General features: G+C 38.0%; 7 protein-coding genes across 9 annotated transcripts; 3 read left to right on the top strand and 4 right to left on the bottom strand.

The window, feature by feature from the left end:
* The first annotated feature begins 1,540 nt into the window (after positions 1–1,540).
* Positions 1,541–4,670, top strand: LOC110787883 (F-box/FBD/LRR-repeat protein At5g22660). Its single transcript, XM_021992519.2, has 2 exons — positions 1,541–3,114; positions 4,354–4,670. The coding sequence occupies exon 1, from the start codon at positions 1,703–1,705 to the stop codon at positions 3,098–3,100; it is 1,398 nt and encodes a 465-aa protein (XP_021848211.1). The 5' UTR covers positions 1,541–1,702; the 3' UTR covers positions 3,101–3,114; positions 4,354–4,670.
* A 5,084-nt stretch (positions 4,671–9,754) lies between these two features.
* On the top strand, positions 9,755–16,645 carry LOC110787884 (uncharacterized). 2 transcript variants are annotated; one of them, XM_056842851.1, is made up of 8 exons: positions 9,760–10,498; positions 11,181–11,488; positions 11,690–11,987; positions 12,207–12,418; positions 13,108–13,236; positions 14,557–14,760; positions 14,894–15,094; positions 16,182–16,645. In XM_056842851.1, exons 1-8 carry the CDS (start codon positions 10,246–10,248, stop codon positions 16,308–16,310), a joined length of 1,734 nt encoding a protein of 577 aa, XP_056698829.1. In that variant the 5' UTR covers positions 9,760–10,245; the 3' UTR covers positions 16,311–16,645. The 2 variants fall into 2 exon arrangements, with proteins under 2 accessions (XP_021848212.2, XP_056698829.1); XM_021992520.2 differs by having other exon boundaries at positions 9,755–10,498; positions 11,690–12,418.
* Positions 16,646–17,752: 1,107 nt separating this feature from the next.
* Positions 17,753–18,621, bottom strand: LOC110787868 (two-component response regulator 24-like). The gene is made up of 2 exons (XM_021992505.1): positions 18,418–18,621; positions 17,753–17,920 (listed from the first exon to the last, which is right to left on the bottom strand). Exons 1-2 carry the CDS (start codon positions 18,619–18,621, stop codon positions 17,753–17,755), a joined length of 372 nt encoding a protein of 123 aa, XP_021848197.1.
* A 4,280-nt stretch (positions 18,622–22,901) lies between these two features.
* On the top strand, positions 22,902–36,707 carry LOC110787857 (protein ANTI-SILENCING 1). 2 transcript variants are annotated; one of them, XM_056842850.1, is made up of 14 exons: positions 22,902–23,234; positions 23,292–23,364; positions 24,290–24,680; positions 25,324–25,489; positions 29,621–29,707; positions 29,821–29,907; positions 29,993–30,045; positions 31,357–31,449; positions 33,273–33,348; positions 33,427–33,517; positions 34,508–34,607; positions 34,691–34,816; positions 35,857–36,188; positions 36,314–36,707. In XM_056842850.1, exons 3-13 carry the CDS (start codon positions 24,339–24,341, stop codon positions 36,178–36,180), a joined length of 1,545 nt encoding a protein of 514 aa, XP_056698828.1. In that variant the 5' UTR covers positions 22,902–23,234; positions 23,292–23,364; positions 24,290–24,338; the 3' UTR covers positions 36,181–36,188; positions 36,314–36,707. The 2 variants fall into 2 exon arrangements, with proteins under 2 accessions (XP_056698828.1, XP_056698827.1); XM_056842849.1 differs by lacking the exon at positions 23,292–23,364 and having other exon boundaries at positions 22,903–23,286.
* Positions 36,708–37,062: 355 nt separating this feature from the next.
* LOC110787869 (RNA polymerase II C-terminal domain phosphatase-like 4) lies at positions 37,063–38,051 on the bottom strand. The gene has a single exon (XM_021992507.2). It carries the CDS (start codon positions 38,049–38,051, stop codon positions 37,398–37,400), a length of 654 nt encoding a protein of 217 aa, XP_021848199.2. The 3' UTR covers positions 37,063–37,397.
* Positions 38,052–39,197: 1,146 nt separating this feature from the next.
* LOC110787885 (probable histone H2A variant 3) lies at positions 39,198–43,087 on the bottom strand. Its single transcript, XM_021992521.2, has 2 exons — positions 42,817–43,087; positions 39,198–39,681 (listed from the first exon to the last, which is right to left on the bottom strand). The coding sequence occupies exons 1-2, from the start codon at positions 42,922–42,924 to the stop codon at positions 39,385–39,387; spliced, it is 405 nt and encodes a 134-aa protein (XP_021848213.1). The 5' UTR covers positions 42,925–43,087; the 3' UTR covers positions 39,198–39,384.
* A 1,029-nt stretch (positions 43,088–44,116) lies between these two features.
* On the bottom strand, positions 44,117–48,094 carry LOC110787886 (probable histone H2A variant 3). Its single transcript, XM_021992522.2, has 2 exons — positions 47,752–48,094; positions 44,117–44,801 (listed from the first exon to the last, which is right to left on the bottom strand). The coding sequence occupies exons 1-2, from the start codon at positions 47,857–47,859 to the stop codon at positions 44,505–44,507; spliced, it is 405 nt and encodes a 134-aa protein (XP_021848214.1). The 5' UTR covers positions 47,860–48,094; the 3' UTR covers positions 44,117–44,504.
* Between the last annotated feature and the right edge of the window lie 22,508 nt (positions 48,095–70,602).

The raw sequence follows: 70,602 nt of genomic DNA, 5'->3' as shown, positions 1-70,602 counted from the left end.
GAGTTAATTAATATTTTCGTAATATTTTCATGAAAATCAGCTTAGGAACTTTAAAATATATTTTGATTAAAATGTCGATTAATAATATTTTCATTTAAATTATGAAATTATATTTTTATTAAAATACGTTATTTATAAATTCATTATTTATAAACTTAATGTTTATAAAAATATCGGTTTTAGATTGTTTGTCGATTTAATATTAATTCAATAATTTGATACTTTGAAAGAAATCGAACTCGGAGCTCAGGACGAACGAACCAAGGAAAAGGCCTAGCAATCATGGAATTGAGGTAACGGCTATTGCTAGTACCCGCAATTTCCTTCTAAATGTGTTTATGAAATTATGACAATATGATTGAATTTATGAACTGAATGCTTTGACATGTTTTATTGAATTGCGGGAAATGATTATGTTTTGATTGAATTATTCTTTATAATTTGATTTGATTGAGTTTTCTCGTAAAATGATATTTATGAGATGCCATGAAAGAATGATATTTTATTGATCCCAGGATCAAAATGATGTTTTATGATCTAAAAAGAGTTATGTTGTTTCAACTGAAATACAAGTCAAGGCTTGGTAAAAATACATAAAACATGATAAATGAAAGTGAAAGACCTGGTTTGTCTGGCAGTATATAAACTACCATCTTCCTATCTACCGGTCATGCATGCACCACGGACACCTGTCCACCCATGGATTACGAGCCCAGGCTCCCATGGTTTATGAGCCCAGGCTCAGGGCCCAGGCCCCATGATACGATGAGCCCATGCTCTTATGGGCCCAGGCCCAGTGGAGAATTCCTTCACGGTTCGTACTTGCCGACAACTAGCATGTTTTCATTAAAAGATTATGAATGAATTGAATATGATGTTTTATTAAATGTTTTACTTATTCTATTCTCCCTGTGTTATTAAATAAAATGAGTTGAAATGAATTTACGTTGCTAGGGTAGTCGTTACTGAGTCTTCGGCTCACCGTTTTGTTTTCCATTTTAGGTACTGCGGGGATCGATGGAAACGAGTAGAGGCGAGGAATTTCACTTTAATAAAATTCACCTAGTTTATGCTTAAAGTTATAATAGTTTAATTAAAGACTTTAGTAAATTATGTACTTGTATTTTGGGAATATAAAGGATTATTATATTAAATTGGAGGATTTTATGGCTTATGTATGATGTTGCCTTGTAATTTCCAAGAGGGAATTACGGCAGGTAATGTCCCGACCAAATTAGGTTAATTCCGCTGTTAATTATGCTTTAATAAGTGATCTAGAGGTCGGGGTGTTACACTATTGTAGGCGGTAATATGTCCCTACGTGGCAGTACTCTCTCTCGTCATATTCAGTCATCATCATCAATTCATCACCAAAAGTCATTTGGTAGTAAATATGGGATTATTAAAAAAATATGTCGTAGGTGGGATTAATAAAAAAAAACCGGCCAAATGTTGAATTAATATTACCAAATTATCCAAAAACTAAAAACATCAACACGACACAATAATCCATACAACTAAATGGGCCATGGCCCACACACACCACACCCAGTAACCCAGTCACACGGCTCACATCACTGACGTGATTTCTCTCTCCTCCCATTCACTCCCCCTCACTTCACTGCCGCTACCCCCGTCACCACCACCACCGCGACCGCCGCCAACCACAAATCGAAACTTTCTAGGGTTTTAACTTTTAAGCATGGAAATGCCGATGAAGTATTGCGATAGTCAAGAAGACAGGATAAGCAATCTGCCGGATAACGTTCTGGTCTCAATAATCTCTCTCCTCCCGGTCGATTCCGCCGCCCGTACCTCGATCTTATCCAACCGGTGGAAACCGCTTTGGACCCAGATTACTCAGCTTTCTTTCCCACCACCGCCTCCATCGCACGACGTTTTAAGGTACGACGATTTTAGGTATTACGTCAAAACCCTAAATCACATTTTCTTACAACTGGTCTCTCCCAAGATTCACATCTTCAAGCTTGATTTCTCACATAAACTGTCGAAATTCTTGAATAAAGCTACAGATGGAACCTTATTCCAGTTTTTGAGTCCATGGATTAGTGACATTTGTTTCAAGAATCCTGAGGTTATTCAAGTAACTTTCCAGCTTTCCCCTCTCAAACAAACCGAGTTAATTCCTGTTCCTAGTTGTTTACTTGAAACTCAATCACTTGAGATTGTTGAATTGCATCCGGAATTCAACTTCAATCGAAATTTACAGATTGATGTTGGATTATCATTAATATATCTCCCTAAGTTGAAGAAAATGACCTTGTCCCTCAACGATTCTCACTGTGCTATGATAACTTCCCCTCTGTTTAAGTCTTGCCCTTTGCTGGAAAATCTGAGTGTCTGCATAAATTTAAATGAGGCTCATGACGCTATTGATATATCGGCCCCGGGTTTAAAGAGTTTAGTCATAGAAATTATAGAAAAAAGCATAGAGGTGACCGGAAGTTGCAAATTTTTGATTGATTCCCCTATGTTAGAGTATTTCGAAATTCGAGGTGCATTGCGCTTTTTTCACTTTGGTAGTGCAATGTATAATTTAACCCAAGTGAGAATTTCAATCGATGAAGATTATTTCTGTTGTGAGGAATATAATTATATTTCTCATATATTGGGGTTATTTGAAGGGATTTCTTGGGCTAAATCTCTCGTTTTGGAAGACACTGGTTCTCACTTATTCTACTATGTCCATCAGCCGCTAATATTTCATAATTTGTCTCACCTTAGTTTTTCCTCGGATAATGGTGACGGGTTAGGTTGCAAACAATTCCCTAGTGGTTTGTTAAGCAATGTTAGGAGAGTAGAATTCCACGAGGTAGTCGGGGACCGGTCTGAGGTTGGTTTGATTGAATATATTTTGGGCAATTCTCCAAGTTTGGAAGAGTTTGAGATTGTTATGCACCCCGAGTTCGAGGATAATGAGGAAACAGACCAGTTACGGTATGAGTTTGATTTATGCATTGAGGTATTTGGTTTTCCAAATATTTCAAAATGTATTGTTAAATTTTCTGGGCGCTTGATTACAACTACAAGCAACAATTTCAAAGATGGGGTTCTTTCTTGCCAAATAAAAGCCGATTGACATCCATCATTCAGGTATCTTTCTTATTCTATTGATCCTTCTAGTGTTGTGAATATGTTTGAAAGTAAATAAGTGTGACAAAGAACATAAGGTCACTGGTTGCACGGAACATATACCATATTCATGTGTCCTTATCATGAAATGCACTTCCTAAATGTCAATTGGAAGCACTCGTTAGAATTAGGACTATATGTGTATGTTGTGTGTAATGGACTAATGGGTGTTGAAAGTTTTGGTACAAATGAAATATCATGTGATCCTATTTTGTTCTTTTGTTTTTGGCTTCTGCTACTTTTCTTTTCTCCTTAATCTTTTGTGTTACATATCTTGTATAGGCCTCCTTAATTGTGAAAATGTCGTGTGACGAATGCCTTTTCATTGTATGCTAATATGTGAAGATGATGATTTTGAAATAAGGTTAAACCAGTAGTCCAATCTTTTGTATTTATGCCTTATGAAATACAGTTACACAGAGATGATAATTCTGTTTTTGTCTTCTGTTTTTCCATAAACCCTATTTTGTATACTTAGAGCTTATGTCAAACAAACTGAGCTTTCATGGGCTGAATTAAACATAAGTATTCTATGAGTACTAATAAGATGAATCTATTAAGGAAATCTCAGCTTGTTCTGAATATGTTTGAAAGTAAATAAGTGTGACAAAGAACGTAGGGTCATTGGTTGCACGGAACAATTGCCAGTAATACTGGTTGTATTCATGTGTCCTTACCACGAAATGCACGTCCCTTGTTAAATGTCAATTGGAAGCGCCAGGTTACATGCTATTGACTCGTTAGAATTAGGACTGTGTGTAACCTTGTATGGGCCTCCTGAATTGTGAAAATGTCGTGTGATGAATGCCTTTCATTGTATGTTGATATGTGAAGATGATGATTTCATAATGTTGAACTAGTAGTGAAATCTTTTGTATTTATGCCTTATGAAATACAGAGATGATAATTTTGTTGTTGTCTTCTTTTTTTCCAGAAACAAATTGAGCTTTCATGGGTTGAATTAAACATAAGTATTCTATGAGTAATAATAAGATGAAGCTATTAGGGAAATCTGAGCTTGTCCTGTTGTGAGTACTGGTTTAAGGATTGGTTCATGTATTTGATTAATGTTGTTATTTTATTTGGATACAAAACATATGTTGTTTGACTCTTAATATTCCACATACATTCAGTACTTCTTTGATTGACATAGGAATTATATTCCCGTTGAAAGTTGAATCTCATGGGAAGTTATTTCAGGTGATTGGTTTTCCATTTATCAATCAAAAAGCTTAAACTGGGGTTGGAAGCATGTGAAAGGACAGAAACAACATTCTTGCTAGTAAGATTGGAGTACAACGGTTGGTTTAGAAGATGTATGTCGAGGCTCAAACTACACTTTCAAGAACTGGTTATTCTATGCTTATAGTAAATCATACTCTGTAACAAAGAGTGTTGGGTCTTTATACGCTTCAAATCTTTGTTAGTTTCAGGATATTTCATAATGTTGTCTTTCACGGATAATTTGCAGGAACCATCCTTTATTATTATGGCTAATTGTTGAGTGTTTCCTATAATTGGCCTTTTAACTGTTGAAACTTGTGAAGTATGTGTGATTAGATTCTCGTTCGTGATGTTCTCTAGCTCTTGATACTATTTCATGTTCTTCAATCGACCTCTGTAATTGAGCTGACTAACTTGATAGAGGTGTTTGTTTAATATGGCTAAAGTATTAACGGTTTCCTAATCTCTGTTTTATAAAAGAAACTCTAACGCACTTCAAGTTCTCATATTACACCCCAACACATGTATAATTTGTAAAAAGTAGAAGAAAAAAAAATCTTCTGACTGTATTTAAAGACGATAATTTTAAACAAAAAAGTCCGTCACGCATCGTGTGTATAAATACTTCGTATAAGCTAGCTACGATACGCGTTGTGTTCTATACTTAACATTGAGGCGATTGAGCAGTGATTTGGGATGAGAGAGTTACGTTAGTCCATATTTATGAATTTATCTATACAAGTTACTCCATTTATCCCACAACTCTCACGAGGCCACAATTTTTGCTCTATTGCAAGTCAACGGTAATTTAAGTTAACCACAAATTTTCATCCTACTAATACCTCCATTTCAAAATGATTTTTATACTTTATGTTTTAGTCTATTTTATAATATTCTTTACATTGTATTTTATTCTATTTTTAACCATAAAAATTTATTATCTCACTTCTGTTCTCCCACGACAGTTACAAATTTTCATTCACTTTTTTTTGTTAATATAAAATCTTCCTACTCGTTCTTATTAATGTTTTTGTTTACCAGTATGCATTATAAAATTTTAGTAATTTGTAGGTTTGAATTGGGTGAGCCCTGTACAGAGTGTCCGAAAAGTTGTCTCAGGTATGAAATGGGCCACTTCAATTCTTTGTTCATTTTTTTAGAAAATCTGACCGTTAGCAAAATAACGACAGGTCTTGGAACAAGGTGGCATTGTGAAGCTCATCCTTCAAGAATGACTGGATAACTATGACGTGGTTCTTGTTGTATACTTGTATGGTTATATGGGTCTATAGCTAATTCTTTTTGGTTGGCAAGAATAACCGTTTTGTTGGGCCAAAATCTTATATCAGTCAATTTGATCTTGATATGAACCATGATTGAGGCTGAACTTGGTATGGAGGACCCGTGTTCGATCCCCCGCAACAACAATTGGGAGGGGAATTAAACCTATCCACTCAGAACTTCTCGAATTCGGATTAGCCCTAAGAGTAAACCGGGTGGTACACAAAAAAAAAAAAAAAAAAAAAAATTAATCTTGATATGTCCTAAGTGGCAAAGTATTCTAAGTAGGATGTAAATAATCCCTACCTTTTAGGTTAGAAGGTGGAAATAATTCTAGTAGGAAAAAAATTGACAATAATAGTCTTAAGTCTCAACTATGGGTAGCCCGTTTTAAAATGTTTTAACTTTTGACAAATTCAACTGGTTAATTTAATAATTTTTGGCTTTTTTTTTACTTTGGTGTCTAATGAAGTATTCTGGATATATTTGGTATCTAGATTTTGGACGATGATATAGGTCGCAAGTTGCGACAACAAAATGTTGTCGCAATCTTACGTGTCGCCATTTCATTGGTACAAATAAGCACCATGTAGGCTACACGTCATCAATTTATTTTTACTATCAATTCAATATTTTTACTATGAAAATATATAAATAAGGCAATCGATACAAATAAGGAAACAAATATTTATTATATTCATAGTAAATATATATTTCCTTTTATCTTATAAATTACAAATTAAAAAAATAAAAATTATAATCTAATTACTTGTGCAATTAAAAAAATACATCAATTTAGTTTAAAAAATACACTAATTTATAATCTAATAATATATTTTAGGTAAATAAATTTTCACAATTATATATTACTTTAAAATAATGTTTTAATTTTAATGATTAGGTAATATTTCATGTGAGCAGTGAATATGTGAATGTCGCTTAATTAATTTGAAGTCAGATGTTGCTATCAAACCAATGCGGAGTACGGAGTAAGTTTCTCCGTAAAGATGTGATATTATTCCAATAAGTCTTCCAACAAAACCACAATCACGCATCATCTTCTCATTAGATTAGTTTTCTTTTCCTTCAAAACAAAAAAAAAAAATCTCATTTTCCTAATAAACCAATAATTTTTTCGGAGAGGAAGAACAACACTTCAAGTACTGTATAAAGACGAAATCATTTTCCTAATTTTTTTATTTTCTAATGTACTGTATTTTTTATTTTCTAAGTATAAATTAGTAAATGTATTTTTTATTTTAATTTCCTATATCATATAAATAATTAAAAGAGTTTTTTTTTTCTAATTTCCTATACAAATTAGAATTATTTTTCTGAAATAAAAAATTAAATTATTCAATTTGTAAATTAGAATATTAAGATTTTCCTACCTTTTTTATGACATGTATAAAAGTTATATAATCTAAATATTTTAGTTTCCAAATACATTTATGACACATAGGCGTGCCATGTCACCACTGTGACACGGCTTAAAGGTCGCATGTTGCGACCTTTATCATTTCCGATTTTAATGAGGAAAAATACGTAAAAAAAAGCAGAATTATATATATTGTTATTAAGAGAGAAAATATTGTGAAAAGTAAATGTGTGGAAATATATGAAAACCTATCATTAAATTATAAGGAGTTACTCCGTGTAATTGAGGCATTTATTTTTCCATATTTCCCCATAATTTTCCTTTCAAAATCAACAAAAAAATAAAACAAAGAAACTATTCTTTTATTAATTTCAACAGTTTTTCTTAATAAATTAACCAAACAATGAAAATTTAAGTAAAATATTTTACTGTCAATAGTTTTCTTCACTAAACAAAAAATCAAGTGAAGAGTGAAGACCAGTAATTTCTTAAATTTGTCTTTTCCACATATTTCCTTTAGCCTCCACGAGATTATGCTACCACAAGGTCTACAAGCACACGATGTCTATTTTAACCATTATGGCTTTGCGACGACTATAAGGCAAGTATTGAAGTATTAAACAACTCAGTTTTACCTTGAGACTTAAGTTATACACCCTTCACATATTTTATCTTCGATGTTGGTTTGAGGTGATGCATAATTCTTACCCCGTATGAAGGATCAACTATTACCCCATATCTTGTTTTTGGGTATGTTTAGAGGCAAAAAAATTCCCGTGTTCATTTGATCATTTTAAATTCTCCAAGTGAACAAATCTAGTTAAATGGGCAAAAATAATTTGTATTTTATGTGCGAATAAGCCACGAGAACAATAAAAGTTACAAATTTGACGGAAAGATTCAATTCGAACCTGAGACATAAGTCATCGCTAACAAAAATAACATTTTACATACACACTATAATACATCCTCTCATAGATATGCCCCAAAACAAGATGAAGGAGTTCGTTAAAAGCTCAATTTTATTATAAAATAATTTTGGCCTATAAATAGTTTATAAAACCCTTTAAACAATGCATAATATTCTGTTTTGGTAAACAGAAAAATACAAAGTAGAATCAAGTGACAACACTGAAAAAAGATTCTACTACACCATAGGAGTATCAATAAAAGGGGTGACAGGTATATTACGAGGCTGGCTTATATAATCATCATCTCTACTAACCCAATTATATGATTGTATCATCACCTTTATCCATTTTACATTTTGTATAATGACAAACTTTATGTTAAAATAAATATTAATGCATCAAAATATTCCCGACTTTAATTAGTTTGGTGAGATATTCTTATTCTTATCAAAGTGTAGCTGATTTTTTAATGGTTACTTTAATTATTAAGTGACCACGCTTGGGGAAATTGTTTTTCTAAACTTCATTGTACACTTATCACTTTTTCATCACTCATTGACATCTCAAGGAAGTCAGATGGACTTTACTTCCTCCCTCCCTTATTAATCCTGTCCTGTTCAACTCAGGTTTCGTTTTATTGGACTTATTTTAAGTGAATTTATATTATCTCAACTTATTTAAATTTAATTGAACTTAACTGAACTTATTTTATCTTAACTTAACTTATTTTGTCTGAAATAAACTTATTTGTGTGTGAAAATGTCTGAAATAAACTTATTTTTGCTGAACTTATATTATCTGAACTTAACTGAACTTATATAAGTCAAAATAAGTCGAATAGAACAGAGCCTTATTTTGACTTATTTCAGATAAAATAAGTTCAGTTAAGTTCAGATAATTCAGCAAAAATAGATTTTTTCAGACATTTTCACACACAAATAAGTTTATTTCATATAAATAAGTCCAGCTAAGTTCAGATAATATAAGTTCAGTCAAAATAAGTTCAATAGAACGAAGCCTTACTTACCTCATGTCCAAATGGTTAACCCTGCATTGGCCACGACCACTACCCTAATATGCTACTTTCTTCGTTTTTTTAGTTGACGCAATTTTTTTTGGGAACTTTTTTTAGTTGATACACTAAGTTATCTGATACACTTCTTATTTAAGTAATTTTGTTCGACAAATTTCCTGTTTTGCCTTCTCTTAACTCCTCTCAATAAATGACATGATTCCTTTCTTTTTGCACTCTCTTTCGTTTCCTTAATTTGTGTGTCAAAATCAAGTGTGTCAATTAAAAAGGAATGGAGGAATTATATTTATAATGTGATAAAAAAAATACATTGTATATACACATGTATCGGCGAAAGAAGACCTAATTTCACGTCGAGTCAACCAAATCATTTAAAAGATTACAACATTAGCCTTATCTCAACCTAGCTAATATTGTATCTTGTTCAAACCTGATTAACAAGTTATACTATATTTTAACTCCTACTACGAAATGTACAAGAATCGATCCCATGACCACACTTTCAAACGTAGATCTCAATGCAATATTAGTATATTACTCTTACCTAAAAAAATCTTGTAGAAAATCGTGTAATCGTTTTCAACAAAAATAGACTAAAACCAAATTGGCAAAATTGGTAACCCGTAACAAACATGCTCCAATAAAGCAAACATCAACGCGACACAATAACCCAACAACTAAATGGGCCACATGGCCCACACATGCCTGCCATTCTTTTTACCTTTTTCCTTTTCCCCTTTTTTTTTCAAAAAAATTGCCGAAATAAAATATTCTACCCATTTTCGCCGTTTATTAACAACGACAACAATCGCCGGTTTCTCTCTCTTTCTCTCTCCTCGTTCTTCTTCTTCCCCACTGCTTCAATTCAATTATCGAAGAGAGAGAAACCAACCTTTGAAACCCTAGCTATGGCGGAACTATCTTCATCTTACTCCGTATAGATTTTCTGATCATCCACGCTTCGGAAAAGTCTATTTAAACGAAGAAATTTTGTATAGTTTTGAATCATTTTTATCGACGGTTGTTGAAAACCGGCTATGGCGGATGCTGCATTTTCGACGGTTTTCTTCTCCGCTAGGGTTTCGACTTCCTTACGATCGCAGATCTCTCGCGATCCTACATAAAAGCTCATTGACAATTTATTTTGTTCTTCATTTCTTATTTTCATTAAGGTATTGTTGAATAAGGAAGTTTTCGGCGGTGGTGGTTGTGGAAGAGGCGGAGGTGGATTTTGTGGTGGTGGAGGAGGAGAGAGAAAGACGATAATGGCGGGGTGGGAGAGGTTGAGGAGGTGTTTGAGAACGGTGTTCTTCATGTTGGCAATGCTGGCGTCATTGTTGGTACAATGTTTGCCATTATTGGTAGCCATTGGAGATGTTTTGGTGCCCTGTGTTTTGGTTTCGAGCTTCACCTGTGTCAGGTGTTACGGCTTTAAACAACACCTCAGAAGATACGCTTTCAAGAGCTCTTTGGTTGATATTCCCCTTGTTTCTGTCTTCAGATCTCTCCTTATTACCTGTACGTTATCCTTTTCTCTCTTCGATTAATTTATCGTTTTATTTTTATTGAACTGTTGAACTTCAATTGTTTTTGGCAATATTGAGCTTAAACTGAGGTTAATGTGAAAGTTCTATTAAATAAATGGATAGACATGGCAATTTGTTTGCGTATTTGCGGTTAAATGCTTAATTGGCAGCTGAGATGATAATATACTATGGTATTAATGATTTGGTTGGGAAATGGCAATGCTGTAGTAAGAAAATTGAGTTCAAAACATTTGGGATATTTCTTAATTCCATTCCATAGTAGCTATAGCTTTTCCGGGTACCGGATAATGTAATTAGTGAAAATATCATGCAGGATTGCTCCACCGTTATTTATGTTTCTTTCTATAGGTGTAAAGGGTTTGGTATGGTTTATTTGAAGGGTGGTGCCATTGTGGTTGGGACCGTGGCACGCTAATCAGCCAATGTGCTAGAATGGTTGGATTCTGCTATTTGCTCATATTCATGAATGGTTTTTTTTTTGTGGCGAATTTGGAGAATGCAATCTCATTTTGTATACAAAGGTGTGAACTCAAGGTTTAGGTAAATATACATAGATGATGACAGTAAGAAATTTGTTACTAGATGAATGGAGTTTGTATTTATTTGTGAATTGACTACTCTTCCATTGCTTACAGACTTATGCGTGATTGCAGGTGTATATTCTCTCTCTGATGCTCCTGCTCTTTCTCATGGACCATATCTTGGAAGTGTAACAATATGCTCTATTTCTTCAATTCTTCTTCTGTCAGTTAAGGCCTGTGTTTTCTCTGTGAATTCTCAAATGGAAGCTGAAGCTTCTCTGTCTATTTCAAGGCGTATTCTTCATTTGAAGAAGGCGTGGGGTATGCCTGTTTTGTTTTTGTCATCTGTAGTTTTTGCTCTTGGCCATATGGTGATTGCCTATCGAATTAGCTGCAAGGCGAGGAGAAAACTCCTATTTCACCGCGTTGACCCAGAGACGGTAGTTTTCCCTGTGGTTTTTGTTTTTTGCTTTTGAATTTTTGTGAATTTGTGGGCTATTGACTTAATGATTTTATTTTTTGTTTTCTAATCACAATAACAGCATATTTTGTCATTTTTTAGCTGTCCTTGCTGTTTTCTGAAGCCACTCATATGTTGTTAAAGTGAATGCCATGCTGAAGTGTGATTATCCTCTTGGCAGGTTCTGTCTTGCAAGAGTTTGCTATCTGCCTATCAAAAGCTTCCACGGTCTCCAATTCCCTCCTCAGCAAAGGTCACTCCTAAAAGTGACAGTGAGACAAGGAGGAAACCTTATGGTCTGACCCGTTATGAAGGTGTCTTGCCTGTCAGATTACTTGCCGACATTGATAGTTTATTCACAACTTGTGAAGGCTTCACAATCCATTACAAGATTAGCATGCCTAGCTCTCCTACGCGTTCTCTATCATCCACAACCTTTGTTGAACCCAGTAGAAGCTGCAGTCCTCAGCTGGGAATTGGTAGGGTAAATGTTGACCGGCCATTAAATGCTCTGTCAAAAACCCAACATAATCTGTCTAGAAGCTATAGCAATCAATTCTATTCATCTTCTTTGTTTGACCCATTGCTTGAAAATTTGGCACGTTCTGCGGTTTCATCTGACGAATTTCCTCCTATGAGCCTTGATCCTGTGGATGATAAGGATGTAAGTGATTTAAGCCCTTTGAAATTGGATTCAGGTGTAGAGGCAAATGGAGAGTGTGGTATTGTCCTTGTGCATGGATTTGGAGGTGGAGTTTTCTCATGGAGGCATGTCATGGGTACACTGGCACGTCAAGTAGGTCGAACTGTTGCAGCATTTGATCGGCCTGGGTGGGGTTTAACTCCTAGGCTACTAAGGAAGGATTGGGAAGAAAAACAATTGCCAAACCCTTACAGACTTGATACTCAGGTATCAGCTTTCTTGGCGTTGTCTTCTCTCTTTTGGATATAAAGATTATGACTTGTGAATGCTCCGTAGAATTGGTTGTATACTTCATATAACATATTGATTTATGACTTCCTGTGTTGCATGCTAATGTTGATAACTTGAACTCAGCTTTTCCTTTGACTGCCACTTGAAATATCTGACTAACCTAATTGAATTCCCATGATTGATGCTACTTATTTCCCTTTACCATTGCTTCTGATTGTTTGATCTTGTAAGAACGTTACCACTTTCAAGTTGCTTTATTTAGTTCGATATTAATAAAGTAAAGGAATAAAAGGGAAGGGAAGGGAAAAAGATAGGAAGAGAAGGGGGAAAATTGAGATTTTATTTTCCAATGTTTGGTTTAATAAGGGAAGAGAAATGAAATTTGTTTGTCAGCTATTAATTTCTCTTTCGTCTCAAATTCTTCTAATTTTGGGAAATTTTGTAAAGAGGTTTTCCTTTCACTTCACTTCACTTCCTTTCTTATCAAAACCCATATCGTTTGTTAAACTAAACATGGAAACATAATAAAAACCATTTCCTTTCTTTTCTTTTCCGGACAAATCCCCTCAACCAAAAAGGGACTTAGTATTTTTCTTTTTTACTGATGAGACAATATGCTTTGTCTCTTGTTTTTTTAGCTGACGTGTTTTTGATTCCTGTTTCAGGTTGACCTGCTTCTGTCCTTCTGTTCAGAAATGGGGTTTTCTTCAGTGATTTTTGTTGGGCATGATGATGGTGGTTTGCTTGCACTAAGGGCAGCAGAAAGAGTGAAAACATCTGGGAGTTCTACAAATGTGAGTAATCCACGCTAGGTTTGTGTTCATGAAGATAGTTTTGGCTTGCTATTATAAATTTATAATACTTAGCTGTATGGTTTTTGTATATGAATAATTGTTGTTCAGTGGTTACTTGCGATAAATTAGTTTTTTGTTCTTTTCATTACTAAATTTCCCTTTTCCGATATATACAGTTGGATGGTAACTAATATCTTTTTAGATTATTGTGACGGCCTAATCATGTGTTGTCTAACAATAGTGGTGAATAGAATACATAGCTAGTTTTGTGTCGAAGATGTGAAATGTACAATATCAGCAAAAATGTGTAATAGGATTTTGTAGACTGAGTTGGAGTATTTTATTAGTGACAGATGCAGGGGTCTAGGCCTTTGATGTATAAGTTGGCAGAAAGAAAGGAAGTGGGCATACTTGAACCCTTGAAGGTCTATTACGATATTTAATCACTTGCGGAAACTTTTATGGTCTGTGAACTATCTTACTATTGCGGAATGTTCAAGATAGTTATGGTCTTGATTGAATTTTTTCTCGAGCCCAAATATTATCAGTTCATTGTTTTGCTTAACAAAATGCAATATACTCTTCTAGGGAAAGAAAACTGTTAGAAGACTTAGAAGTAGCAATTAGGCATTTATTTTGAGAAAGTAGGAGGGGTAATATTATGCAGCTGAACTGACGTAAATCAAGGTGCATTGTAGAGAGCTTATGTTATGATTGTAGAATCTGAATTAGGAATCTGAACTCACACTGGAATGCTAAATTTGTTTGCGTTTCAGAAGTTTGAAATGCTGTCACTCAGGCTAAGAAACACGAGAATTGTTGTTATGCATGGTGAACCGTAGTCAACAGTTTCTAAAGTTTCTGCATGCTTGTTGGAGATCACTTGTCATGGGACTCATGGCAAATGAAGCCAGAATATTACCTTTTGTGTTTGATCTTATGGAAATCATATCTAAATGATATTATTCGAGTTCCATTACGTGATTATGTGGTTTAAATAAGTCTTCTGAAAAACTGTCAGAATTTACCCCCACCCCCCCTTTCTGAAAACAAGGGCTTTCCTTTTCCTCCCCTTAAATTCTCAAGGTTAGGAATTAGCTAATGTTAATAGTACTGTTTTCATATTTTCGATAGCATAATGGAAGGTAATCATATATCTTATTGGCATTGGTGTACAGTTTGGAAATATCTGCATAAATCAGACATTGTACCTGTAGATGTTGATCTTGAGCCAATGTTATTTGCGCTACGCAGCTAGTTATTTTTTCTGATTCATCCTGAAGAATGCCGCTAAACTCGAGCGATTGTTTTTGTATTCAGATTTCAGTCAAAGCAATAGTGTTGCTGAGTGCAGATCTTTCTAGAGACGTAGTTCCTTCGTTTGCTAGGATCCTTCTGCGTACTTCGTTGGGAAAGAAACATTTGGTACAGCCGCTGCTGCGGACTGAAATTACACAAGTGGTAAATAGGCGTGCATGGTACGATGCCACCAAGCTGACAACAGAAGTCTTAAACCTATACAAGGTATGGTTTAGCGTGTAGTTTTTTTTACTGATTTTAGACACAAGATTTCATCTTAAGAGTAGCATTCAGTAAAAGATCTCCAACTTTTACATCAAGTCAATTTTAACTTGATGTTACAAATGCATCGAATCAGGCCCCTCTCTGTGTAGAAGGATGGGATGAGGCTCTTCATGAAATCGGTAAGCTTTCCGGTGAAACAGTTTTATCACCTGAAAAAGCAGCGTCGCTGGTAAAAGCAGTTCAAGATTTGCCTATATTGGTTGTCACTGGAGCTGAGGATGCACTTGTTGCTTTAAGACCTGCTCAAACTATGGCTTCCAAGTTCGTAGATTCTGTAAGTATCGTGTTTATACTTTTATCTTTTCTGTTGTCTAATTTATCACCATATTGGTCTTTTACATCCGCCGTCCTCCCTTATTTTATTAATTGTTTGGGTTCTTGTCAAGCGTATGACATCTTGCTGTCCCAACTCCCAAGTCCTGGCCTTTGGGGGGTTAGGGCATGTTCATGGATTATGGGACTGAAACCACTTGATAGTTGATACAGTTAACTACCTTGTCATTGCTGAAGTTGTGTGATTGTGATTTTGTGAAGTGTTACATAATTCCCTCAAACACCGTGAACAGTGAACTATAACATGGAACGGTATATTTTTGGCCTAATTTAGCATACTACTCCGTACTACATTAGGTAGTGATAGAAAACCTATACCCAAAACAGTGAACTATAACATGGAATGGTATATTTTTGGCCTAATTTAGCATACTATTGTATTACATTAGCCAATCAGGTAACTATTGTCCAATGGATATTCCGTGAAGGCTTTTAGGCGTTAGATTGCAAAATTATTTGACTGGGCGCTCCAGCTAGTTGGTTCACCATGTTCAACCAGGCAGACCAAGTCTGACGTGGATCTTGATCTTGCTGCTACTCCATAAACTACCTTAGGGCCCTTCCGGTATCGTTTTTTGTTTTTAGTTTTCTGTTTTTTGTAAAACTAAAAACCAAAATATGAAAACCACAAAAAGTAGTTTCCAACTTTTGGTTGCCAGTTTTCAAAATCAGCATGATTACTATTAGGTATGACTAAATGTTAGTTCAAGATTCAATCTAATCGTATGACTTTCAAAATCAAAAAACTGAAAACTGGTAGTGATACCGAACAGACCCTTAGTTATTGTGGCGTGAAACTACTTCTTGAAAAGTTAGACAAAGCACCTAGCAGGTTGCATGATAAATGATAATACTGCATGAATTTTAGAAGCATTTATGCCAAACAAAAAGTTGTGTCATGGCCTTGTTTTCACATGTCAAAAACATGTTACTAAAAGTTTTCGACGTTTTGGAAGGTATGAACTTCATTTGTATTTTGCCTTTTCAAGTGAAGTTTTTTTTTTAACGTGAGTCGTGCAATTATGCAGAGGCTAGTTGCTATATCAGGATGCGGCCATCTTCCGCACGAGGAATGCCCTAAAGCTTTGCTTGCTGCTGTATCCCCCTTCATTTCCAGAGTTCTATCCGATTTTGAAGTGCAGATCCACACAGAGTGAAAATGATCACTTTAGCTAGGTTTTGGAATTTGGAGGGTCTTCCCCTTTTTTTGGGCCTCCTCGATTGCGTGCCTTTCCTCGTGGAAACTGCATAGAAGACGGTATAGTGTTCTTCTTTACTCAGGTTGTAGTTTTGACAGGTTGGAACTTCATTCCAAACTCAGGTTGTAGTATTGGTATGAGTTCCGTGTAAATTTTTTAAAAAAATTTAATTTATTTACTTCTTAAAATGAGAAAGTTACTGTCAACGTGTAGATAATCTTGTTGTTGGCTACCAAAGGGTAAACAATGACAATTTGTATACATCATTTTATTATCTATGCGTTGTTGCGTGACTCGCGTTGTGTACTTTTCATACCTTTCGAAAATTGAAGTGTTGAAGTTTTTTGTTGTTTTTCCGGCTTAAAAGTCATACTCAGTACTAGCCATGAAAAAATATGGACCGAAGGGTGGGCCATAAAGTGCCTGGGTTTGGGTAGTGGCCTGCCCGGAATGACACGAGCACAAATTTAGGGATAGATTCATATAACTAAGCCGGCGACTAGCCATACCTAAAGTGCACCCGGACACAGCCTAAAGATAGTTGTGGGTCAGGCCAGGCAGAAGCCTGTCCTGCCAAGAAAAAATCATGGCCCAGCATGGCATGGGTGGTTACAAAGTCGTTGGCCGGATGTGGGCCACAATTTTTTGCCAAAAGCACGATAAAGGTAAGGTACGACCCGGTCATCACGATAAATCATGTTATATTTAATAAAATTAGGCTTAGGCACGATGACTAAGCCCGATCCGCCACACTTGGCCGAGTTCGGGGGGTAAGTGTAATGTCCAACCTGATGGTCTAGCCCGTTACAAGTAGGCTTGACGTAGAGTTGGTCAACATGGGCCCGGCTCGAAAAATATCGGGTTTTGGGCAGAATATTTTGGCTCGATTTTTGGGCTCGGCCAATCTTGGCCCGAACTTTTTAAAAAAATTGTGGGCTTTGGGCAATGTAAAACAACAATTTTAGTTATCAATTTGGCCCAGCCTGAAATTCCCGCTATTTTTGGCACGAAATAGCGGGTTTTGGGCATACATAGTTGACCCAAAGGTTGGCCCGACCCGGCATAATGGATAGATTTTTATTGCCACGCCGAACCCGGCCCGGCATAATGGACAGATTTTTATTGCCACCAAACCCGGCCCGGCTCACCATTTGATCGGGTCTAGTTTGACGGGCTTGAACAGTTCAAGTCACGACCCTGGCATGAGCATGCTGCAGTGCCAAGCCTAGTTGTTTTTGTCTCAATCGAATGGAAGTGTATGAACTTACAATACATTGCTTTTATTCTAAAATTATCATTCCATATTACATTTTTATATTAGCTGGAACCACTCTATATATATATGACATGAATTATATCATGCAATATAAACTCATGGTCACATCAAATTGGTCCACAGCTCAATTAAGGTGACCTACAATGGCTGCAAGTTTAGCCATGTTCATAGGCTTAGGATAGAAATAATCCAACCCTGCACTAACAAACTCTTGAATCTTTGTTTGCGAAGAAGATGCAGACATGCCAATGATCAAACTCCTCACTCCCAAAGCTCGAATTTCCTTTGTAGCCTGAAGGATTGAACGATGGTAATTAAAAGTTAAGTAAAAATGTTTAAAAGTTATCCAGCATAATGTAAAAGTTATCTATTTTTAGTCATAAAATTTTTCGCTTTAAAAACATTATTCTTTCAAAATCACTAATAAAGTATAATTGAAGGTAACTGATTTTTTATATGTATATAAGGAAAGAAAACTCAGGCGGACTACCTGACGCCATCCTTTCGAATTAGTGAATTATAATGACTCCGAGCTAATAAAATATTGTTTGTAGAACAGAATGCACAATGAAACTACGCTCTAACCTTATACTACCCCAGCCCCAATTCCATGTAAGCTTGGTGAATTGAGCTTGTAACCCTTTAATATAAAATATATAAAAGTTACCAAAAGTTTGGTAGCAGTTAACTCGGTGTACAATAAATTTACTCATAAATTATACAAAATATACAGAGTATTTACAAAAGCGTGGGAATATTGTTATACATGCATATAATAATGTTGTATACCTGAAAGCCGTCCATTATAGGCATTTCCATGTCCATTATGACTAGATCAAAACGATTGCCTGCATGAAAATACTCAACAGCTTCTTGACCATTTTCAGCTATTTCAACTTGAAATCCATTTCTAGTTAAATACTTCATGTTCATGGCTCGAACTATAGAGTCATCATCAACAATAAGAGCATTGAACTTCTTAACATTTGCCATAAATTTCTTGTTAATAGACTATTTAATTGTGTTGTGACATAATTTTTTCTTTGAAAAACTCTTTATATAGAAGTATTGATGGGAAAAATAAAATCAAAAGGTTTTGAATATTAATGGTTAGAATCTAAAAGAAAAATCTGAGATACGGAATAGTTGACAGATATCCAGATTGATTCAGGGGAAGTTGAATTGCTAGACGACAAATTGTTAAACTTATCTGTTGGATTTTTTCCTGTGTCGTCAGAGAAAATTGTATCTTAAGTGATTTTATTACCGTTATAAATTTAACAATTTTTTTTTTTCTCAAAGTATGTTGAGCAATTACTATGTTTCTATGCTAAGTATTTAAGTATAACCTCTTACAAGTCAAGTTTCTTTCAACTAAACAAATTATACCCCAATAGTAGAGATGAAATGGTATGAGAACTTTCATTCCAAGAAATGTAGTTAGTACTACTACGACATTAAGATTACGTCGTGATAGGTGAAATCGTTGTTGACAAATATCCAGGTTGATTCAGGGAAACTGAATTGCTAAACGACAATTTTGTTAAACTTATCTGTTGGATTTTTTGTTGTGTCGTGAGAAAACTGAATCTTAAGAGATTTTATGACCGTTATAAATTTAACAAAAAAATTTAGATATCAAAGTCAATAAGAGTAATTGATGATGCTTAGTATCTAGTTGATGCAGGGCAATTACTATGTTTCTATGCTAAGTATTAAAGCGTAACCTCTTACAAGTCAAATTCCTTTCAACTAAACAAATTATACCTCAATAGTAGAGATAAAATGGTATGAAAATTTTCACTCCAAAGTGCAGTTAATAGTTTAAAACTACTACGACTTTAAGGCTACCTCGTACAAGGTGAAATCGCTACCAATAAGACCAAGTGTAAATACTCGATCAACTTATACTCGATAACACTTTTAGAGTGGCCTTGGAAATTTGGAATTACGAGCATATGTGACGGTATGCAATCATATAAATGTGCAAGGAAAGTCATCTCTTGTATAGTTATATGTGCTTCTATTTACATTCTAGCATAATATCATACTTAAGTAGTAACAAGTGATTAACATCTTAAGTAGTGACATTATGATTAGTAAGAGTGTATTAACTCTAGCGATAAAAACATTCCTAGTTATTTTCGCATGTTGTTGGTTTGATCTAATTGTAACGCGTACATCGATTTTAGGGACTACGGTGTGGGCCTTTTAGGATAAACGGGCCGGGCCATTACTCCTATTGGATTAAATTACCCAACGCGGCTAATCAATTTATCTAAAGCTATTAGCCTATTAGGGGATTACTGAATTGACATTTTACTCCTCCTTTTTAGAATACTTGCAATAGTTTGAATTTCGTACTATTCATACATTAGTTTTGACTACATATTCATGTTAATATATAAAAATCAAATATTATTGTGTAATACGGAATATGTTGTTATATTAGTTTTAATTTATATTTGTCAAGTATCAAAAAAGTTAGATTTTTTATTAATGTATTATTGCAAAAATTTACGGTTAACAAGTACTCCGTACATCGACAAATGTGTCAGTCAAACTATTGCAAGTATTGTGAAATGAAGGGAGTAAAATTTTAGAAAATGCTAGGGTGGAGTCATGTTTGGTTTTTGTGTCAAATATTCAAATGATTTTAAATAATATTTTTTGCCCTAGCGTTTGTCCAAATTTAATGGTTACTCTTTTCGTAACTATTCAGACTACAGTTCTCCCTCAAAAGAAAATTCAATGTTTTCTTTTATATTGAAATACGGAGTACTCAATATACCCTCATCGTTAACTTTTAAGTTTCCTTTTTCATTTGGATGATATTGTACTACTCCGTAGTAATTTTCATAACTTTTGTGATCCTTTTTTGCGTTTTAATCGAATTCCTTAAACCCCTCAGAAAAAAAGAAAATCAAATTTCCTTAAAAGTCGTGTACTTCCTCGATCATGTTGTAATAATTTTTAAACTCAAAAGTATTTATGGGAAATTGGGAACTATTCACCATACGATGGTGCTTGTAAGGTAGAACCAATAATTCTTTTATGTTGATCAATAGGCTCATTAAGAATCATCGGTTAAGTAAACGAGCAAAGAAAATATCTTGAATGTTTTTTTTTTGTTTGTTTCTACTACGAGGAGTTCCCATCGCCTTCGGCGAGTGGACTAATCTCTCGCGGGAGTTTGCATGGGTACCTCGATGGACAGCATCCCTCCCAGTTGAGATTTTTTCCATTCCCAAGACTCGAACCCAAGACCTTGGTTAAGGAGCAAGATGCCCTTAAAATAGGTTGAATGTAACTCATAATGTATAGTGTCAAGTGTCAAGTGTCAACCGATTATACCTAGGCACCTAGCAAATTGGCGTAAATTGGCGTAATTGTGTACCAAGTAACAATCTCTCTGCAAACTGTTAGAACTTTGTAATCCGATACAAAAAGAGAAAGATTTTTGGCACAATATGACGAGGCAGTAAAAAGTTTGGAACAAAATTTGATACGTCTGATCAACTACTGTAGAATACGGAGTACGTACAAGCTTTCCTGTTTCGCGTAATGAAAACTGAAAAGGAAGATGTCCTGCAGAAGTTAATGTCACCTACTCCGTACTAGGCTACTACTAGCAATTGCTAGGATTTCTTTTGAAGTACTTCCTCCGTTCTTATTTACATGACATAATTGGATTTATGACACTATTTACAATAAGCTCATTTGACTTCATTTGTAATTTATATTTAAGAAAAAATATAGTCGTGTGGGGTCTTATTAGATTCGCCTCAATAAATATTTTTTAAATATCAACTTTTTATAATTTTTTTCTTATCCATAATTAGAGATATTAACGTTTGAAATCATGCATTGGCAAACGTGCCTAAATTATTCTATCATTTAAAAAAGAACAGAGGAAGTATTTAACTCACAATAAAATCTGATTTTGTTTTGTTTTTCTTATTTTAGTTTGGATTCATATTTTATTTTACAAAGGAAAGGTGTACGTTTGTCTGTGATTCCTCTATCGGACTATCCCTGGGATAGACCAACAGATAAATAGAAGAAGTACATGCAAAAAAGGTTCAGTTAATAATTTTAATATTATACTAACTCCGTATTTTGTTAGGAGTCTTACAATTTTTGTCCGTATTTTTTAGGTGTCAAAATTTCATTTTTGATAACTTTTACCCACACTCTCCAATTGTTTATTATTTTGACATTCCTATGAGCCCATTTAAATCATAAATAATTCAATTTTTGGTAACTTTTACGCCCCACTTGTTTTTTTATATTTCTTACTATCGTACTTGCATCATGTATATTTATATAAAATTCAACTATATACTTTGTTAATACTTGTGAAACACGTGACTCCTAAGAAAATACGAAGGGAGTAGTCAAAATTAAGTTTAGTGTAGTTTTAGCGGAGTATCGTTATGACTTTGGTTCGTTGATAAAGCATTTTGCGAGATTGCATCAGTTATCAATTTTTTAAATTGACTTAGATGTATCAGATAAAGATCATCCTCACGACTACAACAAATTATTAGACCGTTTCTCTAAGAAGGCTTTATATTCTAGCGATATGTGCTAGAGATGTCCACAATGCATGATCGTCTCAACGATCGTACTTTTGATGCAAAAATATGTCTTTCTGGTTCAATAAGTTATGTATTTGTTTCCCGTCAAAAAAAAAAGAAGTTATTTGTCATTCGATTTCCATTGTAGATGTGGTCTGGATTTTTATTAATGAATTAATCTAACATTTTTTTTAAAAAAACTCCGTACAAGCTTGTAAACAAAACACCTTGAAACATAAAGTAGATAGAACATTAAGTAACATATAGTAACAAACTAAGATATACGAGCACTAGAGAGTGATGGATAACTTAGTTGATTAGAGCTTACATTCCGGTTCCAGGTGATCATGAGATCGATTCTCATCCCCGCCCTTGTGGCTCATTTGCACAAAAAAAATATACGAGTACTAAAGAAAGATTAACAAAAAATAATCTATTATTGTTCTTTTTTTAAGCGAAGATGGAGTATTTTATCGAGCCTGAAACCCCGCACGAATCAACCCGACCCAAAAACCATAAAATTTTGAGAGTCAAAGGAATAGAACCCAGCCACCCAGGTGTTCATGTACTATAGTCCGGATCATCGCCCAAGACTAAAAACTCTTTTTATAAGTAACTATGGAAAACCCAAATATTTGTAGAAATTTCATTAAAATTTACTTGTAAAATTTTACTTAATGGGTAAGATGCATGTGAGGAGAGAGAGTAATAGTCAATATTGAATATTCATGACTGAGTTAGTTCGTGGCCAGTGACCATGGTAGTGGTAGCGTCCGTTGTTAACATTTGCGCGCACAATTCCTGCTGAAACACCCACACAACTTCCACAATCATTTCCATCTTCTCCACGAATAATAAATTTCCCTTAATTTCCATTTTCTTCATTATAATTTCACACAAAAGAAAAACAAAAAACTCCATTTTTCCCATTTTTAGCTCACTCTTCAGCACTCTGTCAACTTTTTCTTTTGCCATTTTTGGCAATCAAAATTTAAACCCAATTTCCGCGTTATAGAACGCCTCTTTTCTTCTCTGCTTTCTCTCTCCTCATCTGGGTTACCACATTCTTGTTCTTGAGGTAATGCTACTACTTTCATTCATTTTTTATGAACTTGTATGGTGTTTGTTTTTGTTTTCAGTATCAATTTTTTAGTGGGTATGTTTTAATGCTTCAATTTTTCTCATTTTCGGGGTTTTTTTGAGTTTGATCAATGTTTATTTAGGGAAATTTGTAGTGGGTCACTTTAGTATTACTCTATGTTGTTTGAATCAGGGTTTTACCTCTGTTTTTTAATTTTAATTTTTTTATTTATTTACTATAGATGTTCCAGATGACAATTTTAGTTCGAATTTCATAGTTTTTTTCACTTCGTTTTGTATAATATATGAAGAATTTTGCTGGGTTTTTTGTGTGTTCACGAGCTCTGGCGAGGAATTTTGTGAAATTTGGCTTTTCATCTTCTCCAAGTTATCTCTGATATGCTGTGATTTAAAGTCCAAAAGAGTCGGACTGTTGAATTTGCAGTCTTTTCTCATAATTGGGTTTAATGGTCGGAAAGACTTGTGTAGGGTTGATCAATTTTACCCTATCTAGTATTTTTTGAGTAGGGCTGTAGAATTTGCAGTTTTTTCTTCTCACAAGGGTTTAATGGTGGGAAGGAAGAAGGTTTAATAGAAGTTAGAAGAAATGAGACTAGTGTAGGGTTGATCTATTTTACCCTAACTAGTATTTTTGTTTAAGTAAGCGCGTTTAGTACTCTCTTTGTCCTGAATTAATTGTCATGTTGATTGTGTAATTTAAACTAGCTAACGGATGGACGGATGTAGTAGTTGGTGTGACAAGTTTTCGCTTATAATAGTACTCGTTGCAACTTAGGGAAGTAGAAGCAGTGAAATAGATTTATGAGTGAAGCTTATGTCATATTTTGCAGAGTGATCTATTTCGTTTATGATAGATAGACTTAGCTTCAATGGCAATGTGATATTGTTTCCAATGCTGTAATTTGCTCAAGTTTTTTTTCTTCTAGTGTGGATGTTGCTTTATTTTTTGGAGTATGTAATAGGCATTCTTTCCTTATCAGGTTTCACTTAGGTCAGTGGTTTCTATAAGTTGCTAAGCATTGCGAAGCTATGTCACAACATGTGGAGGAAAGCCACGAAGACTTCAAATGGGGAAACAGTGTTCCTGTAATAGATGGTTCAGGCCTTAAGGCTTACAAGTCCTTTACCTATAAAGGTGTCGAATACTCGCTTTATGACAGTATATACACGTATCGTGATGGTGCAAAAGATACAGATATTGGTAAACTTGTAAAGCTATGGGAGTCAAAAAAGGGAACAAAGAGGGGGAAAGTCGTATGGTTCTTCCGTCCATCAGATATATGTAATTTCTTGAGAGATTACAGGGTATCCTGGAATGAGCTATTTCTGGCTTCTGGTGGGGGCGTAGGAGTTTCCAACGTTATTCCTCTGGTAATTCTCCTATCTTTTTGTTCACTTTGTCACGTTTTCCCCTTGCCTTGCAACTTGCAAGTTGACGAGTTTATTGTAATGTTGGGAGTAATCGTGATTGATTCACATGTCCAATGTATGATCTTTCTATGTCCATTGAATAGATACCGATTGAACAAAATTAGGTAATTATGCTCTGAGGCCTTACCACACTCCAATCTGCTTGATACATCTATTCAACATTTCTTATGTTACTGTTGTTCATAAGTGAAATTTTCTTTCGCTTCGAAAGTTTATGTTGATGTTTTAACAGTACATATGCAAGTAGATCAATAGGGAAAGAGAATAGAAACTCATTCTATACTTAGAACCCTATGGTTGGATGAAGGCCATGAAGCTATCAGTTGCTGTAAGAAAATGATGTCTGTATTACTCAGCCTCGTATAGATCTAGCTATCTAAAATATGGACTCGGTGGATCAAAATTTGGTGAAACTTTGTCGAGAGTGATGTTTTTCTTCTCTTTTGGCCTAGGAAAATTCAGTGAAGATTACCTTTATGCATATATGGAATACAAAGTGTTATATTTGGAGTTTATGTTGTTACATGGTAGAAATGTTCAAGAGTTGATGAGAAGTTCCTTATTTCTCCCCTTTTCGTTCCAGGAAGCTATTATTGGAAAATGCAATGTTGTATGCACCGCAAAGGATAGAAGGAACCATTGGCTAGAATCAGATTTGGCAAAGGCTAACTACCGTATTTCCCATATCTTTGATGTTGGAGAACTAAGAATATCAGAAAAGTTTCCTGATATGATTGACAAGATAAAAGGTTAGTTTGAGCTGTATTGTATACAAGATAAAAAGTTGGTGTGAATTCCACTATCACACGATTTTGTACCACTCGTGTACCACTCTTGTTTATTGGTTGATATTTGTAGTTAGTCAACCAATTTAATTTCATATCTAAAAATTATATTAATTACAACCAGCAGGATTAATTGGCAAAGTGGTACATAAGATTCAGACTTTGTTTTGCGTGTGTGGTTTATTACATTTACTGTAGAAAACTTTCAGTAATATGTTTAGTTTGCTTACATGGCTTCATAAAATTGTAGAGGCCTTCTTAAGCTTTCTTTTTATCATGGTAATTTGACGTCAAAGTGAAACTTTCTTGATGAGAAAAACTTAATATTTTAGGTAGAATTAGGAAAACTTGACACGACATGCTAACCCGTTTATTATCATCTTGACTCCGATTCGACCTGATATGTTAACCAGCCTAAGTTTATGTATATTGAAAGTGATGCTAGAATAACATCAGGGGGTAGTCATACTTGTCATGGTTGGGAACTTGGGATGGATTTGCATGTGAAGTTGTTTACCTATTATTATTAAGGTAAGGGGTTTTCCCTCTAATATGTAAATAGCAATGCATTGGCGTTTGAAATGTCCGATGACAAGGAATAAGAAAAGTAAATTGTTTAGTGTTAAGGATATAATCCACATGTGAGTATGAGATTAGTTATCCCACATTGGAGAAATAGAGAGAGATTGACTAACATATAAGATTGGTGGGCTACTCCACCTATCACCAATTGGTTTTAGGATGGAACCCCGTCATACTTATATTGATCTGCACCAAATGTGATACTACATCCAGTACGGAATTAGATCCTAAAACATGATATTCTTCTGCAAAGAAAATGAAAAATCAGAATGGGTATGTAATTCCAAAGGGGTATGCTTGAAATTTTTTTAAGACCACTTTACCGATGTCAACACATGTATTCTATGAGGTAGTGTGTAGTTGTGACATAGTCCTACTTAGTAGAATGAAACTATTTTGTTTAATTTGGTCTAAAGAACAGAAAGTTTGTATGGATAAAGGAAAATTTGAGGGTGAAAAATGGGACTAAAAATGACAAAGTGCTTCTTAAATTGGGTGGACAAACACTTCAAGATTTTTTTAGAACTTGATTTCACAAGAATGCTTCTAAATAGTAGACAGAAGATTTTAGATACTTTTCAAGGCCAAGCGGACTCTAAGATCTGAATTGAAACTACATTATTCTTCTCTTTATAGAACCACTTAATTAGTTACTACAAAAAAAAAGACCCACTTAATTAGTTAATTTACCTTTTTTATTTTTTATACTCATCTATTTATTTACTAAAAATATCATTGCTATTGTGATTAAAATACCAATGAATACTGGCAGCATTAAATGACAATGCAATAGTTAAATATTCAGTAGGAATGGATATTATGGATTACACCATTTCTTGTCGAAACTCCACTTAAAAAAAAAAAAGAAAAAAGAAAAAAACATTTGGAAACCAAGAAAGTAGCAAATCAAAGAGAGTAAAGAAGTTACCTAGTGCGAAATTTTGTATTGGAAAAGACTTAAAATGTAATTAATTAGGCCCCTAGTTTAAAAAGGCGCGAGGCGTAAAGGCGCAAAAGTCCCCGGATCCTAGGCGCTAAGGCAAAGGCACACGCCTTTGTAGGCAAGGCGTGCTATTTTTTGTGGTATTTATTTTCTGCAAGACAAAAACAGAATAGTATTATTTGTTGTCACAAAGAGGTAAGATAATAATTATAGTAAAATTAAAAGCCTTTTTGAGGAAAGAAGAGCAAGAGGACTGGAGAAGCCTAGAAGGTTCACATGACTTTAGTCACAGACTCTTTATTTGGGATTCTCAAAAGAAGTGGTTCACACCTTAAATAAAACAGTTACTCCATCCGTTATTGAATGTTAGTCCCTTTTGGAATCTAAGACAATCCAATTTAAGTACACTTGTCACATGAATCTTAATAAAAATATAACCCATTTGGGTAGGAGAGAGAAATAATTAAGGGGTATAATGGGGATGAAGGTTATTTGGGAGTAAAACAAGTGAGTATTTTAGATATTTATAAGGGTATAATGGGGATAAATATTAGACAATAAGGAAAGATTCCAGAAGAGACTAACAAATAAAAGCAACTCAATACGGAAAGAGGACTAACATTCAAGAACGGAGGGAGTGCTTTAAAATTTTAAAAGGAGGGGTTTACAATCACATGACTTGTTTCTGTATGACTTAAAGACAAAAGAAAAGAAGTGACATGGGAGATTAATCAAGTGATCAAGTCTAGCTGATTAGATGATCAAGTTAGTTAAGTAACAGTTTTGGGCGGGAAAGTTAGTTGCCAACTGTTAAAATAAATATCCCTTTAAAATAGGAGAGTTGTTAGAAAAGTTTGTTCGCTGTCCAAGTTGTTAGGAGTCAGCTATATTATGCAAACTAGTACATTGTATTTGGATCATTAATAAAATACAACAACTTCTCTCTATTTCTGAATTCTCTCTAATCTTTCTCTCTCATTCTCTTCTCTCTTATTTTCTGGAATTCGTCTGTTACATAGCTATTGAAGGTGAGCTTGAAGCCCCCTTATGAAAAAGGGAGAAAAGTGGTAAATAATTTGGGGTTTTCTCTCTCCTCTTGTCATTATAGTAAATTCTGACTGTTGAGGAGTCATTAAAGTCAAGTGGTTTTGACTTAAAAAAAAAAAATTGCAACATGTCAGCAACTGGAGACTTATATCATAAGGCAATGTACCTTGAGCCTGAGAAAAGGTGCATGGGCGCACGCCTTTTGTAGGTGCCTGCTCCTAGGCGTGCCCGGGTAGTCGGGCACGCTTTTTAAAACTAAGAGTAGGCCTTATAAGGAAGTTAGCTGAATTGTATTATTAGATAGCACGACTAGATTTCATTTGCAGATTTGACTGATTCTAAAAAAGTTTTTTTTGGTAGAATTGCAGCTAGCTACTCAAGTTCATATCTGATAAGTAGCACATACGGACCAGAATGTATTTTGTTTCTAGTTGTTAGTGTTCCGTTCCATTTGTGCCATTTGTCTACTTAGGGTTTTTCCTGGTCCAGAGGATTCCAAATGTAAAGTTAAACATACTGTTTTGACCAGCTTTTGTAAATTTTTCATAGCTCCGTAAGAGTGCTTTTGGGCAGGACGAGCACAAACCCTCTGCTGGCCTAATGTTATCTACCCGACTTATCTTAAAAGAATGTTGTTTTCAAGGACCATTGGGAGTTTCTTCAACTAGCCATACAAGATATTTTGGAAAAGATTTACGGAGTTCTTATCTACATATTCTATCTATCGATTTCTTTGAAGGTAGTTTAAACTTTAAACTAGAGTCTTAGTAGCCTAGTAGTGTAATGGTTAATCATACCTTAAGGAGGCCAGAAAGCACTAAAAATAGGACTGTAGGATATGTAGGAAGAGTCTCATTTGTTCCTAACATCTTTCACTTGCAATCCAATTACAAGGCTACCAACAACTAAGTTTTCCCTTGCACTCACAAAAACTTCTAATCTGACTCTAGACATGTGATCTGTATTCCCCTAGTTAAAGGACATGTAATTTTTGCCTACTATTGTTGAGAAATGAATTGACCCGTGTGTGTGACTGAACCCAAAGTAACCAACTCATGATGATGGCTCTGAGTGAACTGGTCCCTTCCGTTGGATTATTGCCACACTAATTTACAGCATATGCTCTTAGTGTACACCGTACACCTAATATTTTTCTTTATCATAGGCGTAACTTCTGTGTATTGAATTTAAGTATTTACTATATTTGTTTCTTATAGTACTATATAAAGTAAAATGAGAAAAAGAAGTTATACTGATCTAGACCTCTTATAATTGGAGGGATCTACTGTTGTTTTGAGCAAAGAATCAGCTAAATCCAACCTGTGACATAGTAACTTTTGGGTTAGCAAATCTTTGATCAGAGTATCCGACACCAATCTCTAATCTAATTCATTTGGTTAATCTGTCTTCTTGATACTAAGAACTTTTAGCACTATTTGTGATAAATTTTCATGTTTGATTATATACTTTCTGAATTTAGGTCTAAAATAATAATTTTCTTTTGAATCTTTACTTATCTGCAGTTGAAAACTTGTTCAATTGGAATCAAGGTAAGGTCAAAGCAAGTGTAGAATGCAGGGATGGCCTCGGTACTGGTGCACGATTGAAAGGTTGTTTGAAAAGACTAATATATTTTATTCTTTGCCCTTATAAATGTATTCTTTGGTAAATAGTTGTTTGTTTTAACTTTCATTTACCTCATGATTGCTGTGCTATGCATCAGTTGAAGAAAAACCTACACTTACTGCAGAAAAGCCTACCGAGGCAGAAGTTCAACCTTCAAAGAAGAGGAAAATTCTAGCAGTGGCAGGTACTACTTGCAGGCAACTTTATTTTCTTCATTGATGGTTGTTGACAACATAGTATCTGATTTTTCGTGTTTGGTTTTATTTCAGAGACAGGTTCACTCTCACCATCTCAGGATACCAGAAGATGGTTCTCCGCGTTGGTAAGTTCTGGTGCATAACATTAGTATTGATCATGTAAAATCATGCTTCCTTTATGGACTCTTGAGGGATCACTTGTGACTATTTGTTGCCTTGTTGGGCAGTGAATCTTTTCGATAATTGAGATGGAAAATGGGTTGCTACAATCTAATTCTTATTTTCTCTCTTACTGACATTATTTTGAGGCTGCTTGGACTAGAAATGATTCTTGGAACTTGCTCACTGACTGATTAGAGGTAGATGAATGTAATGCTCGATCGAGTATTAAGTAAAATTGCTTACTGCTAGGTTCTTGAGTTGCAGTCTGTTACAATTTATGCCCTCTTTCCCAAGACTCAATCGAAGAATAAAAGTTCTGCTCCATACCATCGTTCATTTTGTCCTGATCATTCAAGTGCACATGTGGGGTTGTACCTTTTGGTGCAAAATGAAGGATGTTCTCATTCAATGAGACCTTGATGTGGTGCTTAGGGATCAACTTTTCATACAAAAGTTTCTTTTTTGCTACCTAATTATACTCTTAAAAAATAAAAACTAGAAGGCTTTGTCATCAGATGAGTTTCCTCTTTTAGTCTTGCTTGTTGGATTTTTGGAGCCTTTGGTAATGTAGTGAAGATGAGTTGAATGGGCTGAAAGAGTGCTTGCGAGTTATAGGTTAGATTCCTCGATGTTGCAAGCTTCGTGGAGCAGGAGTTATGTCTTCAGTAGGCAGGGTATATTTGGGTAGTAGCTTAGAATTCTTTGGTTAGTTACTTCCCCGGCTTTGAAGTAACGGTTACTCTTCGTGTTTCATTTAGAACCAAGGTAATCACCAGGAGAGAGTAAATAAAAATAGAATAAAAGAAAGGAATTATAAAATAGGCAGTGGTGGTATAGAGATGTAGCTTAGGATTTTTTGGTTAGTTACTTCCTCTGCTTCAAACTCTTGGTTACTCTTCGCTTTTCATTAGAAAAAAGGTAATCACTGGGAAGTTAAGAGAGAGTAAAATAAAAGTAGAATGTTAAAAGAAAAGAACAATGGAGTACTTCACAAGTTGTGTACATCACATTTGCACAAAGTCTTAGGTGATAAGTGGTTGTTTGGTTATCAATCAGTATTTCAACAAAATGGTCAATTATATTTGTCGATGTCTTAGTTTAAGCTGGTTATAATATTTCTCGAGTATTTAGTTATGGAGTTACCAACTTTCAATTGTTTCAAATAGAAATGACCATGTTGTCAAAATATTTTTGTGTCGGTCCTAATTGTAAATATTTGAGTCTTAAAAATGTAATGATGCTTTTGAGAATTTCTTTTGACACGGTTTTTGCAGCCATGGGAAGATAGAGTAAAGGATGCTCATGAGAGTGGAACTCTTGTCCACTTAGTTAACTTGGATCCAACACATGCCGCATCAGATGTACAGGTAATGTATACGATTTGATTCTTGCATGGTTTTTTTTTTCTTCTCGTGAAATTTATATTCTTGTGCTTCTGTGTCTGCATATACATTCCATTCTATTCTATACTCACGCATTGAATATTTTCTCATGCTAGGGCACCTATTTTCCCCTTGCGTTAGGATATATAGTGTGTGAGTAGGTGTGACTGTTGTTTGTGTCTCTTCTTTGGTGCTAAGGTCTTTAGTCTTTACTACAATAGGATTATAGGAGTGCCATGTCCTCTATTTATTCTTCAATAATTGCATCACTATTCAATATTCACACACTCCCACATGACGATATTGTGATACATAAGCGAAAATATAGTCATGTAGAATCTTGTTAGGATTTATCTCGTTATATAATTTTAAGATAGCAACTTTTTATGATTTTAACTTATCGTGAATTATAGATGTTAATGATCAAAATTGTGCATTTATAAGTGTGTAACCCAAATGATGCAATAAATAAAGAATGGCGCTTTTAGTCATGATCTAGCTTGTCTTTTGTAATATATACTCCCTCCGTCCCTATTTATTTGCCCCATATTCTATTTTGATCTGTCCCTTAAAGTTCGCGTCATTTCCTTATATAGTATGTCACCATTTACCTCAGTTGCATACACTAATAAAAGTGAAAAAGAGAAAGATGCCTCATATGATCATATCCTTGCAAAATTTAGCCCAAGCCTTAATAAAGTACGTTTTTCCTATGGGGAAACAGTAAGGGACGGAGGGAGTAGAATATAAGGGTACAATATCAACCTCATTAGGTCCTGTAACATGTTATGGCCTGACTTCTAGTCATCTCCTTCAGTTAATATCAATGTCATGAACTAGTAGGTTATATGTATATCAAAAGTCAAGGTGGTAGAAATCCTGTTTCATGTATGCGTGTAACTTACATGATGTAAATCTAAGAAATTGGCAGGAGGTTAAGAAACTGTACTTAACAAAATTGCGTGTGTAAGGATAAAAATGTATGAGATTCAAAGGGGCACTGTAGACTGTAGAGTCTCTCTTCTTCTAGATTTAGATTTAGTCTTTTAGATCATGCATGTCCTCTCTCATTTTTTAGGTTGAGTGAGACGAGAGCGATTGAGAGAAAAGCAAAAACTGAAAACAGAAAGACTGTGGATCCAGTGAGAATGTGGGATTGTCCATTTTCTCTCGTATTTGTCTTTTTAAATTTGGTAATTTACATGCTTCGGAGCCTCGGGGGCTCACAACCCTGTGAGGTTGTTTGGGGGGGAGGGGGACCCACGTCGGTCGTTAGATATGAAGGATAAACGGAGACCACGGGAATAGCTCCCACAACCAAGAATGGAGGAGGGAGAGGGGTTCTTATCTTTTTTGAAAGGTGGGACTAAGATCTTCAATTTATCTTATACTTCTGATGTATGATGGATCTTTGTCTTCTTGCCCTCGCACTCTTTCCCTTTCAAGTGTGTCACCTTTTTCTTACTATTCATTCAAGTGGCGAACTTAATGACAGAACTTGGGGTATATGCTTCCGTTTCTCGTGAAAGGTGCATGATTATACCACCTCTAACACTAGGGGAAGAGGTGTATTTTGCGCTAAATCCCCCGTTTCGTTGTTGTAATCCTAACGAGGAAAAAACCAAAAAAAAACCCCCAAAAGTATTGAATTAAATCCAGTTTCCATTCAGTGTATGTAATTGAGGACTGAAGAGTATGGTTTCTCAAGATATATAAAGTATTTGTTTGGCGATAAAGCCAAATTGCCAATAATATGGCTAATCAGTATTCTCTGTGTCCCTGAGTAATTCACACTGATCATTGCTCAGGAAATAATTTCAGTGGCTTTTAAGGTAAAGGCTGATGCAAAGATCATACCACGCATACGTTCTTCTGATGTATTAGGTACGCTTCTTGAACTAGGATATTTTTTACCAAGCATGAAATTCGTGAATAATAACTGAAGCAATAATTTCTATACAGGACAAGCATTGGTTATATTTGAATCGAAGGATGATGCAGACTGCGTCATTTGTATGTTAAAAGAAAAATGCCTTGTAGTCGGAGAAGGAAGGTATCTTTTCACATACTTGTAATTTTGTGGAAAAGAAACAACCGTAAGTGCAATATGTCTATTGTACATTTGAGTGAACTTTGGTTATGATACACCCGTTGCTCATTCAACTTATATGAAAACCAAGTGACCAACATAGAGTTGGCTCAAGTGGTAAGCAACTTGATGCCGCTTAAGGGAGCTCTCGGGTTCGAGCCTCGCCGTATGCAGAAACTCTTGTTGGAGACTCACCCACCATAAGCAAGGTGTGCGACATGGGTCGGGTCTGGATGTAGTCGGTGCTAAGCTCCGGTGAACCGGGTGTGCTATGCGTAAAAATATATATATGAAAACCAAGTGAACAATATTTTGAAAAATGTTTCGTCTGAGAGACGAGCAACATACATGCTTATTTTGAAAAATGTGCTCATTTGGATAACAATTGAACATCAAACTCTTGCGGAGAGAAAGGATTAAAAAAATATGGGAAGGTATCCTGAGTTCCATGGTAGAAAATTAGAAACTGTGAGCCCAAGCAAGAGTGCTATTTTCACAAACTCACCTATGTAAAAATCCTATGTAGTCTTCTCCTTGACATCCCTTGCTACATCAATAAAGAGGTGAATGACGTTTATTTAAGTCAATTAAGAGGTAGTTAATGATAGCTTGAAATCTTCTTTAAGTAGAATTAGGCCTTGTTAAGTTCAAATAAGTCCAGAGAAGATAAGTTTAGGATAAATAAGGTGCTACCCAAATACAATTAACAACCGGAATAAGTAATGATAAGTTCAGTTTAGTTCAAATTCATAAGTGAAAAGTGAATCAGGTGAATATAACTCACCCTTAGACGATTTTTTTCTCTGAAAACCAACTCTATCATCCATTATAAATCCTCAACACAAGAAGATTTGTTTAAAGATAGTGTTTGTGTTAGCGACTTATTGGTTCTCATGGAATTGTCTTGGATTTAGCATGCAAAATTTTGTTAACTATATGACTATTTTTATCCAGGTCACTCGTTGCTTGCAAAATCGCTCTAAATGAACCTGGTATAACCTGGAATTTTCCCGGCCATTTCGTCATGGATAAGCTGAAGTGCAGATCTAGCATGGTAATCTTCTCTACCATTCTAATTCTACCTGCATCACACCTTTGATTTGCTCCATATTTATGAATAATTTGTGTTATTTTTAGGTCATAAAGAGAAGGGCTGCGTTTACTTCGCACTGCACCCAGGCAAATACAATTGAACATGAGATGGCAATGCAGTGGCGCATGCTTCAAAAAAAAGCTGATTTGTGGTGGGAAGCTTTGTATAAGGTGAAACTTTTGCTAATGTATCTTCTTTTTTGTCATATCAAATACCTTATGTTACTCTAACTCTTCATCTCACCTCAAGTCCCGATGTTGGATGCTTGAAACTAAGACATGGGTAATCGGGTATGGTAGTTGGATATTCACTTTATACCTAAATCATGCAAATTTCTCATGTTGTGGCTGTATCTGCCATGTACCCGTGTCTGAAACTTCTAGCCAAGTTTGAGTAACATAGCCAATGCCAATTATATCAATTCAAGCCCATACCTACAAGCTACACTTTCCATGTTTTCTTCAACCAATAAGCTATTATGCTACTTTGCATGTTCCACAACATTTTCACTGTGTAATTTGTAGCATGACATTGTCAATCACAAAAGGAAAATATGCTGTAAGATTATAAACTACAGAGTATGATGCTTTGAAGAAAAGTAAAATATATGGAGTAAACTATAAAGTTGGTGCAGTATCTTCTGGGAAAATTGAATATATTCTTAGTTATGGAGTATAAGATAAAGTGGTGTGGCATGTTATGGGGTAACAGGAACAGGAACGAGATGGAGAAGATGGGTATGGAACGGGGCGGGTGGGTAGTGAGTAGTAGCTCTTATTTCATACCCATTCCATGACCAATAGTTGGGTACAAATATCTTCCCTGTATTTATCCCGCTAACCACCAAAGCCCTTCCCTCTGTCCCACCTGCTGTTTCCCTCGTAAAATGTGACTTTGTGAGTTGCGAGGATCTGTTTTGAAGTGCGGTGGTAAGGCTCTATTTTGTTCACTTTATTTCCACTTATTTCATGAAAAATAAGTTCAGTTAAGTTCAGTTCAGGAACAATAAGGGTTTGACCAAGTACAATTTATAACTAAAATAAGTTTTGATAAGTTCTAATAAGTTCAGATAAGATAAATTCAGAAAAAGTAAGTGAAAATGAGGTGAATGAGCCCATAAATTTTCTTTCTTTTTTTTTCGTCCTCATTTTTTCTTTATTTATTTCCCCTCGATTTTTTACTTAAAGTGTGATCTTTGTCATCGAGGCAGGAACAAGCGAAAGAGTTTTTACCCTATCTGAACCAGATGAAGAAGAATCATCAATCAAATGAACTTCATACAACAGGAATGCCATCTCAGGAACAAGCGAAACAGTTTCCACACTGTCTGAGCCCGGTGAAGAACCGTCAATCAGTTGAACTTAATAGAACATCATTGCCATCAACTCAGGAACAAGCAAAAGAGTTTTCACACTGTCTGAACCTGATGAAGAACAGTCAATCAGATGAACTTAATAGAACAACAGAAGTAACTTATGCATCTGAATCTCCAGTTGAGAGGCCTCAGAGTGCATCACATCCGGCTTTGTTTTGATTATTATGGTAAGCAACTAAGCATCCTGTGTTAATCAAATATTAATGTAGCCATTATGATCAAACAGCTATTATTATGTTGAACAATTACTATCAGATCTGCTCAAATACTTTGTTTTGCAATTTTGTTTTAGGTTTGACAGTCAAAGAGTGTTTCGTGTACAGAAAGAAGCAATTGGAGTACCCTTTAATACCCACACAAATGTAATTATGTAGGTGAATATAGTCTAATAAGATAAGTGAATATATTAAAATATGGTTAAATTACATTTGTATTGCTGTTTCACCTACAATGCAAACTAGAAAATTTGACATGTGTAGAGTGTAGACCAAGCAAATCATGAATGTTATCCTGGCAGTTACAAATGTTGTGAAGATCCCGATCTTTCGTGTGGGTTGGTGGATATGATAAAATAATGTATATAAGTGTATGTAATTGTGAAATGAAGAAATTACGACGGATATTGCTGATTGCGTAACTTTTTATGTGAATTTTTTATTTTATTTTATTTTTTGTGACGTGGTGTGTGTGCTTTGTGAAGTGTTCTTTTCTTCAACTTTTATTTTCATGGTTTGGGTTGTATTGGTAAACTTTGTTATTGTTTGATGGAAAAACAAGAATTACCTTTGTACTATATTTTTTAGTCACAAGAATTACTTTTGTCAATTGACGTACTTTCTTACCAAATTCGCAATTGAATGAGCATCCAAGTATTCAACATCACCAATCACCATGCTTGAAATTTTCATCATAAAAGTACATTAACACATCTAGCTAGAAACTGAATTTATAAAAATTATTCTACTTAACCAAGAATAAACTTCTAAAAATATACTTCATTAATGCTCCAAGGCAAAAATAACAATCCTTTAGGGAGGGACTTACCTTCTAGGAAGGGCCTTCTCAACCCTAGAGGGACTAATAATTAAGATCGAACATTACATTATTACATTATGCTTGATCGATTTGCACAACATATATGACTTCAATCTATAACTAATTTGGATACAATACTAAGCTAGTTTAGCTATACTAAACATGAAGAACTGGTCACTTCATGTATCTTCCTGAATTTTTTACTTTTGGGGACACAACAAGTTTCTTGAATCACACCATTAAATTTAATTCTTAACCTCTTCGGCCTGCTCGTGATTGCTACACTTGCTCCTTCTTTAGATTCGTCTATCTTCTTTTGATCTTCGTTGTTAACTCGTTCTTCACCCAAACAATCTAATCTTTTTATTGGATTTTTCCAACCATGCACCATTAAATTTGATTTTTAACCTCTTCACCCTACACACTTCAACACTTTTTTGATCCTCTAATTCTTCATATTGTTCTTGACTCACACAACTTAATCCTCGACTAATCAAAACCCTTTTAAGCACTTCCCTTGCATCTTTAACACCATAATCTTCATCATTATTACCATCATAAAACACATTATGAACCTCTCTTAACATTTCAAAAACCCTAGAAAGCTCCTTATCCATCTTATTCTCCACTACTATTCCTTCCTTTAGTGGAAAGAAATCATAACTTTTTATTTTTATCAAATTTTCCTTGCAACATTTCTCCCATACTTGTTCCATATCATCAACTATCAAAACCCTTTGTTTATGTGATAAAACCAAATCCAAAGTCTTTTGCCTCTTCTGCAAACAATCTTCTCTAGCAATCACACACGAAAACCTCGAAAAACCACCGAGTTTTTCAACCACTTTATGAGCATACTCACGATAACCAATCGTAAAGATTGACAACTCAAACATCGAACTAACCATGTCAAGAAATTCACGAACACCAGGCCTTAACTTCAAAACATATTCATTATCAGAAAGCTTGATTTCGAACACGTCATCGTACTTCATATTTTATATACTTTCTTTATCCGTACAATTGAGTTTCTTGATCTTCCTTAGAATGGATAAGAGTGTGATCCAAGTCAAGAACTAAGTGGAGCTTCTTATTGTCTGTTAAGAACTTCATGTTGACGTCTCGAACACGGTTAACTTCGTCGACGGTGACGGCTAAGCTAGGGTGGATGTACCGGAACGGCGTGGTGGCCGGATGGCCGCAGTCGGCGGTGCAAAGGTTGCACCGTTTACACTTGTTTTCCATGAATGATGGATGAGTGCACTCCAAGTTACGTTGATCATACAACGTAAACTCTCCTTCTTCTTCCATTACCATGTCACCTTATTTTGATCTTCCTCTCTAATCTCTCTTTCTTTCAATCTGAAATTGTTTTCTTGGTTGATTCTTGTTTGTTTTTTTTTTTGTGAAATTACTCTCCGTTTTAACATTGATTTAGAAGTTAAATAATTAATTATTAGGGTTAATTTGTTTCCTAATTTCCTATTACAGTCCCTACACATGTTAGGACTAGTTTAATTACTTGCCACGTGAGTTTAATCAACTTGTGGATAATCTAATAAAGTTTTAGACACTGGTTAAAGTAATTTGGCCAACGATAGATTTTTTTACTTTTATATTTTGGTCCTATAGATTTTATTCACTTTTAAAGACTATCGACCTATCGTACACATGTTATTGATTTTGACCACTGGATCAAGACTTCATTAGCTGGTCAATGCTAGGACTTCCCTAAATGAGGTGTTTATTTATTTATTTATTTTTTCATAAGAGTGATTTTATAAAATATGTACAAGTATTTACAGGAAATGTGATTGATAAAATAATTATAAAATTGATTACGTTAAAAACTAAATTAATGCAATTATGGATTGAAAGTAGCTAATATACTTCCTGCATTTCAAAATATTTCCGAAATATACTTCCTACTTCAAATGTTTTTTTTCTAGTGTAAATGAGCCACAAGGGCAATACTCCGTACAAATTAAAAATGAGGACAAGGGGAATTCGAATCTGACACATGTTGGTTAAGTTCCGTAAATGTTGCATCCAACATAGAAGTTTTAACAGTTAAGATCTATAGTTACCTAACTATAAAAATTAAAAGTTAAAAAAAAATGATATTTTAATTAGACACTATATATCGAGACGAATCTAAGAAAATTAACCATATGGATAATGTAACATCATAACAATACCATATTCTGCAACTAAACGGACATGACAATGCACAGAATGAAAACTCAGACTACCAAAAGTACACCTACAGAACACATCAGTAACATAATCACCAATCCTGTGGCTAATTCAAACAGATAAACAGAAGGTCTAATCCTTAGATGACTTGTTAATCAAAGATTTGTGGATATGAGGAATAACTCCACCACCAGCAATAGTCCCTTTGATCAGTGTATCAAGTTCCTCATCACCGCGAATAGCAAGCTGCAAATGCCTAGGTGTTATACGCTTCACCTTCAGATCCTTACTCGCGTTTCCTGCAAGTTCAAGTACTTCTGCAGTCAGGTACTCGAGTATTGCTGCCGTGTAAACAGCTGCTGTTGCACCGACTCTTCCATTTGCACTAACCCTCGTCTTCAGCAGACGGTGAACACGGCCGACAGGAAACTGTACCATTAACCATATCATCTTATGTCAGCAAAAGAACTCCACTACTACCTCACCATAATTTTTAACCATCTTAAACAAAAACTGTGCATTGGTTATAGAAAAATAAGAGCATTACAGTCTACAAATGAGCAACACTACAGGGAAAGTACTGAAAAAAAGTGGATCATATGAATTGCTAGTTTGGTTAAGTTATGAAAATGCAAGCAACCAAAAAAAAGGGTTTACTTGGACTTCTTGTTGAAACATTATTGATTAATCTTTATCTACTTCAGCTGAGACTATGATGATTTGAATTTTATCAGAACTCCCAAGAGTGCAACAAGCTTAACTTCTGGATATTTGTTTTGGTACTGTGTCTATTTATACAATTTAGCAAAACAAAGGGCGTGACTTATTTACCAGTGAAGTTTTGAATCAATACACAATGGCAGCCAAGCAAGGGAGGTAAATTTATGATTTACAGAGTATTTCGCAAAGAGCAACCAACCCTACATTGCTACTTCAGCAGAATCCACTTAAAATTGGCCCCTATAGTATATAGAATGACTCGTTTCACTAAAATTGCCAGCAAAATAAGGAAATCCTTCTTTACACACAAGGCCGAAATTTGTAATTCCCATATATGTTAATACCAGATATATGTCAAGGATAAGCAACTACTGAATGACTTATGACACCTTTTTTTCTTTTCTTTAGTGGCAAGAATTACTCGTGACATTATCTTGAGAGAAGTATGCAAATAACCATGAACATACTAGCTTCATAGTTAGTTACTGATCCCAAGTCTAGAAAGTTAAATTTCATCAATCTTCTTGTGCTATTTCTATTTTAGGTTTTGGACTTTTGGTAATGAATCCAGTTATAGGAATTGCCTCCTCCTAATATCATTCTTCGTCAATAAACATAAAGCAAGATCTCTCTCGAAAAGTATAATACTATCCAATATGGTCTTCTAAATTTCTTATGATTTGAACTTGTAAGACTTCACCAAAGAGAAGAATAAGTTTGTATGTTTATCTGGCACATATGAACCCAAAAAGTAAGAAACCTATAGCAATATGCCAATATAGCTGCTGCAAGAATTCAAACACACTATTTCACCATAATATAGAAAAGAAAGGTTTCTTTTTCTAGTCCTTAGTCTTGCAACCTTGGATTTTCTCACAAAAAAACCAAAAAAGTGTCCACCTGTGTTACTATGTTTATGCTCAAGCTAATAGTAGCATAGTGAACAACTCAAGCTAATTGACCCACCAAGATAAACGCAATATAAATGGACGTCTCCTCAGAATATGTCCTACTCCTACCTTTAACAATTAACAGTATCTTAGTGATCAAGTGAGGGCATAATTCTCTAATCACTTCTTCAATTATGAATATGATTCACCACTAACCCTCGTTGAAAACAAGACCTCATGGAATAATTCAGCACATTCAAGGACCTTGAACCTGATATTTGATAACTTAAACGACTCAGGATTGACAAAAATAGATGCCTTAAACAAACCAGAAACAAAAAATTCAATTGTTATCATGGATGTTCACGGATATGGAAATAGCTTTTAGCTTCCACAGAAAATAATAGAAGTGCAAGTCATGCAGTCTAACACTCCAACTGCACTCCTCCTCTCATTTCTTCAGCGCAATCAACAAGAATCACTAATAATTACCAGTATGAAATATTAAGAAGATTCAAGTCAGGGACTCAGGAAGGAGGAAAAACTGCAAAGAGATAGCATAAAATGGTTTCATTTTTTTATTTTTATTTTTTCCGAGTATAAAAATAAATGATCTCATGCACGATTTCAAATGAAACTGAAGCACAGTGTGTGACTTGTTTAAAAGGATCAGTTTACTAGAACCTTTCTTCTTTCCAGCAGCCTTAGCAAGTGGTATAACATATCCCAGTTCCCCTCTTCATATGATCTACCATACACAAATTAACTTCTTTACAGATTTAATCATATAACGCAATACTATCCTCCTACCTACTTAGATTAGTGTGTTGAGGAACAGGACAAAGTAGACATGTCAAACCCAAGATGAACTACACCAATGACACTATGATACTTCTATCTCTTAATCTCTTATACACCCAGATTACCATAACCTCTGTAATTCTCATACTTCCCCGAAACAAAATAACAGGTCCCTCTTCCATATACACACTTCCTGCACTATTAGACTAAATTGAAATGCATGCATGCAAATTCATCCATAAGTTCATAAGATATCAAAGTTTACATAAACATAATTTCAGGCGGACTCATGTCTATAGTTTCTCATTCCACTTTGACTACTGAGTGCCTATTGTATGATACACACAAGACTATGAAATCGCATCTCTGATCATATTCTCAGTTACTTATTCATCCTTCGAACAGTGAATTGGTACCATTTCTCCAACTCAGGAGTCAGGATATGAACAAAGACTCGGGAACAACTGTCATATGTGATGTCCTCACCAAACAAAACAAGATGGGGTTATCAAACGCCATACCGGTTATCTAATAAAGCCGAACAAACTACAACAACTAGTCAACTACCATCATAAAACAGTCGACTAATTCCAACCAAATCACTTCATTAATTAAAAAAAATCTTTCTTATAATTCCGTCTAACAAACGGCACAACAATGACATCACAAATTTTCTCATACCACAAACCAAAACCCAAGTAAAATCTCACTCAATTACAACTTACAAGCATCCATTTTCCGAGACAATTGACCGAGTGAAAGCATCTGCCTAGAATAAGTCAAAGAATTTGGGTTTTATACCTCGCCCCAATGGATGCTCTAAGGTTAATTCAAACAAAAACCTCCCCACCAATGCCAACACATCCAACAATCATTACAGTTGTACATACCCAAGAATCACAACCTACATAACCCAGAAAACAAAAGACCATTAATAATTAATACAGCCACCCCACCTAAAAAAAAATTAATCAAAAATACAGAATTTCGAAACCAAGTTCAAACAACACACAATTTCCATGATCTAACACCAGCATTTCAACCAAATAACAAAACCCAATAAGCTAATTCTTCAAGAAATGTATGAACAAGTGTAGATCTACAAAAATTGCATGAAAAGAACTAAGAAAATTAATCAGAAAAAAGAAAGGACCTGAAGACCAGCGCGAGAAGAGCGAGAAATAGGGGCTTTCTTATCTTTGTCTTTGTTCAATCCGGAAGATTTCCCAGTAATCAAACCCTTTGCTCCTTTGCCTGACATTTTTGCCTTGGTTCAATCTCTGTGTGTGTTTTTTTTGGCGAAATGAAAATTTTGGGGGGGTTTTGGAGTTTTGGTTTCCCTCCCAAAAAAAGAAGTGAAAACTTTGAATTGGGTTTGGATTGCGGATTGCCAAAGTGGAATTTTGGGGAGGAGAGAGAGGGAGACGGGATTATGTGATTTTTTGAAAAGATATTTTGTGTGTGACTAAAGATAAATTGTACGGTCCTGGTCCTCCAAAAAAAAAAAATTGTACGGTAACGGCTAAAATTGGCTCGTGTTGAGTACAATCAAAATTGGAATGTAACATTAACCAAAACAAAATTTAATTATTTTTCTGGTGTGTTATGGTGGGGAGTCATGTTTAATCGTATTTTTCCAATAAAATATGGCACTAATGTTTTCTTTAGCTCGACACACAAGTAACGTAATGCTCATTTTAAGTCGTATTTTTGTATTTTGGTCCATGTCATGCTTCAGGTTGGTCAAACACTTATCTGTTGATTTAGTCGTGATTGGGACCAAACTTGGTAGGGGAACCCGTGTTCGATCACCCCCAACAACAATTAGGAGGGAACTGAAACATATCCACCCAGAACTTGCCCCGAATCCAAATTATCCCTAAGGGTGAATCGGGTGCTAATAAAAAAAAACATTTTTAAACCTAATAAGTTCCTTAACTTTCACGTGTCTGATAACTTTAAATCGTTATATTAAAAATAATAGTTGGACACGAAAAAGCTAAATTTGGAACGTGTTATTAGCCCATCGTTTTTCCATCACTATGGAAATGAATCATACGTGATCAAATATTATTTTGTTCAGAATTATTTTCCCACAAAACAACATAAAAACACGGTTGGTAAACATGGTGTTGGTTTTTGGTTGTTGGTGTGTTCACTTGATTAGCAATTCAAGGGCTATAACCAAAAAGAACCTTGGTTAGCAATTCTCAACTTTTAATTTTTAGGATTTAAAAGTTGCACGATTAACATATCGGCCATATTCATACTAATCGTCTACATTGTTTCTAAAAACTGACAACAAAAACTGCTTGGTTTCAAGAAACATGTTTTAGTTTTTGCAAAACTGTAGCACAACAATAAGTAACACATAGTTCACGATCAAGAACTAACACCTTGGCAAAGGAGTTCTATTATACAACAGAAAGGTAATTAGTACTACGCAACTGTGATTAAAGCAAAGCACTAATTAACGCTTAAAGAAATAAAGAGCACAAAGGTTCTTTAATGTCATAGATGAAGATTGCTAATAGAGCTTGCAAAACTAACAGCACGAGAAGTTAATGCATCATTCAACTTTCAACAACCATATATGAACATTGAGAACTCAAACTAAACAGATGAAGAAGATGATGCAAAATAAATTTGCTGAAAGTATCACCTAAAAAAACACCTTAGCAATAATAGGCATCAATCCTGTGGCTGTGGCTGTGGCTGTGGCTACTTTTAATAGAGAAAAACATTAACTAAAACTTATCTAAATCAGAATCCCTCTTCTTCCCCAAAACACACAAATCTTCATATCAATCTGAACCATGAAAGCTCGGTCGGTTGGTCGGTCTAATCCTTGGATGATTTGTTAATCAGAGATTTGTGGATATGAGGAATAACTCCACCACCAGCAATGGTTCCTTTGATCAGTGTATCAAGTTCTTCATCTCCACGAATAGCAAGCTGCAAATGCCTAGGTGTTATACGCTTCACCTTCAGATCCTTACTCGCGTTTCCTGCAAGTTCCAGTACTTCTGCAGTAAGGTACTCGAGTATTGCTGCTGTGTAAACAGCTGCTGTTGCACCGACTCTTCCATTTGCACTAACCCTCGTCTTCAGCAGACGGTGAACACGGCCCACGGGAAACTGTACGTCAACCACAACGTCATTTATGTCAGTACAGAAATTGAGAATCAACTAACGCGTCTTAAATAAAACCTTATCAGATGCAGTAAACATTCCATAGCTACTTAATGTTAATCAGACTCTGGTACCCATGTCAGACACGGTGTATTCATGATTTTGATCCAAAATGAAGTGTCTAGTGTTCATACTAATGTCGGAGTGTCGAGGATCTGACACGGGTATTTGATGTAAAATGAAGAGTCGAGTAACATAGTAACAGAACAATGGAAAATACCAAGCAGGCTTTTTTAAATGGTACACATAAGAAAGGCTTCATAACTCTGCTAGACAACATATAAAACAATACTATTATCCTGAAGCAGAGAGCTGTTAACTTTTAAAAGGGAAACCTCAATTATGCTTATGCAAAGTTGCACAACAGTATACATTACATTCCAAATCTTGGAACTTCACAAAATCTGATACAGGTAAAAGTTAAATTATCTATCTCACACCACCACATTTAAGTTGACAAATGTTGAATAAAGACCAGACATTTTTAAATCCATCTATCGAGTTCAACAAAGCACCGTAGTAAACTTCAAAAATCTTTTTCTCCCAGAGGTATCGAATTAAAATTAACTTGTAGCCACCTCATAACACTATCTGGTGAGAGTGCGAGACTCGAATATATGACGAGAAATCACCATATTTCACAATTAGTTGAGTGATTTGTGCCATCGGGGATGTATTATTTAGATCATAGAAAAACTAACAGACTCTGGAAACATGATAGAATAGCACAGGATTATAAGAGGACATCTGACGAAAATGAAATATGATGTGGCTTCAGAACCTAATCAGCTGATGTAATCTACTCGACTACTCCAAGAAAATAATAACAGTGAGACTTAAATGGATATCAGGACGAAACATTGACTGTGATCAAGCATCAAACCACAATGAAAGCTTTTCATGGTGCTCAAAACGACAAATGATTGACATCTCAATCTTCTGTTTGTCCATTTCTTGCCTTTGAACTAGGAGGTTCACATAATCCCATAGCTTGTCTATATCAAGCTAGAAAAAATAACATATAGTTTTGAAATTGGTGCAACCAGAAACCAACTGATGATAAAAGAAAAAAAAACAAGCACAGCACAGCACAGCACAAGTCCACAGTAATGCAGTTAACATTAAGAATGGTTCACTCATTTTCTTCAGACCCAAATCACATTGTCAAGATGCAAAAGGGAAGCAGATGAAATTGCTTCAGACTCTGATCCACATCCAAAACCATCATATTCCCAATGGCAACTTTACAAGAAGAAATAATATTTAAGAAGAACATGCAAGAGAAATTAACCATCCTTACAAAATTTATAGCTGTTACAACAGCTCATACACCCGACACAACGTCATTGAAAGGGTTGTCCATTACCCTATTTTTCCTCCCTTGTATTAACTAATGAAGGACATTTAGATGTGTCAACCAAGAAAGTAATACCAATCAATTGTACTCAATAAGATAAGCACCATGTAAATCAATTCCCTTCTTATCCTATCCTCCACTTAATAATCCTTAATAAATGTCCACCAGATTTTCCTCATTATAAGATTTTTTTTAAATAAAGAAACAAGGCATGGCATTGTACCTAAAACATATCATAAGTCACAACAAACTGACCAACTTAAAAAGAGCTGTAAACCAATCCTGCAAGAAGGGAGGTAAAGAAAAGAAACTAAGGGCATGCTTGGATTGAGGGTAATGTATTAAAGGGGTAATAAAAGTCAAACTAAGGTAATTGAAGGTTATGATGAGGGGATGAAGACATGAAGTGGTGGCAAAGGGAACAAGCTAGTGTTGGCAAGAAGAACATAAAAGGGAAAGGGAGAACAAATACCCTCATCATGGGGGGAATAGTTACCCACCATCCCACTAGGATGATTATTACCCTCATTTTGGGGGTAATTACTTCCCCACTTCCTCCCTTCTCCTCACAACACCACCACTACCACAACTTCACATCACAATACCACCACACCACCCCTCCTTGCAAGTTGCAACCACCTCAATTCACCTTCATTGTCTTTTTATTATGGTGGTTTGACTTTTATTACCCCCATAATCCATTACAACCAATCCAAGCGTGCCCTAAGGGTATGCTTAATTTTTCATCCGGTAACTTCTGCTATCAGTATATCTGCGGAAAACAACACCCCGTGAAAGATGTGATATCTTGGAAAACCCCAAACAAGACCTAGAAATCGAACTCTCAGGGTCTTACTAAATTATACCTCAAACAAGCTAGCAATCTAGGAGGACTAGGACATAAGAGCTAAATCATGATTCCTCAAAACCTATCAGTCTTAATCATTAGCAAAGGGGCCACACACTCCTCTTAATGTCTTAGAACAATACCGGCACTGATCAGTATCATGATAACCCAAATGAATGTATTGTCTACATGCCTTACATTCAAAGAAAGCCTTCTGCACTTGTTGAGTGACAAGTACTCCGTAAATAACAAGTTACAAATCCAAAAAAGAAACCTAGTGATACTAACACCCTAACTCGAAACACGCCATCATTTGAGTCTAGTGAATCTTTAAACAATACACGCTCCATTAAACATTATATCGTACCCTTCATTTCATTCAATCAAAACTTGCAGTCCACAACCTTAATCTCAACAAACTCAACCCAAAAAGTATATCCGTCAAAACAAAACAAATTAAAACACACCCAAATTTCAGTCAACTATGATTATTCATAACACAACAAAATCATAAAACAAATGATAATTAGCCAATAATTTCAACAAAATTACACAAAACTCGGCAAAATAACAAAACCCAACAAATCTTGACACAATCAAACAAGTAAACAAGCCTAGATCTATATTATACAGCACAAACAAAATTCATAAAAAATAACCAAAAAAATTAAGAGAGAAAAAAAAGGCGGGACCTGAAGACCAGCACGAGAAGAGCGAGAAATGGGGGCTTTCTTGTCTTTATCCTTGTTCAATCCAGACGATTTACCAGTTATCAAACCCTTTGCTCCTTTGCCCGACATCTTTGATTTTCACAAAATTTTCTTTTGTTTAATTTTTGAAAGAATTTGTGAAGTGATGGGTTTGATTATGGTTTAATTTTCCTGAAACAGGAATTTATAGGGAAGATTTGTGTTGTTTTGGGTTTGGAAGTGAAAGAGTCGCACGAAAGAGTTGAGTGTGAAAAAACTGAGAGGAGGAGGAGAGAGAAAATGAAGAGGGTGGATTTACTTACTTCAGAAGATGTTCAAGGGTCTTATCTTAAGGGTTAATTTAGTACTTTTGTGTTTCTTAATGCTTCGTGTACTCCGTAATTAAAACTCCGTCGGAGAGCAGTTGTGAAATTGTCAACTGAGATCTCGTACGGATTATAATTTTATTATCAACGTGTTAAATTTGTTAAAATGAAAGGGTAAAATATGTATTTAAAAAACTATCTATACTAATATGTAAATACAATGAGATTCGAATATCAGACCTTAAGTGTGGATGATAATTCTCATTACTGTTCCGGTGACGGACTCGGAACAGGAAAGGGATGACTGACTCCCGACTGAGGTTGCTGACTGGATCCTACACAGTGAAACCGTTAACTAGCCTCGGGGGTGATCCGAGAATTACCCCTCCGATGCTTAAGTCAGATTATGCTGATAGCTCTGTAATAAATGCTTATAAGAATGATTGGGTTGGAATTGCGTACCTTTGGCATTGATGGGGGTCCGTATATATAGACGGGTTATTTGTACGGAGGACCCGGGTTATTACCCGTTGGTTCCGGATCCTCCCTTTCGGCTCTGATAGGCAGATGATGTCAGAGAACTGCCGACTGGGTTTGTAAACCCTGGATGCCGACTGCAACTTTGGTGCTTCTTGTGAGTATATGTCTATGATACAGCTGTTATGGGTTGTCCTACCGGCATACCGGTAGGGCTACCCGTACAACTAGCCCCCTCAGAGTGACTACAGCTGGCTTTTACGGTCTGTAGTTGCTCTGATAAAAAGAAAAAAGCGAAAGCTGGGGGTAAGCCCCCTATACAACTAGCCCCCTTGGGGACGATCAACACCCCATGGGTGTGATTGTTCTGTAGATGGCTGTTTTACAGTGCGGTTTTTAGCTCAATACTTGTTCTGATGTCACGACTAGCCCCCATTAGGACAAGGATTGATCGCTTTAAGTGGATAGTTTTCTGTATGCCGGCTGCCCATGTTTGTGTTTGATTCTCTTGGCTGACTGTTATCCTTGATTTCTTTGAATGACTAGCCCCCTTGAGTTTCTAGGCTGACTAGCCCCCTTGACTTTTTAGGCTGACTAGCCCCCTTGACTTTTTAGGCTGACTAGCCCCCTTGAGTTTCTAGGCTGACTAGCCCCCTTGATTTTTTAGGCTGACTAGCCCCCTTGACGACTTTTTAGGCTGACTAGCCCCCTTGACTTTTTAGGCTGACTAGCCCCCTTGACTTTTTAGGCTGACTAGCCCCCTTGACTGACACGTGGTGACGGTTCATTTTTCTTTATACGCGTGGCGGGAGATTTGAAAAGTGTTTTGGACACGTGTCGGCCATCCGGCAAGTGTGGGGAGTTGTGATATTTTCAACCGCCCAGATCTGCTTCCTGTCGTTTCAACTTCCTTTCGTTCCTTTAAGTAACCGTTTCTTCTTTTCTCTTCATTTCCGCTCTTTCTCATTTTCCTTTGCAAACTTTTTCGCGCTGCCAATTTGCTCTCTTTCTCTCTCTTGTTTTTCTTCCTAATTTGTGTCTGTCTCTTCCTGCCGTACTTTTCCGTTGGGGTTTGGTTGTTTTTCTTGGTAAGTTTCGAACTTGGTCTGGTTTTTTAGGTTGTCCGTTGTTTTATTAGGGTTTGGCTGTCTGACTTTCTCGTGTTGTTCTTTCAGTTGGGTTGTTTGAGGGACCTTGCAGCTGTTTGAGAGTGAATTTCCAGAATTAGGTACGGTTTCTGGCCTTACTTTCTCTTTTTGTCGGGTGTTTCTGTTTTTTGCTTGCATGCGTTTTGGGTGGGGGTAGCCAAAACATGACTGGTAGGGTTGGGGTTAGTAACGTGATAGACCTGTCAGACACAAGTAGCGATTCTGGCATAGAACTAAATATGGACGGGAATACGACCGGTAGTAATGCTAAGAATACTGGGTGGGGGATAAAATCGAACACGCCACCTCCTTTTGCGGAGTTTATGGGTGGGAATCCTGTTACCGGCCCTTTTATACCCATGACTGCGGATCAGTTTACTCGCTCACAACAGTTACATGGCCTGCGGGCACGAATGGAGAGAGAGCTTAGGCCGAATGAGCATAACGTGTCGGCTGGGGAGCCGATTTTAGACGTAGATCCGATTTCGGTTAGGTACCATTTGCGGGATTATCGGGAATTTACTCAGCCCGGCGGCTCTGGTCTTGGGGAGTACGGTACTAACATCGGCAATATATATGTTTCTAGGGCCATGCCGTCAGACGCCGAACCGTCTACAAGTAATCGACGGGCCGGGAAGGATCCTGCCGTCCATGATGCGGGTGAGTTTAATTCCGCCGGTAGTGGTGATGTGCCTTCCACCCCTGGCGACTCCATACTGGAGTCTTCTGAGTCTGGGTCTCCTGGGTTAAGGGCGCCGCCCATTGCCGACTCTGATGAAGATGAGGAGGATGCTGCGATCTTGCAGCAAGTGTTTGAAGAAGAGGCCTTGGACGCCGATGTGAATTTCGAAGGTGAGGCCGCCGCGTTCTTGGTTCCGGCCCTCCCCCTAATGATTCTGCTGCCCTCACCACTGAGATAGATGGTGACTTTGTAAAAGAGGTCATTGCCAACCGGCATTCTGAGGTTGGTGGTCGCTTTTTGGGTTTACCTGAGGGCTACAGGTTGACTGTGCCGGAAGAAGAGCAAACGGTGGCCGACTGCCCTGTAGGCCATGTTGTTGTGTACACGAAGATGTTCGACTATGGGTTGCGCTTTCCCTTGCACCCGTTCATTGAGAAGGTTCTGCGGGCCTGGAATGTCGGCCTCGTTCAATTATCGCCCATAGTTATTCGCAATCTGGTTGCGTACACTTGGTTGTTTTCATTCAAACAGTGGCCCTTGACCCTCAACCTTTTCAAAAAACTGCACTGGCTGAAGCGTGATGGGAAAAATACCGGCTGGTGGACGATCTTTACCAAGAGTCGGCGTCAGACTGTGAGCCCCCGACTCTCCAGCTGCAAGGACTGGAAGGACCACTTCTATTTCATGGCTGTTCCCGAAGACTACCCCCTTCGGCGTACTTTCTACCAGCCTAAACCTAGGATGGAACAATTTGACCAAGCCGACCTTGGGCCCCGAGAGCAACGTGCGTACGACAGGCTGCTGGTTGACTATGTTGACGTTGGGCTGTCTAAGCCTAAAACCTTGCCGGCTTTTTGGCTTCCTCCTGTCGGTTATATTCTTAGTCCTTCCGCATTGGGTGCAGTCGGTCTTGCACCTACACATCCCCTTGGTAAATGCAGTTGTTTGCTTGCACTCTTTATCTGTTGTATTTGTTTATACTTCTTGGATCTCTGTTGTGTCGTTTTGCGTTTGTTAAAATTTTTTCTGACTTCCTCGTTCTTTTTTCTCAGGGCACCATCTTTTAAACAAGGCTTCACTCGGCCTTGACAAGAATTGGAGGGTTGTTGAAAAGTGTCCGGCGGCTCCTGCTGAGAAATATTACACTGTTGCTACTTTCTGCGCGAAAGCTTGTCGTGGTCGGTCAGCCAGCTTTGTGACTCCTTCTGCCGTTGTGGACCGAGGTGTTGTTCCTCGCATTGTTCGAACAAAGGTTCCGGCAGCTGACCAAGCTACATCCTCAGCCCAAGACGAAATGACTACTGGCAGGTTTGCTTCTCTTCCTACCGGTCGTGGGGGACATGCTACTCGGAAGAGGTCTTCCAGCCAGGCGAAGGCCAATTCTCCCAAACGGTCAAAAAATGACGCTGCGAAGACAGCGCAGGAGAAGGTGAAAGACGTCTACGCCAGCGTCGACAAGCCCTTGCAGACATCTGGCGCTGGAAAGAAGATTGCTGAACAGCCTGCTCAGTCGGTTGAGATTTTGGATGTTGACCTTTTGTCCAAACTGAACCGGAAGCAGGTGTTGAGCGATTTGATTAGCGATCCGATCCATCCTGTGCCTGTGTCGAGGCATAGCCCTTCCATGAACCGGTCTGCCAGCTCGGCCTCTAAGTATGGGGTTATAGTTCGTTCTGGGGGGTTCATTGAAATGAGGACAAAACTGTTGTGCTGTCTCCGGATACTCTTGCCGGTCTAGCTGCTGCTCCCGGTCATGCTGAAGAGCACTGGCAGCCGCAGAGTGATGTTCTGAGGGGTGAGTCTATCCTTTTTGACCGTCCCAAAGACGGAGGTACACTGGGCTACCGGTCTCTGCGCCAAGTTGTTACACCCGCCGACGGTATACCCCAGGAGATTGAGACGCCGGCTGCACAGTTGATGCATGACCTGTACTCGGTATTTTACTTCCCACTTTGACTTGCTTGTTTTTTATATTTGCTTTTATTTTCGGCTCTGAGCGATTTTTTCTTTCAGGTGACGCAATCTGCTACCGAGCTTGTGGAGTGCTATCGGAGCTATCAGCGTCGTTTAAAACGATCGCAAGCTGAGAAAGAGAAGCTTCAGACTGACCTTGCTGAATCGGTCAGGACTGAAGGTGACTGCCGGAAGGAGATTGCGAGACTTGAGCTGGATGTTATTGCCGCAGGCAAGAGGAAGGCTGAACTAGAGCTTCTTCCAGCCAAGTTGACGGCCGAAGAGCAGAAGACGGCTGAGCTGCAGATTAAGCTGGATGCGGCGCTGCAGGCGGCTCAAGATGCTGAAAAAGCTGCTAAGGATGATCGCAAGGCTGTGGCGCTGAAGGCTGTGCAGAAATTTATGAAGTCTGACTTCTACTGCGAGGAAATGAAGGGGCGCTACAATGGTGGGTGGACTGCAGCCCATCGTTGTGCCGTCAAAGCCTTGACGCTGACTGAGGATGCCTGGGGTAAGGTGGAGGGATCCTATGAAGAGGGTGGCCATATTGATCCGACTGGCATGGAGACCCAGACCTTCCCAGACATCGTCATTCAAAACGCTGACCCTCGCCTTCTGCCCGACAGGGAGATTCCTGAGTCTGCTTACTGGAGTGATGCAGACGGCTCAGCTTGACGGTCTTGGCAGTCATCACCAGGCTCTTCCTGTGGTTCTTCCAACAGTTTTTTTCGGCCTCATACTTGTTAATGTCTGTTGGTAGCTTTTGAATATCATTTAGCGGATGTAATTTATAAACAATTTCCTTTTTTGGTACCTTTTAGCTGTTTGTGGCACTTTGTCTTTTGCCGTGTATTAACTGTTTCAAGAACGTTATTTTCGTCTTGACTGCGCCGTCTGAGGCGTATGTTTGTGCCTTTTAGCAGCTACTCACTCCGCATTTAGTTATTTTTGGGTGGTGGCTGTCGTCCCTGTATTTGTTTAACATCTATGTGATGCACTTGATGGATTATCCGCTTGTTTTTATTTTATTCAATTTGTCACGTAGTGGCGTCGTCTTGCCTTTGATTTTATTATATATTGCATCTTGCCTCTTTGTCGACTGGGCCAATGTGTTCAACCTTTGCATATGCTTATGTCGTATTTTGCCTCGTTGCTGACTGAGCCAATGTGCTCACCCTTAGATTTTAATTTTTATCGTATCTTGCATCATTGCTGACTGAGCCAATGTGCTCAACTTTCGATTTTAATTTTTATCGTATCCTGCATCATTGCTGTCTGAGCCAATGTGCTCAACCTTCGATTTAATTTATATCGTATCTCGCATCATTGCTGACTGAGCCAATGTGCTCAACCTTCGATTTAGTTTATATCGTATCTCGCATCATTGCTGACTGAGCCAATGTGCTCAACCTTCGATTTAGTTTATATCGTATCTTGCATCATTGCTGACTGAGCCAATGTGCTCAACCTTCGATTTAGTTTATATCGTATCTTGCATCATTGCTGACTGAGCCAATGTGCTCAACCTTCGATTTAGTTTATATCGTATCTTGCATCATTGCTGACTGAGCCAATGTGCTCAACCTTTTATTTCGTTTTGTCGTATCTTGCAACATTGCTGACTGAGCCAATGTGCTCAACCTTTTATTTCGTTTTGTCGTATCTTGCAACATTGCTGACTGAGCCAATGTGCTCAACCTTTTATTTCGTTTTGTCGTATCTTGCAACATTGCTGACTGAGCCAATGTGCTCAACCTTTTATTTCGTTTTGTCGTATCTTGCAACATTGCTGACTGAGCCAATGTGCTCAACCTTTTATTTCGTTTTGTCGTATCTTGCAACATTACTGACTGAGCCAATGTGCTCAACCTTTTATTTCGTTTTGTCGTATCTTGCAACATTGCTGACTGAGCCAATGTGCTCAACCTTTTATTTCGTTTTGTTTATGCCGTATAGTTTACCTGGAATATACTTGTAGCTCATATATTAGATTTCAAAATATGGCACTGTCGGCCCTACTACATCATGTTTTCATACAACTTCACACATGGAATTTTCTTAAAGTATCTGCGTTCCATGAGTTCTTCAGCGGTGTTCCATCCATCTCCATTAGTCTGTATGATCCAGCTACCACTTCTTCCCATATCTGGTAGGGCCCTTCCCAATTTGCAGTCAGTTTTCCTTGTTTTTGAGCTTTGCCGGTTGCTGCCGTCCGGCGAAGTACAAGGTCGCCTACAGCTTCCTATGTTTTACTCGCTTGTTGTAGGCCCTGCTCATTCTGTTCTTGTATGCGGCCGACTTGATTTCCGCCTGCAGTCTGACCTCTGGTAAGAAATCCAGCTGGTGTCTGAGTAAGCTGTCGTTTCCCTGTTCTTCATAATGCTGGATGCGGAAGGTGGGTAGTGCTACTTCAGCCGGTATGACTGCTTCTGATCCGAAGCATAGTTTTAAAGGGCTCTCTCCCGTTGCTTCTTTAACCGTCGTTCTGTTACCCCATAGAACCTCTGGGACTGTGTCTGCCCACTTGCCCTTGAACACATCCAGCTTTTTCTTAAGGGCTACGAGTATTTGTTTGTTTGCAGCCTCGGCTTGCCCGTTGCTATGCGGGTGGCAGACTGAGGCGTATGCGAACTTGATCCGGTAGTCTGCCAAGAATGCTCGTATAGGTTCGTAGTCGAACTGGCATCCATGGTCGAATACTATTGCTGTCGGTATTCCAAACCTTGTTATGATGTTTTTCCAGATGAACTTCCGTACCTGGTTGGTTGTTATCTTTGCTACCGGCTCGGCCTCAATCCATTTTGTGAAGTAATCGACGGCAACAATCAAGAACTTCCTGCCTCCTGAGGCTGTTGTGAAGGGTCCTACGATATCCATTCCCCACTGGGCGAATGGAATTGGATTCAGAATGGGCATCAAGTCGTTTGCTGGCATACGTATTACTAGGGAAAACAGCTGGCATTTTTCACATTTCTTGACGTAGCTCTGTGCGTCTTCCAGCATGGTTGGCCAGTAGTAACCTTGTCTTTGGCAGATCAAAGCGAGTGTTTTTCCTCCTACATGGTTTCCGCATATTCCTTCATGCATTTCTTCGATTAACCTTGCGGATTCGTATGCCGTCAAACACCGCAGCAGGGGGAGGCTGAATGCTCTTTTATAGAGTTGTCCCTGATATATGACGTACCAGCAGATGTCTTTTTTGATTTTCTTTGCCTCCCTGATATCGGCCGGGAGCATTCCAGTCGTCTTGTACGCCCAGATATCGTCGTACCACTCTTTGTTTGCCGTGATGACCATTATTTCTTTTCCTTTTTCCTCCGTACTCCTTCTGTGCATGATTTCTATCATTACTGATCGACTGAGCTCGATTGCTTTCGAACTGGCCAGTTTTGCTAGGCTGTCTGCGGCAGTGTTCAACGCTCTGGGGACCAATTTGATGTCAAAAGCTTCTAATTTCGCTGTCAGCGTCTTCATTTTTTCTTGATACCGCCGCATTGACGACTCTTTTGTTTCATACTCTCCCGAAAACTGATTTGCCACCAACTGAGAATTTGTTGTCATTACTATCCTCTTGGCATCTGCCAACAAGCATAGCTGTACCCCCGCAATGGCTGCTTCATATTCTGCTTCGTTGTTCGAAGCTGCGAAAGTGAATCTGATTGCGTATTCGAACTTATCTCCTGTCGGAGAGGTCATGACAACGCCGGCTCCCGCTCCCGACTGAGCGGCTGAACCGTCTACTGATACTTCCCAGGATTCTGCTTTGGTTTCATCCTCTTGATAGGATGCTTCAACTACGAAGTCGGCCAAGGCTTGTGCTTTTATTGCATTGCGCGAGTGAAACTCAAGATCGTACTCCGACAGCTCTATTGCCCATCGCAACAGCCTGCCGGCTGTATCCATTTTTTGCAAAGCCTTCTCCAGTGGGAAGTTCGTCAGAATTTGTATGGTATGTGCATCAAAATATGGTCTGAGCTTTCTGGCGGCTATCAGGACTGCATAGGCCACTTTCTCTATCAGCGAGTATCTTGCTTCTGCTGGATTCAAAATGTGGCTGACAAAGTATATCGGCTGCTGGACTTTGTCTTTTTCACTGATTAGTACGGCAGCAACGGTTTGGGTTGAAGCGGACACATACAACTGTAGCTTGTCGCCCTCTTCCGGCCTGGCTATCGTCGGTAAAGCACGAAGATGGTCTTTTACCTTCTCAAAGGCCCTTTCCTCGGTTTCTCCCCACCGGAATTTTCCGTTCTGCTTAAGAGTGTTAAAAAATGGGATCGACCTGTCGGCTGATTTGCTAACAAATCTTGTCAGAGCTGCCATTCTTCCTGTCAGCCTTTGTACATCTTTGATGCTTTTTGGCTGAGGCAGACTGAGTATTGCTTCTACCTTATCTGGGTTTGCGTCTATGCCTCTCTCGCTGACAAGGAAACCCAAGAATTTTCCCGATTTCACTCCGAACACACATTTCTTGGGGTTCAGCTTCATTTGGTAACGGCGCAGAGTTTCAAACGTTTCCCTGAGGTCGTCTAAATGGTCGGTCTCCAATTTGCTTTTCACTATGGAGTCGTCGACGTATACTTCAATGTTGCGGCCTTTTTGGTTTGCGAACACTCTGTCGACCAGTTTTTGGTACGTTGCCCCAGCGTTCTTTAACCCAAACGGCATAGCCTTGTAACAGAATACTCCCCCCTCAGTGATGAATGCTGCTTTTCTCCTGTCGGCCTCTGCAAGGCTGACTTGGTGGTACCCGGAGAATGCGTCAAGGAAGCTGAGCAGCGCGTGGCCAGATGTGGAGTCGACTAGCCTGTCGATTCTTGGCAGTGGGTAGCAGTCTTTCGGGCATGCTCTATTAAGGTTTGTGAAATCTACGCACATTCTCCACGAGCCGTTTGACTTCTTAACCATTACGACGTTGGCCAACCACTCTGGGTAGTCGCATGGTTCAATAAATCCCGCTGCCAACAACTTTTCTACCTCTTCCTGTATTGCTTGATTTTTTTCTGTTCAGAAGTTTCTTTTCTTTTGTTTTACCGGCCTGACTGCTCTGTCGACATTCAGTCGGTGCTCGATTACCTCTGAGCTTATACCTGGCATTTCGTCTGCGGAAAATGCGAACACATCCGCGTATTCTCTCAACAGACCGATCATGTTTACCCGCAACTGGGGGTCAATGTCGGTTCCTAATTTTACTGTTCTGCCAGTTTCTCCTTCTACCAGCTCGACTTCTTCTGACTCTCCTCCGGCCTCTACCCTAGGTAGAGTAGTCCCCTTTTCGATGCTTTCGATTGTGGGTGACTCCATTTTCTGCCTTTTCTCCTTCTTGGGCAAAAGAGATTGCTCGCCCCCCGATCTTGGGGCTTGGCCTTTTGCCGGTCTTTTCATTGCTGCCTCTCTCTCTATATTCCTGGATGGGGTCAGTCGGCCTGGTGTTTTTAATGCCGTCAAGTAGCATGATCTTGCTGAATCTTGACTGCCTCGGATTCTCTCAGCCTTCTCAAAGTTAGACATGTATATCATGATTAGATGGTATGTTTGTTAGGTTATGATACATATGACAATTCATAAATCATGCGGAAAAACCATTTAGCCAGGAATACATATTATTTACACATAATCATATAGCATAGTTTAGATGCATACTCTTTGTTGCGTGCCTTCCCTAGCTGCGCCCGAACCGAACAAGAACAAGTCTTTAGGACTCCAAGTGTCGTCCCTCCGTAGATAGTCCACAGCACGTCCGGATCCGCCTTAAGATTGACCAACTAGAATCGCCCTTAAGGTACTAGAATTTTCGGCACTCTTAGGTAAGAAATATGACTGAATTTTTCTCTCAAAACTCACTTTGAATACTTGAATTAATCTCTGAAAATATGTGACCCTAGGCACGTATTTATAGAGTTATGGAAAGGGAATTGGAATCCTAGTAGGATACGAATTAATTAAACTTAGAATCCTACAAGAACTCTAATTAATTAATTTATCCTTTTAGGAATAGGAATTTAATCATATACTAATTCTAATAGTTTTAGGAATCATGCATGAACACAAACTCACACACACACGGCAGCCACGAGGGCCGCCCATGCGTGTGCGTGCGAGCAGCAGCCCACGCAGCGAGGCCATGGCCTTGGCGCGCGCTGGGCCTGCCTTGCGGTGGGCCTGGGCGCTGCCTTGGCTGGGCGCGCGTTTGGCTTGCTGGGCGATGGCCCGACTTCGTGCTGGGCCTTCGTCCGGCAGGCCTCGTCCGATGCTAATTCGTACGATACGCTTCCGATTAAATTCCCGGTTCCGGAATTCATTTCCGATACGAACAATATTTAATATTTCCGATTCCGGAATCAATTTCCGTTCCGAACAAATATTTAATATTTCCGTTTCCGGAATTATTTTCCGATTCCGATAATATTTCCGATTCTGACAATATTTCCGTTTCCGGCAATATTTCCGATTATGGCAATATTTCCATTTCCGATAATATTTTCCGATACGTACCATGTTTCCGTTTCCGGCAACATCTACGACTTGGATAATATTTATATTACCGATACGATCCATATTTCCGTTTCCGGCAATATCATCGTTTCCGGAGTATTCATTTCTTGCCTGTGACGATCTCAGCTCCCACTGAAACCAAGATCCGTCGATTCCGAATATCCATAGATGGAGTATCTAATGCCATTAAATACTTGATCCGTTTACGTACTATTTGTGTGACCCTACGGGTTCAGTCAAGAGTAAGCTGTGGATTAATATCATTAATTCCACTTGAACTGAAGCAGCCTCTAGCTAGGCATTCAGCTCACTTGATCTCACTGAATTATTAACTTGTTAATTAATACTGAACCGCATTTATTAGACTTAACATAGAATGCATACTTGGACCAAGGGCATTATTTCCTTCAGTCTCCCACTTGTCCTTAGGGACAAGTGTGCATTTCCTAATTCCTTTGTCGCTCGATGCTTGCTCTTGAACATAAGGTAAGAGTTGTCATCCTTATTATGTCCAGAGGTGTTCCTCGGTTTCAGAGTTCAACTGATCAAATAAACAGATAATCATAGCCTATGATTCATCCGAGCACGGCCATGCATTTCACAGTTTCTAGCTCTCCGAGTGGCCTTGTACAACCTTTAAGCATCTCATCCCGATTTATGGGAGGACAATCCCAATCTTGCGATCTTGAGATTAGACTTCGTTTGATAGGTGATTACCTGAGCGTTGCCTTTATAGCCTCCTTTTACGGTGCGACGGTTGGTCAACGTCAAAGCAACCAGTTCTCAAACAAGTAATCTCAAATCACTCAGGTATTGAGGATTTAGTGTCTAATAATTTTAATGAAATTTACTTATGACAGATTTTCATCTCTTACAGTAAAGTTTCATAGGTCTTGTCCGATACTAGTCTTCCCAAAGTAAGTATCTATGCAAATGATTATGACATTGCAATGTCCACATAGTTCAAGAAACAGAACTACTAGTCATCTTGCATTCTAATCGTCTAACGTTTTCTATGCGTCCAATTTTATAGAAAACTCCGACTAGGGACCATTTTCAACCTTTGACATTCAAGTTCACTTGATAGACATTTCTTAGTCACAGGACTGGTCCTGACAGTCTATCTTGAATATATCGTCAAATTGAAGGGACTCATCATTTAATAAACCACAAATTAAATGGAAAAATGAATTCTTTTCATTTATTGTGAATGATTAACCAATAATGTTTTACAAAGATTTAAACTCTAAAACTTTAAAACATTAAATAGAGACATCAAAGCCATTCTCCAATATGCTTGATTCCCATAGCTGCAGTGTGCGAGTTGTGCTTCGCCTGCGGCAGAGGTTTAGTCAATGGATCTGATATGTTGTCATCAGTTCCAATTTTGCTTATCTCGACTTCTTTTCTTTCAACGAACTCTCGTAGAAGGTGAAATCTATGAAGTACATGCTTGACTCTCTGGTGGTGTCTAGGCTCTTTTGCCTGTGCAATAGCTCCGTTATTGTCACAATACAGGGCTATTGGTCCTTTAATGGAGGGGACTACACCAAGTTCACCTATGAACTTCCTTAGCCATATAGCTTCCTTTGCTGCTTCATGTGCAGCAATGTACTCCGCTTCAGTTGTAGAATCCGCAATGGTGCTTTGCTTAGCACTTTTCCAGCTTACTGCTCCTCCGTTGAGGCAGAAGACAAACCCAGACTGTGATCTGAAATCATCTTTGTCGGTTTGGAAACTTGCGTCCGTATAGCCTTTAACAATTAATTCATCATCTCCACCATAGACCAGGAAGTCATCTTTGTGCCTTTTCAGGTACTTCAGAATGTTCTTGGCAGCAGTCCAATGCGCCTCTCCTGGGTCTGACTGGTATCTGCTCGTAGCACTGAGTGCGTACGCAACATCCGGGCGTGTACATATCATAGCATACATTATTGAACCAATCAATGATGCATATGGAATCCCATTCATTCGTCTACGCTCATCAAGTGTTTTTGGGCACTGAGTCTTGCTTAGAGTCATTCCATGAGACATGGGTAGGTAGCCTCGCTTGGAGTCCGCCATCTTGAACCTATCAAGCACCTTATTGATATAAGTGCTTTGACTAAGTCCAATCATCCTTTTAGATCTATCTCTGTAAATCTTGATGCCCAATATGTACTGTGCTTCTCCTAGATCCTTCATCGAAAAACATTTCCCAAGCCAAATCTTGACAGAGTTCAACATAGGAATGTCATTTCCGATAAGTAATATGTCGTCGACATATAATACTAGGAAAGAAATTTTGCTCCCACTGACCTTCTTGTATACACAAGATTCGTCTGCGTTCTTGATGAAACCAAAGTCCTTGACTGCTTCATCAAAACGTATATTCCAGCTCCTGGATGCCTGCTTCAATCCGTAGATTGACTTCTTTAGCTTGCATACCTTTTTAGCATTCTTTGGATCCTCAAAACCTTCAGGCTGTGTCATAAACACAGTTTCTGTTAAAACGCCGTTTAAGAAAGCAGTTTTGACATCCATCTGCCATATTTCGTAATCGTAATATGCAACGATTGCTAACATTATCCGAATAGACTTTAGCATTGCAACTGGTGAAAAGGTTTCATCGTAATCCACACCGTGGACTTGCCTGTAACCTTTTGCAACCAATCTAGCTTTGAAAACTTCAAGTTTCCCATCCTTGTCCTTTTTCAGTTTGAAAACCCATTTGCTTCCAATGGCTTGGTAGCCATCTGGCAAATCGACCAAATCCCATACTTGGTTTTCAGACATGGAGTCTAATTCAGATTGCATGGCTTCTTGCCATTGCTTGGAGCTAGGGCTCGTCATAGCTTGTTTGTAAGTCGCAGGTTCATCACTTTCAAGTAATAGAACGTCATAGCTCTCGTTCGTCAAAATACCTAAGTACCTTTCCGGTTGAGATCTATATCTTTGCGATCTACGCGGGGTAACATTTCTAGATTGACCATGATTCTCACCAGATTCTTCTAAAGATCTCTGAGTTTCATCCTGAATGTCATCTTGAGCATTCTCTAGAGTTTTTTGTTCGACTCGAATTTCTTCGAGGTCTACTTTTCTCCCACTTGTCATTTTGGAAATGTGATCTTTCTCCAAAAAGACACCATCTCGAGCAACAAACACCTTGTTCTCAGATGTATTGTAGAAGTAATACCCCTTTGTTTCCTTTGGATAGCCCACAAGGATACATTTGTCAGATTTTGGATGAAGTTTGTCTGAAATTAATCGCTTGACGTATACTTCACATCCCCAAATCTTAAGAAAAGACACATTTGGAGGCTTTCCAAACCATAATTCGTATGGAGTCTTTTCGACAACTTTAGACGGAGCTCTATTTATAGTGAGTGCAGCTGTATTTAGTGCATGTCCCCAAAATTCTAATGGAAGTTCGGCCTGACCCATCATTGACCTGACCATGTCTAGCAAGGTTCTGTTCCTCCGTTCCGACACACCGTTCCATTGTGGTGTTCCAGGAGGAGTCAATTCTTATAGAATTCCACATTCTTTCAGATGGTCATCAAATTCATAGCTCAGATATTCACCGCCTCTATCAGACCGCAGTGCTTTAATCTTCTTGCCTAATTGATTCTCTACTTCACTCTGAAATTCCTTGAATTTGTCAAAGGATTCAGACTTATGCTTCATTAGGTAGACATAACCATACCTACTGAAGTCATCAGTGAAAGTGATAAAGTAGCTGAAACCACCTCTAGCATTTGTACTCATTGGTCCACATACATCTGTATGGATTAAACCCAATAGTTCATTTGCTCTTTCTCCAACTTTAGAGAAAGGTTGCTTTGTCATTTTGCCAAGTAAACATGATTCGCATTTACCATAATCCTCTAAGTCAAATGGTTCTAGAATTCCTTCCTTTTGAAGTCTTTCTAAGCGTTTCAAGTTTATATGGCCTAATCGACAATGCCACAGATAGGTGAGATCTGAATCATCCTTTTTGGCCTTTTTGGTATTTATGTTATAAACTTGTTTGTCGTGATCTAATAAATAAAGTCCATTGACTAATCTAGCAGATCCATAAAACATCTCTTTAAAATAAAACGAACAACTATTGTCTTTTATTAAAAAGGAAAATCCCTTAGCATCTAAGCAAGAAACTGAAATGATGTTTTTAGTAAGACTTGGAACATGGAAACAATCTCCCAGTTCCAAAACTAGCCCGGAGGGCAACGACAAATAGTAAGTTCCTACAGCTAATGCAGCAATCCGTGCTCCATTTCCCACTCGTAGGTCGACTTCACCCTTGCTTAACTTTCTACTTCTTCTTAGTCCCTGTGGATTGGAACATAAGTGTGAGCCACAACCTGTATCTAATACCCAAGAAGTTGAATTAGCAAGTATACAGTCTATAACGAAAATACCTGAAGATGGAACGACTGTTCCGTTCTTCTGATCTTCCTTTAGCTTCAAGCAATCTCTCTTCCAATGCCCCTTCATCTTGCAGTAGAAGCATTCGGATTCAGAAGTGGGTTGACTGACCTTCCTCTTTACAGATTTGGCGCCAGTTTGCTTAGTTGGGCTGGCCTTGTTGCCACCTTTCTTAGCATTCCTCTTCTTTCCAGATTTCTTGAACTTGCCCCCACGCACCATAAGCACATCCTGCTTATCACTTTTGAGCGTCTTTTCAGCGGTCTTCAGCATACCGTGAAGCTCAGTGAGCGTTTTGTCCAGACTATTCATACTGTAGTTCAGTTTGAACTGATCATACCCGCTATGAAGAGAATGGAGGATGGTGTCTATAGCCATTTCCTGAGAAAATTGCTGATCCAGCCGACTCATATTCTCAATGAGTCCAATCATTTTGAGAACATGTGGACTTACGGGCTCGCCTTTCTTAAGCTTGGTCTCAAGAATTTGCCTATGAGTCTCGAATCTTTCGACTCGAGCCAGATCTTGGAACATGTTCTTCAACTCACTGATGATTGTGAAAGCATCTGAGTTGATGAACGTTTTCTGCAGATCCGCACTCATGGTGGCGAGCATTAGACATTTTACATCCTTGTTGGCATCAATCCAACGATTGAGGGCTGCCTGAGTGACCCCGTCGCCTGCGGCTTCGGGCATCGCCTCATCTAGGACATACCCTTTTCTTCCTGCATAAGAACTATTTGCAAGTTCCTTTGCCAGTCACAGAAGTTTTTCCCGTTCAACTTCTCCTTTTCGAGAATTGATCGAATGTTGAATGAATTGTTGTTTGCCATATTAAAAACTACAATTGAAAAGAATAAACAAATAAATAACCATTCACAGTTTCTCTTAATAAACTTAAAATCTAGCATACATGCATAATTCAATGTTTATTAAGCATTTTATTCAAGTTATGTGTTCCGGCAGGTGTGAATAAAATGATTCCAAGATCCTAAAATCATTGAAGAACTAAGCACAGTTTGTCGACTTAATCCTAAAACATCTTAGGTAAGCAAAAGCCTTTTGCTAATAGTCTAGAAACTATTCTTGGTTGATAGGTACGTCTAAGAACTTATTAGGTAAACCTATCGATTTTGCCACGACATAAAAGGACTCCTTACTTATATCGTTGAGTTTCACCAAAACTAACATGTACTCACAATTATTTGTGTACCTTGCCCCTTTAGGACCAATAAGTAACACCTCGCTGAGCGAAAACTATTACTAGATTGATGTAAAGGATATCCAAGCAAGTGTATATTTTGGCATGGCACCTTTTAACTCAATTTTTAAGTTTGGAACTTAAGGCTCTTACTATGTTGGTTAGATTTTAAGTGAACTAAAATCCTTAATCATGCAACATAATCAAGCTTTTGATCTCATGCATTTTAAGACATATTTAAAAGCAATAAATAACTTAAAACATGCATAAGATAAATGTGATCTAGTATGGCCCAACTTCATCTTGAAGCTTTGACTTCAAAGTCCGTCTTGAAAATCTCCGTGGGAGGCACAATTTTCTTCAAATAGGATAAGCTATAACTAATTACAACTATTTGATGGTACGCAGACCATATTTGAATTGAACAATAACTTTGGTACTTTAGACCAATTACATTCAAATTAATGGTACGCAGACCATATTTTCTATCCTATTTGGGCCATACTAGTCACTTCATAACCTGCAAAACAGTACATATACAATATATACCATTCACCCATTCATTATCATGAATGGCCCACATAGCTGGTTAGTAAAACACATTATGCATCACGTAAACATTTGCAGCAATTAATCAAGGGCACCAATAATCTACCAATTATTCAGTCCTTATTAATTCAAATCAAGTTGTTTTAACCTTAGGATTTGTAGACCTAATCAAGAGTTTATGACTAAAAGGGCTCCCACTTAAACCAATAAATTCATATGCTTTACTAATTTTAAACATAAAAATGTATTTCAAGTCTAACCGGAAACATACAAATTTAATTAAAATTTAAAGCTCATATAAATTTATAATTGAATCCAAAAAGTTTAATTTAATTTCAGTCGTATTTAAATTAATTCATGATTTTAATTTTAGTAAAATAATTAGAATAAATAAAATTTATTATAATTACAATATTCAAAATTAAAATCCAAGAAAATAATTTAAATTATTAATTTTAAAATTAATTAAAATTACGTAAACTGAAAAATTTTAAACATTCAAAACGATCTAATCGCAACGCAAACACCCTACGCATTGCACGCCCATGGGCCGCACGCACACAGCCATCGCTGGCCATGTGCGCGCAGCCCATGCGCTCGTCGCATAGCTGCTGCATCTTCCATCGCAAGCCATCGCACGCTATGGTGCTCGCTGCGCGCGCACCAGCGCTCGACGCACGCGAGCCATCGCTCGCTGTGCGCGCTCGCCAGCGCTCGCTGCGCGCGAGCCATCGCTCGCTGTGCGCGCGAGCCATCGCTCGCTGTGCGCGCGAGCCATCGCTCGCTGTGCGCGCGAGCCATCGCTCGCTGTGCGCGCGAGCAATTGCGCGCGATCAATCGCTGGGCGCAGCGCTCGTGGCACGCGAGCTTGCGCTCGCTGCGCGCGAGGCTGCGCGCGCTTGCGCGAGGTAGTGCGCGTCGTGGCGCAGCTCGCTTGCTGCCCATACGCGACTGCCTTGGCTTGCCTTTCGCCCATGCCCATTTGTTCATAGCTCGTGGCCCACGACACAAGGCAGGGCTGCTGCCTTGTGCTCGTGCACCATGCCCTTGCTCATTGCATTCGTGCCGCACGGGCGACGAGCTCCCTTGCTCGTCGTCGCATGCCCGCACTATACAACACCCCTTAAGGGTAATACGAAGCGTCCATTGCTTTGTGCGTGCAAGTTATATGAACGAATCGCATAAAAATTTAAAATTTATATTTAAAATTAATGACAAATTAATAAATAATATTAATTTCATAATTTTAGGGCGAAAAATCGAAAATTTATTATCCAATTGATTTCCGATTATTATGGATTCAAGTCTAGGTCATAAAAATTTAAAATTTATCATAAATTTACAATTTTTATGGTGGTTTTTAATCATAGGTTTCTAATTAAATTATAATTAATTATGAAAATCAAATTAATTCTAAATTATTCTAATTTTTAACAAATTAATCATAATTACAAATTAGATTGCATAATTAACAAGGCTAGGCATTCAAACTTGTTAAACATATACAGTAGGTCAATCAAAAATTCAAGATTTATCAACAAGAATCGCAAATATTTAATTTAACATCTTAAATTTACGAAATTTTGCATTCGAAAAACTAAAACCTTCGAAAAGTCATAGTTAGGCTTCGAATTTGAGAATTCTGGGTTCGGCAGAAAAAAAATATATTTGTCAAAATTTTAGAATGCCTTTTACATGCAGAATTGACACAAAAATCACTCGATTTGGATGAGTAACGAAGAAACTGCCGAAAAACTGCGTACGTATAATTAAATAAACGCAATTTGCAATTAATTAACAATTACGAAAATTAATCACCCCTTTTAATTCTTGCAAATTTTTAATATTTAACCATGTTCATGCAATTTAGATTATGAAAATAATAAGGGCTCGTGATACCACTGTTAGGTTATGATACATATGACAATTCATAAATCATGCGGAAAAACCATTTAGCCAGGAATACATATTATTTACACATAATCATATAGCATAGTTTAGATGCATACTCTTTGTTGCGTGCCTTCCCTAGCTGCGCCCGAACCGAACAAGAACAAGTCTTTAGGACTCCAAGTGTCGTCCCTCCGTAGATAGTCCACAGCACGTCCGGATCCGCCTTAAGATTGACCAACTAGAATCGCCCTTAAGGTACTAGAATTTTCGGCACTCTTAGGTAAGAAATATGACTGAATTTTTCTCTCAAAACTCACTTTGAATACTTGAATTAATCTCTGAAAATATGTGACCCTAGGCACGTATTTATAGAGTTATGGAAAGGGAATTGGAATCCTAGTAGGATACGAATTAATTAAATTTAGAATCCTACAAGAACTCTAATTAATTAATTTATCCTTTTAGGAATAGGAATTTAATCATATACTAATTCTAATAGTTTTAGGAATCATGCATGAACACAAACTCACACACACACGGCAGCCACGAGGGCCGCCCATGCGTGTGCGTGCGAGCAGCAGCCCACGCAGCGAGGCCATGGCCTTGGCGCGCGCTGGGCCTGCCTTGCGGTGGGCCTGGGCGCTGCCTTGGCTGGGCGCGCGTTTGGCTTGCTGGGCGATGGCCCGACTTCGTGCTGGGCCTTCGTCCGGCAGGCCTCGTCCGATGCTAATTCGTACGATACGCTTCCGATTAAATTCCCGGTTCCGGAATTCATTTCCGATACGAACAATATTTAATATTTCCGATTCCGGAATCAATTTCCGTTTCGAACAAATATTTAATATTTCCGTTTCCGGAATTATTTTCCGATTCCGATAATATTTCCGATTCTGACAATATTTCCGTTTCCGGCAATATTTCCGATTATGGCAATATTTCCATTTCCGATAATATTTTCCGATACGTACCATGTTTCCGTTTCCGGCAACATCTACGACTTGGATAATATTTATATTTCCGATACGATCCATATTTCCGTTTCCGGCAATATCATCGTTTCCGGAGTATTCATTTCTTGCCTGTGACGATCTCAGCTCCCACTGAAACCAAGATCCGTCGATTCCGAATATCCATAGATGGAGTATCTAATGCCATTAAATACTTGATCCGTTTATGTACTATTTGTGTGACCCTACGGGTTCAGTCAAGAGTAAGCTGTGGATTAATATCATTAATTCCACTTGAACTGAAGCGGCCTCTAGCTAGGCATTCAGCTCACTTGATCTCACTGAATTATTAACTTGTTAATTAATACTGAACCGCATTTATTAGACTTAACATAGAATGCATACTTGGACCAAGGGCATTATTTCCTTCAATGTTGATACCACTGCTTGTGCATCGTGGATGAATGGCCGGCCCACTATTACGTTGTATGCAGCAGGCACTTTGATTACTAAGAAGTCTACCATTAGGTCCCTTGCGGTCCTTCCTTCTCCAATATGCACTGGTAGCCTGATGCTACCTTCCGGGAAGACCGTGGCTCCGAAGAATCCTATCACAGGATAGTTGACTCGTGTGAGCTCTTTCTCGTCTATTTTCAGCTGAACGAAGGCTTCCCAAAAGATAATGTTCGCTGAACTCCCTCCATCCACCAGTATTCGTTTCACTGGGAATTTTGCTATTTCGAGGCCCAAAACCAGTGGATCGTCGTGAGGGTATATAATTCCGCGACAGTCGGCTGGGGTGAATGAGATATTTGGCATGACTTGGGGTGCCGGCCATTTTATGGTGCTATGGTAGTTTATCAGGTGGCGGTGTTCGCCCAGACTTCTGCCGGCTCCACTGATTGTTCCTCCATGGCACGGTCCTCCGGATATGACCCATACTGTCGGCCCCTTCTGGCCACTGTTTCTAGCCTCCCCATTCCGACTGGTTTCTGGTGCCTTCTGCTCTATTCGGAGTGGTGTTTGGGTGGATGGTAATCTGTTGTTTGTGCTATTGCTTTGCCGACTGTTATTCTGTTGGTTGTTGTTGTTCTGTCGGGCTTTATATTGTGTCAGATAGCCTCTCCTGATCATATCCTCGATGTTATCCTTCAAGTCTCTGCAGTCTTCCGTATAGTGTCCACAGTCATCATGGAATGCGCAGTATTTCGACTGTGGTCGGGGTTTATCGCTCATTGGTGGAGGCCTCTTCCAGTTTTCGTTCTTGTTGACATTGTAAATTGAGGCTCTTGGGGCGTTCAATGGGGTGTATTCATGGAATGTGGGGTATATGCTGGTTGACTGTTTCTGGTAATCCCTCCCTCTTGGGTCCTTCCTCTGTTCATCCTTTCTGAACCCCCTGTTCTGATTTTGCTGCGCCGGCTGAACCGGCCTTGGTGCGCCATTTCTAGTCTGTGCCGACTGATAGTGATTTGGGATTGTCATCAGCTCGTCGCTTTTGATGTATTCGTGGGCCTTCATCAGTGCGCTTCCCAGACCGGTGAAGGATTTTCTTCCCAAGTATTTTTTGAACTCGCAGTGGTTCATTCCTCTCATCAGGGCCACCACAGCTATCTCTTGTTGCAAGTTTGGTATGCTGGTGGACTCGTTGTTGAATCTGGTGAGGTAATCTCTTAAGGACTCTCCGCTTCTTTGGGTGATTGCCATCAGCTCTCCCGACGTTTTCTTTCTCTGCTGCCGACTGATGAACCGTAGCATGAACTCTGCTTCTAACTGTCGGTAATTATATACCGACCCCTTTGGTAGTCCCTTATACCAGCCGGATGCCACTCCCAGCAGCGTTGAGGGAAATACCTTGCACCACATGGCGTCGGAATCTGTATACAACATCATATGTTGCTCAAATGTGTTGCAGTGGACCTCCGGATCTGTGGATCCGTCGTACTTGCAGAGTGGGAACTTCAATTTCTCCATTGGTTCCTCCAGAATGTCCGCGCACAGGGGGGAGTTTGCAGGTTGGATGGTGTAACGGCGCGACGCGTACCTCTGGGGTGCTACTCTTGTCTCTTCGATGACCATGGGTTCCGGCCAACTGCGCAGAGCAATCGCCTGGTTTGTATTGGGGTGTTGTTCTTGTTGCACTAGGATCTGCTCTCCGAATAGGTTTCTTATCGGCAATCTCTTCCGTTTTTCGCCGACTGGTGTTTCCGCAGTCTGGTGTATGACTGTCCTGGGTACGGGTTCTGTGTTTGCTTTTCTCGCTGGCTTCAGGGCCGACAACGCGGCCATCACCGCTCTTGCCGTAGCCAACTGTTCCTCCGAGAACTGACCGGCGAGTTCAGACGGCATTTGTGTATCATCCTGGGCTGGGCTTTCGGGCTCTCCGTCTGAGTCGTCGTCCTCGACTGAGTATCCCAGGACATGTAAGGGTGTTGCTGCAGTCGTAGTTTTGCTGACTACCGACTGGCTCCCTAGCTGGGGGGTGGGTTGGTCATTAACGGGTGTTATTATTGGTTCTGCCGAGAACAGCGTGGGTTTCAATGGGGTTGTTGTTTTTGTCGTCTGTGTACTCTGTGGGGTTGCTTTCGAGGCCTGCTTTTTGCTTCTCTTGTACGAATCTGACTGCGTACTCTCCATTTTCAAGGGTGATGATTTTTTTTTTTTTTTTTGTGTGCCTGGCTGTGGGTTCTGCTTACAAGTGGGGGTCCCCTCCTTCTAGCGCCAATTGTTCCGGCGACGGACTCGGAACAGAAAAGGGATGACTGACTCCCGACTG

The sequence above is a fragment of the Spinacia oleracea genome, chromosome 4, assembly GCF_020520425.1.
Source record: "Spinacia oleracea cultivar Varoflay chromosome 4, BTI_SOV_V1, whole genome shotgun sequence".
Classification (NCBI taxonomy): domain Eukaryota; kingdom Viridiplantae; phylum Streptophyta; class Magnoliopsida; order Caryophyllales; family Amaranthaceae; genus Spinacia; species Spinacia oleracea.
Note: the sequence above shows the minus strand (reverse complement) of the source record. Positions and strands in the feature narration are given on the sequence as shown.

What these genes read in the sequence shown, in the direction of transcription:
- LOC110787883 (XM_021992519.2), top strand. Translation starts at nt 1,703, where the DNA reads ATGGAAATGCCGATGAAGTATTGCGATAGTCAAGAAGACAGGATAAGC.
- LOC110787857 (XM_056842850.1), top strand. Translation starts at nt 24,339, where the DNA reads ATGTCACAACATGTGGAGGAAAGCCACGAAGACTTCAAATGGGGAAAC. An exon ending in TATGATTGACAAGATAAAAG is followed by an intron (nt 25,490 to 29,620) that starts GTTAGTTTGAGC and finishes ACTTATCTGCAG; the next exon opens with TTGAAAACTTGTTCAATTGG. An exon ending in ATGCCGCATCAGATGTACAG is followed by an intron (nt 31,450 to 33,272) that starts GTAATGTATACG and finishes ATCATTGCTCAG; the next exon opens with GAAATAATTTCAGTGGCTTT.
- LOC110787869 (XM_021992507.2), bottom strand. Translation starts at nt 38,051, where the DNA reads ATGAAGTACGATGACGTGTTCGAAATCAAGCTTTCTGATAATGAATAT.
- LOC110787886 (XM_021992522.2), bottom strand. Translation starts at nt 47,859, where the DNA reads ATGTCGGGCAAAGGAGCAAAGGGTTTGATAACTGGTAAATCGTCTGGA. An exon ending in CTTCTCGTGCTGGTCTTCAG is followed by an intron (nt 44,802 to 47,751) that starts GTCCCGCCTTTT and finishes GTTGACGTACAG; the next exon opens with TTTCCCGTGGGCCGTGTTCA.
- LOC110787885 (XM_021992521.2), bottom strand. Translation starts at nt 42,924, where the DNA reads ATGTCAGGCAAAGGAGCAAAGGGTTTGATTACTGGGAAATCTTCCGGA. An exon ending in CTTCTCGCGCTGGTCTTCAG is followed by an intron (nt 39,682 to 42,816) that starts GTCCTTTCTTTT and finishes TTAATGGTACAG; the next exon opens with TTTCCTGTCGGCCGTGTTCA.
- LOC110787884 (XM_021992520.2), top strand. Translation starts at nt 10,246, where the DNA reads ATGGCGGGGTGGGAGAGGTTGAGGAGGTGTTTGAGAACGGTGTTCTTC. An exon ending in CTTACAGACTTGATACTCAG is followed by an intron (nt 12,419 to 13,107) that starts GTATCAGCTTTC and finishes TTCCTGTTTCAG; the next exon opens with GTTGACCTGCTTCTGTCCTT. An exon ending in CTTCCAAGTTCGTAGATTCT is followed by an intron (nt 15,095 to 16,181) that starts GTAAGTATCGTG and finishes GCAATTATGCAG; the next exon opens with AGGCTAGTTGCTATATCAGG.
- LOC110787868 (XM_021992505.1), bottom strand. Translation starts at nt 18,621, where the DNA reads ATGGCAAATGTTAAGAAGTTCAATGCTCTTATTGTTGATGATGACTCT. An exon ending in CTATAATGGACGGCTTTCAG is followed by an intron (nt 17,921 to 18,417) that starts GTATACAACATT and finishes TCAATCCTTCAG; the next exon opens with GCTACAAAGGAAATTCGAGC.